At 43.2% G+C, this 72089-nt stretch overlaps 1 protein-coding gene across 1 annotated transcript; it reads right to left on the reverse strand.

The window, feature by feature from the left end:
* Window positions 1–2645: 2645 nt before the first annotated feature.
* Window positions 2646–47012, reverse strand: LOC118785793 (von Willebrand factor C domain-containing protein 2-like). Its single transcript, XM_036540730.1, has 3 exons — window positions 46623–47012; window positions 15692–15821; window positions 2646–2797 (listed from the first exon to the last, which is right to left on the reverse strand). The coding sequence occupies exons 1-3, from the start codon at window positions 47010–47012 to the stop codon at window positions 2646–2648; spliced, it is 672 nt and encodes a 223-aa protein (XP_036396623.1).
* Window positions 47013–72089: the final 25077 nt, after the last annotated feature.

Consider the following 72089-nt stretch of genomic DNA (forward strand, 5'->3'; position numbering starts at 1 on the left):
ATGATCTCCACTGAAGCCTTGAGGGTTAATTGCACTCTTGACAACTGCAATCCAAAGAGAGCAGAAGTGATCACCCTAATAAGTATAGAATTGGAGATGTCTCAGATGTGGGATCAGTTATGGCTCATGCCTTATATAAAGTGCCATCTAACTCTGAGCAGAAACTAACCTCTCAGCCTGTGATGCATGCCCTTTACTCTCTTAAAGAGACAAGGCTATATAACAGAGTATTTCCCTATCTGAATGAATAGATGAGTGATATCTCTGGGAGATGCAATAAACCTTCAGGGAACAACAAGGAAGGCCTGGGAATGGGAGACAGACATGGGACATCCTCCCATCCTTATCAAGGCTTGGCCACTGGAATGAATCTGTCTCATTCCTAAGGATTGAAAGTTTAGAGTCAAAAGCTCGGTCTGTCCATCACAATTGGAGGAACAGGATAAAGGTTAGGGCAGCAATGCGGTATAGTGGTAAGGAACAGGGCTCATAACCAAAAAGTGGATGCTGGTTTGATTCACTGCTGGGGCACTACTGTTGTACCCTTGGACTTAACCCATAATTGCCTCAGTTCAAATTCAGCTATATAAATAGATAAAATTGTAAACTGCTCTGGAGAAGTGTCTGATAAATGACAATAGTATACTGCAATATAACTACTGAAAATTTTCTCTGAGATAAAACTACTCTTGATTAATAATAGGAGCCAAGCAGATTTTAGACCTGAGCCAACTGCCGCAATTTGTTATTTTAACAAAAAACATGGGGGTGTGTCTGTTTGTGTTGGGGTGGGGGAGGGTAGGGTGATTGTTGTGTGCCTGCTTGATTTGAACTGATGGACATAGTACCAGCATATACGTAGAATAGGGCCTTTTCTAAAAGGATGAAAAAAAAACTGTGTAGACCATGTAGACAGTGACAGAGATGAAAATCAGCTGTATATAAATTAGAGCACAGAAAGGGAAAGATTCAGAACTCGAGTAATGGCAGATAATGGCTTACTGGTTAAATAATGTATAATAATTTTAGTAAAAGCACAATTGCCAGGGCAAGCAGTACAAATGAGCTAGCCTAAAAGAAAACCCCCTCAAAAGTCTCCGTGACAGATTCAAGTTTTAGAAAGCTTTTAAATCTTGGATCACTGGAGATTTTCTTTCTTTGTGCAAAAGACCTCTTCCTGGTGTAACCCGACTTTATGGCTAAACCACTGTAAGCCGAGAATGCTAATCTACCAGGAAAAAAGGCCTATTAAGATGAATGCTGGCTGATTTTGACTTACAAATTGCTTAGTTAATGAGTTCCAACTATTAGCTTATTGTGAAATATTTGAAGGGCCTGAGAAGAAAAATTAAAGGTAATGAAAACAAATGGCAACATTTGCTATATTGGCAGCTGTGAATTTTTTTAGGATATTTGACTTAAATAGAATGTTCTTTGGATACGTAAATTGCCAGACACATTTGAATGGTCATGCCAGTTTCTCTCACATAATACTCCAGAGACAAGATGTCCTCCTCTCTTTCAGATCGAGGTACGTCTGCAGCTTAGTAGAGATAAAATCCCTTTATTAGCCTCAACACTATGGCTTAGCCCTCAGATGCCAGTCCCCCCACTGCCTTTCCCATTGTAATTTTCTTGGACTTTCCTTTAATTTTCTGTTACTCCTCCTTGTCTGCATTCTGTTTCCAACACTCATAAATCTCTGCTTTAATCTCTCCCTTCCTCATTCCCTAACTTTATTTCTCCTGTTCTCTGCTTAACATTATTTCAGAGCAATGATCAAGAGGTCATGCTGCTTTGTCCAGTTTTCTGGCCTGTGTCAACAGTGTTGCCCTGTTACTACCCCATGAGTTTGTACTGTCCCTGGTGGACAGAATGAGCTCTGAAGCCATACTGCAAGTGTGGTAAAGGGGGATGTCAAAAAGCATAAACTGGCTCAGACCTCTCAATGTAGCATGTGACTTTGGACATTGGCCCTGTTGGGTGGGACACAGCAGAACCCCTCTGACAGATCTTGTCATTGATGTTGGCATTGTGCTATGCTTACTGCATTAGCCTGTTGCTAATTTGCCAGAAAGCATAATGCTTCCATGACTTGATTTTGTGACTGAAAATTTCTTCCCAGGTTCATCTCCAGACATGCACAAAAAGGCCACGTTTCCATGTTAGATTTGTGTGCTTACAGGTTTTCACCTCCCATAATTCCACTGACATCTTCTCTTGCCTTGTTGCTTTGTACAATTTTCTACTGTCTTTATCACACACTTCATGGTCACAGTCTGGGCAGATGGAAGATGCTCCTTTTTTTCTGAAACAGTGTCAGTGTATGGTGGTGAAAGTTATCTGACCAACACATCACATGCTTGTGTAAGTGGCATTATCAAGTGGTATAAAATATATAATAATAACAACCGTCATAAATTTGAAATAAATTCTGAAATCATCTCTGTGGGTGCAGCTTGCTCCACAAGGGTGAAGCAATGCTGGAGGTTTTGCACACAAATATTTCAGCCAACCACAGCACCTTCCATCAGGCGTCCAAAAAGTTGCTCTCAAGTCAGTCCACCATGCCCAGTGAGCAGCTTTTAGCCCAGCCCACATTGTAGCTCCACCCCCATCCAGGAAGGGGCAGGGGAGGGTGGCTTCTATGGTGAAGTCTGGCCGTTGAGGCACTCCCGCCGCAGGCACTGTGCAGGCTTCCACCAATCCCCTGTGTGACAGTGGCAGATAGTGCAGCCGTCCACCTTCACCTCTATACCTGCTGGAATGATGGTCGTACCAGCAAAACAGTTTGGGCCTGGAGGAGAGATTGGAAAGAAAGAGAGTTGAGCTCTCCTTACAGAATATACTATATACACACCTACATATATATATATATATATATATATATATATATATGGACAAAAGTATTTGGCCACACCTGTTAATTATTGAATCCAGGTGTTTCAATCAGACCCATTGCCACAGGTGTATAAAATCATGCACCTAGCCATGCAGTCTTCATTTGCAAACATTTGTGATACAAAATGGGTCGTTCTGAAGAGCTCAGTGACTTCAAGCGTGGTACTGTGATAGGATGCCACCTTTGCAATAAGACAGTTCGTGAAATTTCATCTGTGCTGGATATTCCACGGTCAACTGTAAATGATATTATTAGAAAGTGGAAGCGTTTAGGAACAAAAGCAACTCAGCCACGAAGCGGAAGACCACGTAAAATCACAGAGCAGGGTCAACAACTGCTAAGGCGCATGGTGCGTAAAAGTCGCCAACGCTCTGCTGATTCCATAGCTGAAGAGTTCCGAACTTCCACTGGCATTAATGTAAGGACAAAAACTGTGCAGCGGGAGCTTCATGGAATGGGTTTCCATGGCCGAGCAGCTGCATGCAAGCCTCACATCACCAAGCCCAATGCCAAGCGTCGGATGGAGTGGTGTAAAGCACACCGACACTGGACTGTGGAGCAGCGGAAACATGTTCTGTGGAGTGACGAATCACGCTTCACTGTTTGGCAGTCAGATGGACGAGTCTGGGTTTGGTGGATGCTGGGAGAACGTTACCTGCCTGACTGCATTGTGCCAACTGTGAAGTTTGGTGGAGGAGGGATAATGGTATGGGGCTGTTTTTCAGGGTTTGGGCTAGGCCCCTTATCTCCAGTGAAGGGCAATCTTAATGCTTCAGCATACCTGCTTCAAGACATTTTGGACAATGCTATGCTTCCAACTTTGTGGCAACAGTTTGGGGAAGGCTCTTTTCTATTCCAACATGACTGTACCCCAGTGCACAAAGCAAGGACTATAAAGACATGGTTTGATGAGTTCGGTGTGGAAGAACTTGACTGGTCCGCACAGAGCCCTGACCTCAACCTCATCAAACACCTTTGGGATGAACTGGAACGGAGATTGCGAGCCAGGCCTTCTCGTCCAACATCAGTGCCTGACCTCATAAATGCTCTACAGTATGATATATATATATATATGAATGACACACCTGATAAAGAGGGGAATGGGAAACATTTTTATCTAAAGCAAAGACTCATGCTTAAATGCATGAAATTTAGCAGGGAAACACTTCAAATATAAACAGTGAAATTGATGTCTATAGAGTCAACTCCAGAAATGTTGGCACAAGAATATGAGCAAAACATTAATATAATATAGATAATACATATAATGATTCTAATTTTCCTCAAATGTTTGGAGAAATTGCTAACTATTCATTTAATAAAAATAATTCCTGCAAAAGTGTTGTTTTGTTGTTTGGAATAGTTTATTCTGTCAAAAATGTATGTGGCAAAATTATTGGCACCCTTGAAGAATACTACAAATAAAACCAAAGGAATTTGCGTCTTTGGGGGGAAAAAATGTTGATATTGCTTGCTCTTGATATTGCTTTTAGTGTCTAGGAACTTTACTGTTGTCTATGACCATTTCCTGTTTCACTGGGGTATAAATATGAGGTAACACACAGGTAAATTCCTTTTGTCATCCATCAACATCAGAATCAGAATCAGATCTTTAATGACCACACGACTGAGGTCGGCAGAATTTGCTTTCAGTACAGCATGAAGGATAAGCTCAATTTCAGTAGTGTCAGTAACATCAAACATAGGCAGATAATAACATCACATAAGACATTCAACACCACATTAAACATTAGACAATGACTAGCATAGCAGACAGTGTTCACAGATGCTACATGGCAAATTTCACAGACAATATTCACAAGCACTATTTACAAGATTGACATAGGAGAATTCACAGATACCACAAGACAAGATACACAGACAATATTTACAAGATTGGCATAGGATATTTAAGTGCGGGTACCTCTTTCAGGGTTAGACAGAGGTATTCAAAGTCCTTATTGTAGAAGGGAAAAAAAATATTTTTAAAATGAGATGTTTTGGCGGGCAGAGACCTATAGCGCCTCCTAGAGGGCATCAGCTGGAAGAGGTGGTGAGCAGGATGAGAGGGGTCAGAGATTATTTTTTTACTCTTTTGATTGTTCGTTTGTGATATAGTGATTCAACTGATGGGAGGGGGGTGCCAATAATCTTGGATGACTTGTCGACTGTGCGCTGCAGTTTTCTGTGTGTGTGACCGTCCAAGCTGCCGTACCAAACTGTTACAGATGAGGCAAGTATGCTCTCAATGATGGCTGTATAGAACTGAAGGAGGAGGCTTCGGTTTACTTTGAATTTTTTGAGCTGTCTTAGCAAAAACAGTCTCTGCTAGGCCTTTTTGATAATGTGGTCAGTACTGATGTTCCATCTGAGTGTGTTGCTGATGTGGGTGCCAAGAAATTTGAATGAGTCGGTTATGGTTATGGGTTCTACTGAAATGTATATGGGGGTTTTGGGGAGGGGGCTGTGCCTGAAATCCATAATGAGTTCTTATGTTTTAGATGTGTTGAGCTGGAGGTTGTTATCAAGGCACCAAGTGACTGCTTGGGCTACCTGCTCACGGTATCAATCTTCGTTGTTGTTGGTTATAAGTCCAATTATAGTTGTGTCGTCTGTATATTTTAGAATGGTGACTGAGCTGTGGTGGGATATCAAGTGGTTTGTGTAAAGGGAGAAGAGCCAGGGTGAGAGGACACAGCCCAGGGGGGCGCCTGTGCTGAGGGACAGAGGGCGAGATACAAGGCTATTTATCTTAACCCTCTGTTGTCTTCTCCACAGGACGCTCCGAACCCAGTAGCATATGCAGGGGTCAATGTTCATGTCCACTAGTTTATTGAAGAAATTGACCGGGTTTATTGTATTGAAAGCCGAGCTGAAGTCGTAGGATTAGGATGTGGGCATAGGTGTTGGGTGACTCTAGGTGTTGTAGTATGTGGTGGAGGGCTAAATTAACAGCATCCTCAACAGACCTGTAGGCCCAATAACTGGTAATTATCCATCAGAGAGATGGTGTTGGATTTCAGATAGCAGAGGATGATGCGCTCAAATGACTTCATGACCACAGCTGTAAGGACAATTGGTCTGAAATCATTGAGGCAGGAGATCTTGGTTGATTTTGGCAGAGGGATTATGGTTGAGTCCTTGAAGCACTGTGGAACTGTACACTGGCGGAGGGAGGTGTTGAAAATGTTAGTAAATATTGGGGCCAGTTGAGCTGCACAGTGGTTGAGTACAGCTGGACTGATCCTGTCCGGGCCTGCTGCTTTCCTCTTGTTCATTTTCCTGAACGTGGCCCTCACCTCCTCCTCCTGAATGTAGAATGGAGGAGGTGGAGGGGGGATGGGGGGAGAGTAAGGTGGGACTGGAGACTGTTCAAACCTCCCGTAAAACTCATTGAGTTTGTCTGGGAGGTCAGTATCGATATCAGGTGTTGGGGAGGGACTTTTTTTGTAATTGGTCATCTCCTTTAGTTTTTTCCAGATAGTTCTTGTGTCATTTGATGCAATCTGTTGTTCCAATTTTATGGCATAGTTTGACTTGGCTTTCCTGATTGCAGACCTTAGCTCATATTTAGCAATACTGTATTGTTCCCTGTCTCCGCTGATGAAAGCAGAGTTCTTTTTCTTACGTAGAAGTTGGATGTCTTTGGTGAACCAAGGGTTTATTATTGCTGTGGGGTTTCACTGTTTTAGTCGGGATGCAAAGTTCCACGCAAAAATTGATGTATGACGTCATGGTGTCTGTGAGTCCATCAAGGCTCTCAGCACCTGCACTGAATATGTCCGAATCAGTGCACTCAAAATAGCCTCTCAGAGTTTCAATGGCTTCAGAAGTCCAGGACTTGATGGATTTGGATGTTGAATCGGTGGACTTAAGTCTCTGTCTGTACTTCAGAATGAGGAGCAGCATGGCATGGTTGGACTTTCCTAGCGGAGCCCTCAGGAACAAATGATATGCTTCGCTAATTGTAACATAGTGGTGGTCGAGTGTGTTAGATCCTCTGCGGGGGCATGACACCTGTTGTTTATAGTTGGGGAGTTCAGAAGACAGATTGGTGTTGTTAAAGTTGCCAAGCACAATGACTGCCGCATCCGGGTGTGAGTTTGCCACAGAGGAGATGTAGGTGGCTAATTCCATGATTGCTATGTTTGCATTAGCTGTAAACACCAACCATAACAACCGAGGTAAACTTTCTGAGAAGGTAAGATGGTCTGCATTTAACACTGATGTATTCTAGGTGGGGGGAGCAGGAGTTATTTAGCATTGTAGTATTGGTACACCAGCGCTGATTAACCATAAAACAAATACCACCACCTTTGGTTTCATGGATAGTTTGACTGACCTGTCAGCACGGTGGAGTGAAAATCCAGGTGGGGTTACCGCTTGATCTGGCACAGTGTGGTCCAACCGAGTCTTGGTCAGACAGATGGCTGAGTAGTCCTGGTAGTCCTTGTTGGTTTGGATTAAAAAGAGGAGTTTGTCTATTTTATTTCTGAGGGATCTGACATTAGACAGTAGCAGTGTAGTGTAGTAGTGGCCGGTACGGGCGCCTCCTCAACCTGGAGAGAACACCGGCACGCTGCCTTCTCCTACCCAGTTTATGCCTCCAGGAGGTTGGGTAGCCAGGTGTATTGTTTATGGCCAGTATTTCCGCAGGTAACATTGATAAAGTATATGACTCCAAGACTGACATCAAATTGTCTCTAAAGGATAGTAGCTCCCATCGGGTATATGTGAAAAGACATGACGAATGTGAATAGACATAGCGATACGTGAATAGACATAGCGATACGTGAATAGACATGACGGTTAAAACATGGGTAAAACCAAACTCAACTCAACCAAACAACTCAAATGAGAAAAAAAGCTGTTGAGCTGCATAGATTGGGGAATGGCTACAAAAAATAGGAATGGCTACAAAAAATAGGTATTCAGTTAAAATTACCAGTAAGCACAATCAGGGCCATAGTAAAGAAGTATGAAAAGCATGGAACTGTTGAAAATTTGCCAGGAAGGGGATGCATCTGCATATTGTCCCCACACACAGTGAGGAGGATGCTAAGAGAGGCAAAGAGGAGCCCAAAGATCACAGTTTCACAACTGCAAAGTTTAACTGAATCTTGGGGTTTCACCGTTTCAAAATCAACAGTGAGACACCACCTCCATGACCAGAAGCTTTTTGGACGAGTTCCACGAAAGAAGCCCTTCCTGTGAATAAGACACAAATCCCAGTGTCTGAACTTTGCCAAGCAACACTGGAGTTACAACTGGAATCATGTGTTGTGGTCAGATGAGACAAAAATTGAGGTTTTTGGCCACACGCACCATCGTCATGTTTGGTGAAAAAAGTGGACTGCATACAAAGAACGGCACCTCATACCCACGGTGAAATATGGTGGTGGCTCTTTGATGCTTTGGGGCTTTTTTGCTGCCAGTGGTTCAGGGGCTCTTGTTAAGGTCAGTGGCATAATTAATTCCATTCAATACCAGGACATTTTAGCCCAAAATCTGGTTGCCTCTGCCACAAGGCTGAAACTGGGCCATGGCTGGGTTTTCCAACCAAAACCAAAGCACACATCAAAATCGACAAAGAAATTGTTGCAGCAACACAAAATCAAAGTTTTGCAATGGCCCTCTCAGTCTCCAGCCTTGCACCCAATTGAAAATCTGTGGTCTCAATTGAAGATGGCAGTTCACAAGAGAAAACCCAAGACTCCCAATGAGTTGGAAATAATCTGCATGGAAGAGTGGTCCAAGATCCCTCCACAAGTGTTCTCCAACCTTGTTAAACACTACAGAAAGGGGCTGAGTGCTGTCATTCTCGCCAGGGGAGGCTCCACCAAATACTGAAAATTGGGGTGCCAATATATTTGGAATCTGCATTTTCATGAAAATGTGTGTTACTAAAGGAAAACTTTTTGTTCCATACATCTGTTTGAAAACAAAAGCATGAGGTTTACCCATTTGTTTAAGCCCAAAATATCATTCATTGCATGTGTGGTTCTTTTTATATATTAATTTTAGCTCATTTTCATGAAGGGTTAGTAATTCTAGAGTTGGCCGTATATGCATTTCTTTCCAACAAAAATTTTAATTAAAAAATGGCTACTTTGACTAATCTAAAATATAAGATAGTTTTCCTTTGTTTAACACTATTTGGTCACTGCGTAATGCCTTTTGATGTCTTTACTATTATTCTAGCATTTGGAAAATAGTAAAAATAAAGAAAGAAAGGTGTGTACAAACTTTTGACTGGTCCTAAATGTTACTTTCCACTTCTAAATAAGAAAATAGTAATAACTTCCATTAACAACCTGATTATACACGTCATTTAGTGCTTAAATCAGGAATTCACAGACAACCAATGTTAAATTGGTTACACAAACTATACTCAAATGTCTGAATTTGTTACATATACAGTACCAGTCAAAAGTGTGGTCATGTCTTTATTTCTTTATTTTTACTATTTTCTACATTTTAGAATAATAGTAGACATCAAAGCTATGAAATCTCTCATATTAAAAAAAATATATATATATATATATATATATATATATATATATATATATATAGAGAGAGAGAGAGAGAGAGAGAGAAAGAGAGAGAAGGAAGGATAGGATAAAAACCTGCAGGTCTTTTGGAGAGGGTGGTTTGAAATACCTGAGGGAGTTTGAGGTCAAAACAAACACAAAGATACTCTTTCAGGGTTGTTTTTGCATCGCTATAGCGATCCCCAAATTCCCTAACTCATTCCCTAACACAAACCCTTTGTGGTCTAACATAACATGATAACATGAGGACATCCCTGAAAAGGGATACTGGCAGCAGTGCAGGGAATTAGGAAGTATCATTTAGGGTGATGGGAATGGGAATGTTGTTGGAACGTTAATGTCTACTGCAGTATAGTACAAAGTAGATAGCGAAGCTCCTGCTTGGAAATGTCAAAATATGGACAATGTTAACTACCTCCCCTCCCAGCAGTCCAGAGCTCACAGCAAACTTCACCTTTCGTGTCAACACCCCTACAGACAGGCTGGAGGAGATGCAGGAATGCTGAGTCTTGACAGTAGTGCAGAAAGCATATTCCTTGACAGGAAGAACTGCTTTAGTCAGTACAATCTAATGCTTGGGGTGCTTGACGTCCCCAGAGGGGACAGAATGGGGCCATTGCAAAACGCCAACATAAGTGAAAATGGGATGTGCAGCATAGAAAAAAGCAAAACAAATATTGACCCTCTTGTTTGAAGAATCGGAGGGAGAGGGCAAGCTGGAGGTTGGGTGGAACATCTGCAACATTTCTATGGATGCATCAAACACACACAGGGGGTGTAACAGTGCCCCCTAGGGTCACTCTTGAGGGTGGAACGCTCCTTTGCTGGGCCACGTTGTTTTGGTGATGTCATGGCATGGACAGGCTCTTGACAGCCCAGCAAAACAAAGCCCCATTAAGTACAGTACCAGGGGGAGACCTCATGAAGAGCTGTCCAGTTCTCCTTTCTAATGGTCCACAACACATGGAAAAGATCAAAGATTTACAGCAGCGAATGGCAAAGTCCTCAGCACAGCTGGGTGTTTATAGCATGGTGAATTCTCTCTGCATAACATAGAGCCCTGAAATCTGGAGACTGGTCAGGGAGGGAAGGGTTAGTGATAACAAAAAGTGTCTGTGAATTCAAAGCAACAGTGAATCTTTTATTCCCAACCCAAACAACCTCACCACTTTGAAACATGCTTCTGGGGGGTGTCTTGAAGAAATATTGCCCATTTTCCTCATGGAACCCAGAAACAGTTTTTGGTTGGATGTTTGAGACAGACAGACAACACACATTCTGACTGACACCTAATACCTGCCTGTTATTTTTAAATATCTCTTGGAACAGGTAATCTTTGCTTATGTTAAACAGTATTCAACTTTATGTTTTGAAGAAGGCCAGTTGTTTATAACTGCTGTCACTTTTATGTGTGAACTTTCAGAGCAAGTAGTACTGTTATAAATAACCAATGATGCAGGCACAGGGCTGCTGAAAAGTTGATGTTTTTTTTTCTTGGCTAATACTGAGTTATATTCTTTCTGATAAAACTGAGTTGTCATCATGTATCGTATAACACTTACACATATGTTGCTTTTATTTTCACCACTGGCTAATGGTACACAGTAATACAAAGGTCTAAGGTTTAATCCCCAGATGAGGCTCTGCTGCTGTTCCTTTGAGGACGATACTTCAATATCTTCAGTAGATATCAACCTGTCTCAATTGTTAAATGAATATAAAAATGTAAGCTCTGTAAGTCACCCGGGGTAAGGGTATCTAGCTAAGCAAATTAATAATGTAATAAAATTGGAGTCAGCTGTTAGAGTTTCTTTGGCTGTACACCTTTTTTCTGTCCTGACAGCAATAGTCTTTAATAGCTGCTAACTGAAATACTGTAACTTTGCACTGTAAAGCAGCTTGTCATTACCTGTCAGTCAATGCCTCTACACAAGGTTTGGCAATCTCTCCCTTTTGATAGGATGACAAACATGGCCAGATGTCTACTGTTGACAGAAAATGCCACAGGAGCAGAAAGACAGGAAATGTAAAACAAAACTTTGTTCATTCAGGAGCAATTGAACTACTGTTGTGGAATACCCACTAGTTTGACCTTGTTGATATTACTACTTAAAAACCACCTAGATTCTATAAAAGGGGGAAAATCAGTTGATAGAACCTAGCTTATATAAGTCACCTTGAACTGAATGAGAAGAATGCACACTCAGGCAACATTCACGCAACATTTTATTTTTGCAGTGTTTTCCCTGCATGGAGGCCATCCATGGCTGATATGGAAACATGTAATTTAAGTGAGTTTCAAAAGCAGTTGAAGTTTTTACATTGGTGTATATCATGAATGTGTTTGCTGTAATGTGAAGTACAGTATATATCACTCAAAATTGCTAGCTTTGTCCTGATACATAATGCATGAAGCTGGAGTCTTTTAGCTTCGCGGTACATGGAATTTGAGGAATTGCTTCAAAATTACTTGAGCTCTGCTGTGTCAGTTAAGGTCTGCAGCTAAAAATCCCCTTTAAGCACACTTTAAATCCAGAGATTCTTAAATGCGAGGTCACCCTTAAAGTCAACTGAGAACTTGATCAATCTTTTCTGAGAGAAATACAAAATACCACTCTGTGCTCTGAAACATAGTCCATGAAATGTAGGGCCTGATTTCAACCAGCTTTGCCTGTATCTTTGACAAACAAATAAATGCAATATTTGTATTTCTTTCAAAACAAAGACAATCATTAATTTTGTTGATGTTGTTGATGTTAGTGAAGAACAGAAGTAACAGTTGTGTTTAACTGTGAGTAAAAGTTAAAGACAAATGTTGATTGAATTCAGACTTATGCCTTCAGCCCGGTTATTTGCTAGGTTATTTGAATTCTGTAATGATCTAAAGTTTAAATGAGCCTGGAAAACATCTGACAAACAACCCAATGAACAGACAAAACAAACAGATAGACAAATGACACTTAGGCATAGAATAGAGATGAATAGATAAACAAATAGACAGATGGATAGCTGGATACTAATAAAGATGATCTGACAGCCATGATCCCCTGTCCGTGCTGAAACGTGGCCTCTTGTGTATGCTTTGGTGTCACCTCAGAGGCAGTCCCTTTTTCACTGCAGCCAATTAAACAAACTCAACGGTGAGTTTACTTGATGAGGCTCTGGCTCTCATTGATCTCATGTGTTGCCCTGATTTGTTTCCATTGATTTCACATGCCCATTTATTAGTGAGTTGGCAAAGCAAACGCACTATTGTCATCCGATAGTTTTATTAGTGTGATTGCAATGCGAAGCATCACAAACGCACTATTGTCATCCGATAGTTTTATTAGTGTGATTGCAATGCGAAGCATCACAAGCACACTATTGTCTGATAGTTTTATTCTTCTTCTTCCACCAAATTTTATACCGCTCCTCCTCCCACAGTTTTCAAGATATCCACCCCAAACCAACTGTAACCCATCCAATCTGACCCAGATCGGTGTGCTTGTATACAGCTAAGCAGTACCCGCACTCGTTCTCTGGTTTTCGACATTTTTTTCATCCCTTTTTCCCTAGACTCCCATTCATTTTCAAAATCACCCCCCTCACACTTCATGGCCTTCCCACTCGGTCACTTTTCACCCCGTAGCCACCATACCTCACAACAAATCGGAACAAATCACCTGGAACAAATCACCCAACACTCATCCAAGACCGTCTTGACCCACACTCGTCTTTTTATCATTTTTTTCAAGTTTTTTACTTGTTTACTCATCCCTCCATCCTCCCATTCACTTCAGTTCATTTTTCAAAGTCTTACTGTGTGGTCACCTTTCAGCCTATGGTCACAGTACCTCATATGCTGGCTCAGGTCATGCTACCTAACACTCATTGAAACCCATACTGACCAGCACTCATCTTTTTGTCGTTCACTCATCCTTCCATCCTCCCATTGACTTCAGTTCATTTTTAAGGTCTTACTGGTCGGTCACCTTTGGCCCGACAGCCACCTTACCACATATGCTGTCTCAGGTCAAATCACCCAACACTCATTGAAAGCCATACTGACCTGCATTCGTCTTTTACTCTTTTATTCATCCCTCCATCCTCCCATTCACTTCAGTTCATTTTTCAAAGTCTTACCACTCAGTCACCATTTGACCAATAGCCACGGGACCTGATATGCTGCTTTGGGCCAAGTGACCCAACACTCAACAAAGGTGGGTGTGTCCCTAGGAACCATATTGTTTACCCTGGCAACCACCCAGCAACTCCCTAGGAATGCCCCAGCAACCATATTGTTTACCCTAGCAACCACTTAACAACATCATAGAAACCTCCTAGCAACCATTTAGCAACACCCTAGCAACCACCCAACAATGCCCTAGCAACCACCTCACATACAGTATCTTAGTACCCATCTAACTATGCCCTAGCAACCACCTAGAAACACCCTGGCAACCACCTAGCAACAGCCAAGCAACCACCTAGCAACAACCTAGAAACCACTTAGCGACATTAGAGCAACCACCTAGCAACTCCCTAGCAACCACTTAGCCACATCCTAGCAATCGTCTCATATACGTTAGCATGTTTTCGCTGCCGAGTCGCAATGAAACTCTGCATTTTCTTCAGGAAATGCACTTTACTAGTTATAGGGTAGAATTGTTTGTCTTGGAGCTGGGTTGTCTCTTGGACAGCATGTTATGTGGCAGTGTGGCAGAGTAATCGAGGACATAGTTTTGTTAGCAGAACGTTGTGGGTTTGAACCCTAAGCAGAATACTGCTGTTGTCCCATTGAGTCATCTCCATAACTGAATTACCCTGATAAATGCATGTGCATGAATGGATCATTGTTTCCCTGAAAAAAAACAGATAATTAATGCTTTGCAGGGTCCCTTTTTAACCTTGTATCTAATAAAGGCAATCATTCCATGTAAACCTCCTAAACAGAAAACCACTGAATCAGTATCATGTCTCACCATGTGCCATGAGCCAGTTTGTCTTTTGGAAAATGCATTCCTAATGAATTTACTTAATTACATAATCCATCAAACCCCACTGCAACAGAAAAACAGTGAAACCTTGCACTGTGTCAGCAAACCTGGTATTTGATTCAACCAGTACTGATCCAACCCGAAGGAAAATTTGTGTTTCACATTTTTCAACTGAAAGGAGCCCCTGCATAGTTAAAAGACCCCAGTAATGATGTGTGTGTATGGAGGTTGAGGTGTCACTCTCCAAGCGTGCAGATAGAGGCAGTTTAGCATGCTCATTTCCAGTCAAAAAAAGTAAATGGTTAGCCAATATGTCTTTATCTGACTAATGGGAAATGTAGTGAAGGGTGAGAGCAGTCACCCCACATGGCCTCGAACCCAGGTCTACGGGGTACCAACCATGCCACTTTGACCGCGACACCAAAGAGCCAGGCTCGTTGGTATTGCAGTCAGAGCGCATACTCAACCGTAGTGACGGCACTCCGTCACACTGCCCTCACCTTTGGGAAGTGCGCCCATGCACTTCACGCACCATGGTGTCCCTCATGCATTCTCCTGCCATACTTCTCCCATCCCAGGGTGCCCCACTCACCAGTGCTTCACCCATCTCTGGGGTCCCTCACACACCAGGGTCAACCAAACCTGGGGGTCCCTCATACGGCTCACACACCGAACACGCCTCCGATGGCCTCATGGCAAGCCACCCCACTTCTAACACCATTTGTAGCGAAGGGCGAGAGCAGTCACCCCACCCAGCCTCAAACCTGGGTCTACGGGGTACCAACCATGCGACTTTGACCTCGACACCAAAGAGCCAGGCTCGTTGGTATGGCAGTCAGAGCGCATACTCAGCCGTAGTGATGGCACTCCGTCAACAACAATTTTTTTCTTTGGGTGCAGTTTTCAGTTTTTGTTTGGTTATCCTCGGCAGGCAAACAAGAACATCCTTAAAAATGATCCAGCTTGGTGGTTAGCCCTCCAGGGCAACAGGGCACTGGTTGCAGCCCTAAGTTAATTCTTTCTTTGGCCTACAGGCAACTGTGCCAATGTCTTTCACCAAAGCTGTCCTTAACATTTTCAGCTATGTGTCAACAGACAGAAAAAAGATATGAGCAAATAAACCCACACAAGTGCTTTTACCTGGCAAGTCCTCAGGGTCCAGAACAGGAAGTGCTCACAACTCACAGGTCCTTGCAATGCTGTGGGACAGGAAGTACTCTTAGACCTACTGCTTAGTTCTACACAGGAAGTGGCCTTACCATGTTTACAGATGGGGCAGCACTGCTCAGGCTCGTAGACGGGGTTGACACATTCAGGAACAGCACAGTCCGCCACCACACAGTGCACCTCATTATTGGGCTCACAGCGACACCACTCACAGGGAGAGGGCTGGAGAGAGAGAGATACAGGGATGTAGAGATGGAGAAAGAGGAGGCAGGGATGGAGAAAGGGAGAGATTCAGAGAGAGAAAGAGGCAGGAATGGAGAATATATAATGGAGAAATGGAGAAAGAGAAGGACAAAGACAAAGAGAGAAGGAAGTAACAAGAGAGAAGAGTAGAGAGAGAAGATGCAAAATGAGGTAGAGGAGAAGACAGAGAATAAAGGGGAGAGGAAGTAGATTTTAGATAACAATTCACAAACAATAGTGAAGTTTCCACAATTTTTCTTCAAATATATTTTCCCCACAAAAGTTATCTCAGATAACTGCACATTAACTTTTGAGCCTTGTTTCTGTTCCAAAATATCAGCCGCAAATTTGACTTACTATGCGACACAAGGGGCTCCACGGCCATGTTGACATTCCGCCTGAAACTACCAGCTATTGTCTGATATAAAATAGTTTGCCAGTTTCCTCTGGGAAACTGAAAACACAAAGCCGAGCCTGCATGATTCAAGCTGCCTGTCATTCAACAACACTCAGCCTTTTGTTTTCCCTTGTAATTATTTTCCTATTTTTACTGGACGTCTAACCTCCAGCTATCACAGTTGATGCCACATGCAACAACAAATTAAACAGACATTTCTCATTTCCCCAAGGCAGTTGCTTGAGTTTTCTGGAGTTTAAGGAAGACTGACTCTCATATGAATATTTATGCCCTATGCCTGTTCAGCTGAAACAAAACAAAAAAATTCCAACTCGCAGAGAAGAAATGCAATTATTAATAGCTGGATTCTGAAGCTGCTGCATAGGTTGATAAAATGAGACAATTTTGCATTTGGTCACAATCAATTCCACATATGCAGTTGCCTATGCTCTCCAACTGTACACAGGAACACACTCAAATACATGTTCAGCCTTTTAGAGCTTCGCTTTTAAGAATCACCTCCTTATAAGAGTTAATTTAGTATCAACTGCTCTTGGACAGATGTGATTCCTATAGGATTGCCCTCAGTGCCTAATTGGAAAAAAATATCCTGAAGGATAAGAAGAGATTAGGATTTACAGAAAACAATGGAAGATGACTGACCTCACACCAAGTCAAGACCTTTGGAAAAGAATGAACTGACACCTGAAAATGTTTCTGTATTTAGTGATAAAGAGCTTAATGCAGGTTATAATAACCAGAGCTCTTAAAGCCAGAGAAATTGCATTTAATTATGGCTCTAAAGTTGGTTTCGGTCAAAGATTTTTTTCTTCTTGTGCTGTTCTTTGTAAAAGCTGCCCCAGTTAATATGCCATCCAGTGGTGTGCGATTAGGCTTTTCAAAGTCTGTGGAAAAACAAGACATTATGGCTCCAAATGAGACTGTCTGGAAGAAGGGGGTGGTGGAGGGACTGTTCTCGCCAGATGTATTTTGCTGAAAGAGATCTTTGTCCCTTTTCACTGTGTATTCAGTACTCCACTCTGTCTGAGAGGAGAAATTCATAGCAGCCACAGCAGAGCCTTATATCAGCATGGTTCTGCATTACCTGTTACTAACACTTTGTGAAATATCTTCATTTTCAAAAATATTCTTTTTTTTTTTTTTTTCAAAAAATCCACCCTCACATTAAGAATACTACTCCTTTTTGACTCTTTATTTAATTATTTTTTTCCCCCCAGACATTTTCCAGTGAACTGTCTCATGTTCTATAAAGCATGATTCAGGCCATTTCTCAGCACTATTCTTTGACTTCTTCAGAACATTAATGCTGCTGTTACCCATTTTTAAAACCTTTGCCTTCAATATTTCAGCATGAGGTGGGGTTCCCTGGGCTGTCTTCCTTAATTCAGGGGAGAAGGAAGTAGTTGCAGCTGTGACACAGAGCTTGTCTCTGACTCCAGCTACTCCAGGGCGACATCCTGTTCCTATCTCCCAGAGATGTCAATCAGAAGGTTGTAGGCAGCCATATGACAATGGCCAATCATAATAAAACACATTAAGGCTTTTCCCAACAAAAAGACCCCAGATGGGTACTACATATTTAGCTATGATACCTACTCTGAAGGTTTCTAGATACAGTCAGTAAGTACACAGAGTCTCTGATTCATGACAATCGAACTTAAGGTTTCCAGGAATGCCTTGTGTCTTTAAAATGGGGACTGGCTGTATTTTGAAGTAAACCCTGGAAAAGTGTTTGTTTGGCACACGCCAAATATTTATCCCTCACAAGGCTCATTTACCAATAACTGATGCATCCAACCAAATCCTGTGTCTTAGATTTGGTCTCGCATGAAAACACCCTTAGGGCCTTTTAAGCCTTTTCTCCTATTGGTTTAGACATGTTGCACAACTGGTCATGTTGTATGTAGTGTGACAAAGTGTGACATTTTCACTGAGACATCACCCTTAATGAGAATCAAGACTTTTCACTATGCATTAATAGCTAACGGAGCAAGAACAACAGTTTTAAGGACCCACACATCACCATTGGCTGTGACCAATCTGTCTTGTCTGCACTGGCTTTGGTGACTCAGTAATGATGTTCGCCTCAAGGGGGTTAATCATTCCCTCAGTAAGCAAACCTCTCCAGGGCCCCCAACAGTAAATGCACCAATTACTCCAAAAGGAGAGTGTGACTCATGCATATTTATGTGTGAATTATTAAGGCAGACAACGGACGGAACCCACTACCCCCCATGGCTCCTTGCTCCATTAAATGCATGCAGAACAGTAACCTGAGAACTTTTGATGGCCATTATTTTCCATATATGGGATTCGTGGTCACTTCCCGGTCACCTCTTGGTCACTTCTAACCTTGCCTGTTGAAATTGGCTTTGGTTCCCTCAAGCTGAACCCTGCACAGAATTAACCTGAAGTAGGCCGATGTTTTTAATAATGAGGTTGGGGGATTGGGAGGTTGAGGCTGAGGTTGTGGTTCAGGTTGTTCGTTTTTTCATTGAAATTTGATCAGATGCATCTCAGTGGATTCATAAGACCTGTTGTACAAATGAGACACGTGTCATGCAGCATACCTGCAACCGCTGTGAAATGGAGGAGATTCAACCCTTCTGCCCCTAAAACCACACAGGTCCTGTGGGAAAGATATGGAGTGCAATGGTAGGCATGCCCGCTCCATATCAATATCCAATCTTCAGCAGCTCAACAGCATAACCATAACTCAGGTGGTGGTAAAGGCCCAGAGCAACACCAATGTTATCTGATACTAATGAAAATCTAAAGGACACCCACTGTCTGTGGGTTTTGCGGTTTTGTCAAAATCACACATATAAATATTACATACATAGAAAGAGACCTATTGCTATTTACAAGAAACAAATTTTATTTGTGTTTTAATTGTAAGGTACACCATCTAATCACCATCACCATCATACTCCAGATGCTGTACCAACGTTTCTTACAGATAATGGTATAACGATCACTGCTTTGTCTTACCAAATGGTATGCTGCCAGTTCACACACAAGCCACCTGCTGCTGCCAATGTGCGTAAATTCCAATTGCTGCTGTCAGTGGAAGTGCTGATGATGCAAGGGGCTGCGCTTGCGCCCTCTCTCTAAACTCTCACACACAGCGGACACTAAATAATAATTCTAAACTGAATTAAGCATGCACTTGTCTCGGAGGAGAAGTTCTCAACCACTGATTTTTTATCCAGTTGTATTTAGCTTCAAATTTTATTTTTAGCTCTAAGAAAATTACTGAGGTCCTGTCAGGGCTCCGCCCTCCTAGCTGTGGTGTTTTTGTTTTTCCCTGTCCATGTGCTTTTGTTTTTCCTTGTGTTCCAGCCCCGCCCCGCTCCCCGCCTGGTCCCCGCCCACCTGATTGCCCCATTACCTTCACCTGCCTGCCTGCTCACCTGCATCCCATCTCCTCATCAGCCCAGCCCTATTTCTACCCTGCTTGTTCCTGTCTTGTTTGCCAGTTCGTCTCAGCGTTTTCGTACCTGTTTCGTTCCCGCAGTTTTTTGGATTTCTGTATTCTCCGTGCCTGACTCTGCCTGCCCTTCGTCTTCGTTTCCTGCCTGCCGTTTTGTCCCTTTGCCTGATTGTTTGCCTGCCCGGTTCCTGATCCTGCCTGCTTCTGTTACTGACCCTGTTTTTGTCCACGGACTGCCTTCCGGTTTTCGACCCTGCCTGCTTTTGGTTTTGCTACTTTCCTGCCGTCATTGATAAACCCGCCTGCAACCTGAAGCTCTCTTGGTCTGCGACTGAGTCCCTGCCTGAGCCCTTACAGTACGAACTGGCCACGATGGACTCAGCAGACCTGCCCCAGCTGAGGACTGCGCTGGAGCTGCAAGGCGCATTACTGGGGGACCATCAAAGCCAGCTGGAAGCCATAGGCCGGTCCTTGGAGAGTTTCGCCACCAACCTTGCCGGCGTCACGTCCCAGAGCCAGGAGAACCGCCCCGCACCGCCTGTGGCAGCTCCCCCGTCTGCCCCGCCAGCTCTCCCATGCCGGGAGCCCCGATTGCCACCTCCCGAATGTTACGCGGGGAATCCCGGAACCTGTCGGTCGTTCCTCTCCCAGTGCTCCCTGGTTTTCGAACTCCAACCCTCCACGTTTCCCACGGACCGGGCGAGGATCGCCTACGTGATTACCCTGTTGACGGGACGTGCCAGGGAGTGGGGCACTGCGGTCTGGGATGCCGACGCCCCTTTCTGCCACTCCTTCGCCACCTTCGCGGAGGAGATGAGGAAGGTCTTCGACCGCTCCAAACACGGTCGAGAAGCCGCGAGGGAGATGCTCCTGATCCGCCAGGGGCGCCAGTCGGTGTCTGACTACGCGATCGATTTCCGCACCCTCGCTGCCTCCAGTGGGTGGAACACGGAGGCACAGTATGACACCTTTCTCCACGGCCTTTCGGAGACCATCAAGGACGAGCTGACCACTCGGGAGTTGCCGGTCAGCTTTGACGCCTTGGTGGATCTGGCTATCCGCGTTGACCAGCGCCTGTCACAGCGGCAGCGGGAGAGAGGAGCCAGTGAACCGCGGAGCCCCTCCCGTGAGCCCCTACCCACACCAGCAACGCGCAGCCCTGCTACACCGCCGCCCGTTTTCCCGGAGCTGGTGCAAGTCGACCGCACTCGCCTGACTCACCTGTCCCCGGCTGAGCGTCAGAGGAGGATCAGCGCCGGGGCGTGCCTGTACTGTGGTCAACCTGGGCATTTCGTGGCAACCTGCCCAGCAAAAAGCCAGCGCTCACCTGTAGCAAGGGGACTACAGGTGAGTGTCACCCCCTTAAGCCAGTCCTCTGAAGTCCGCCCTCTGTTTTCTGCCACGTTGCTCGTCGAGGATCAGCCTCACCCGGTCTCCGTCCTGATTGACTCGGGGGCCGATGGGAGCTTCATTGATGCCAACCTGGCGGCCCAGCTGCAACTGCCCCGGGTCCCGCTGCACTCGCCTCTGGAGGCCCATGCCATCACCGGGGCCCCGCTGGTCCGCATCACCCACGCCACTCCCCCCGTGGGCTTCCTCATCTCCGGCAACCATCGCGAGGAGATAGTACTGCACGTCATTGATACCCCGCAAGCTTCCATAGTCCTGGGTCATCCCTGGCTGGCGCGACATAACCCCCACATCGACTGGCAGGGCAACAAGATCCTGGGCTGGAGTCCGTTCTGCCACTCCCACTGTCTGCATGAGGCCCTAGCTCCTGTGTCACCTGTCGCTTGCGCACCAGAGGAGTTTCCGGACCTCTCGGCAGTGCCGCCGGAGTATCTGGATATGAAGCCCGTGTTCAGCAAGTCCCGTGCAGCCTCGCTTCCCCCTCATCGTCCTTATGATTGTGCGATCGACCTCCTGCCCGGCTCCTCACCACCTAGGGGGCGTCTGTACTCCCTATCCCTGCCGGAGACTGAGGCCATGAATCGCTACATCCAGGAGTCCCTAGCAGCTGGAATTATTCGCCCATCCTCCTCACCTGCCGGGGCCGGCTTCTTCTTCGTTGGAAAGAAGGACGGCTCTCTTCGTCCGTGTATTGATTACCGGGGTCTCAATGCCATTACCGTGAAGAACCGCTACCCCCTCCCGCTCCTGTCCTCTGCTTTTGAGTCGCTGCAGGGGGCCACCGTCTTCACAAAACTCGACCTCCGCAACGCCTACCACCTGGTCCGTATCCGGGAGGGGGATGAGTGGAAGACAGCCTTCAACACCTCCACCGGTCACTACGAATATTTGGTTATGCCATTCGGATTAACTAATGCTCCTGCTGTGTTTCAGTCACTGGTGAACGATGTCCTACGGGATATGCTGAACCGGTTTGTTTTCGTCTACCTAGACGACATCCTCATTTTTTCTCGCTCCCTGCCCGAACACGTCCAGCATGTCCGTTGCGTTCTCCAGCGCCTGCTGGAGAACCACCTCTATGTCAAGGCTGAGAAGAGCGAGTTCCACCGTGACACCATCTCCTTCCTGGGTTTTATTATCTCAGCGGGCAGCATACAAATGGACCGGCGGAAGGTCCGTGCGGTGGAGGAGTGGCCCCGCCCCACCTCTCGTCGGGAGCTGCAGCGCTTCCTTGGTTTTGCCAATTTTTACCGCCGCTTCATCCGTGACTACAGCACTGTAGCAGCTCCCCTCACGGCTCTGACATCTACCAGCAGGGCATTCTCCTGGACCCCGGCAGCCAAAGCAGCATTTCGCAACCTGAAAGGCCGCTTCACCTCTGCGCCCATCCTGACACAGCCTGATCCTGCCCGTCAGTTCATTGTGGAAGTGGACGCTTCGGACATAGGAGTGGGGGCCGTCCTGTCTCAGCGTTTGGCTGCAGACAACAAACTCCATCCCTGTGCGTTCTTCTCCCACCGCCTCACGCCCACCGAGCGCAATTACGACATCGGCGACCGGGAGCTGCTGGCGGTGAAGCTCGCACTGGAGGAGTGGAGGCATTGGCTGGAGGGGGCAAAGACGCCGTTCCTGGTGTGGACCGACCATAAAAATCTGGAATATATCAGGTCGGCTAAACGTCTGAACCCCCGACAGGCCCGCTGGTCCCTGTTCTTTTCCCGGTTCGACTTCGCCCTGTCCTACCGACCGGGTACCAAGAACGGGAAACCTGACGCTCTCTCTCGCCAGTTCGCGTCAGCAGGCGAGACCCCAGAACCCAGCACCATCTTGCCTACCCGGTGCGTGGTTGCGGCAGCGCAGTGGGACATCGAGACCACCGTCCGCGCCGCCCTCCGGACCGAGCCGGGTCCTAGCTCCTGCCCCCTTAACCGCCTCTTTGTCCCTCAGTCTGTCCGATCCCAGGTCCTGCAATGGGGGCACTCGTCTAGACTTGCCTGCCACCCTGGCGCCCGACGTACTGCGGCGTTCATCGGTCAGCGGTTCTGGTGGCCCACCATGAGGGAGGACATTCCCCGCTTCATTTCCGCCTGCTCGGTCTGCGCCCGGAATAAGACGTCCAACCAGCCACCTGCCGGTCTGCTGCAACCCCTGCCAGTTCCCCGACGACCCTGGTCCCACATCGCATTGGACTTCGTCACTGGCTTGCCCTCGTCAGATGGTAACACCACCATTCTCACCGTCGTCGACCGTTTTTCCAAGTCTGTCCACTTCATTCCGTTGCCCAAACTTCCCTCCGCCAAAGAAACAGCGCAGCTGCTTATTCTTCACGTTTTCCGGCTGCACGGCCTGCCCTCTGACGTGGTGTCTGACCGGGGTCCCCAGTTCACCTCCCACTTCTGGAGGGCATTTTGCAGATTGTTGGGCGCATCAGTCAGCTTGTCGTCGGGGTTCCACCCCCAGTCCAACGGCCAGACCGAGCGGGCGAACCAACAACTGGAGACGGTGCTGCGATGTCTGACGTCCCAGGAGCCGTCGGCGTGGAGCCAGCACCTGCCCTGGGTGGAGTACGCCGTAAATTCCCTGCCATCTTCTTCGTCGGGGCTGTCCCCTTTCCATTGTTGCCTGGGCTACCAGCCCCCTCTGTTTCCTGCCCAGGAGGAGGAAGTCGGCGTCCCCTCGGCAGCTGCATTCATCCGGCGATGTCGCCGCACCTGGAGGCGTGCACGGCTTGCCCTGCTGCGAGCCTCAGCCCAGGCTAAGCGCTTCGCCGACCGCCACCGCTCCAAAGCCCCTCGTTATCGCCAGGGTCAGCAAGTGTGGCTCTCCACCAGAGACCTTCCCCTCAGAACAGACTCCCGCAAGCTCGCCCCCCGCTTCATCGGGCCGTTCCCCATTGCTAAGGTGATCAGTCCCGCAGCGGTCCGGTTGAAGCTGCCGCTCTCGCTCCGCCGCATACATCCCACCTTCCACGTCTCGAGGATCAAGCCCGTCTTCCGCAGCCCGCTCTGTCCTGCACCCCGGGCGCCCCCGCCACCCCGCCTGATCGACGGATCGGAGGCGTACACCGTGCGCCGCCTGCTTAAAGTTCGGCGACGGGGGCGCGGACTCCAGTACTTGGTTGATTGGGAGGGCTACGGTCCTGAAGAGAGGTGCTGGGTCCCTGCCAGGGACATCTTGGACCCCGACCTCATCCGGGACTTCCACCGCCGGCACCCTGGCGAACCCGCTGTGACGCCTGGGGGCGTCCGTAGGGGGGGGGGTACTGTCAGGGCTCCGCCCTCCTAGCTGTGGTGTTTTTGTTTTTCCCTGTCCATGTGCTTTTGTTTTTCCTTGTGTTCCAGCCCCGCCCCGCTCCCCGCCTGGTCCCCGCCCACCTGATTGCCCCATTACCTTCACCTGCCTGCCTGCTCACCTGCATCCCATCTCCTCATCAGCCCAGCCCTATTTCTACCCTGCTTGTTCCTGTCTTGTTTGCCAGTTCGTCTCAGCGTTTTCGTACCTGTTTCGTTCCCGCAGTTTTTTGGATTTCTGTATTCTCCGTGCCTGACTCTGCCTGCCCTTCGTCTTCGTTTCCTGCCTGCCGTTTTGTCCCTTTGCCTGATTGTTTGCCTGCCTGGTTCCTGATCCTGCCTGCTTCTGTTACTGACCCTGTTTTTGTCCACGGACTGCCTTCCGGTTTTCGACCCTGCCTGCTTTTGGTTTTGCTACTTTCCTGCCGTCATTGATAAACCCGCCTGCAACCTGAAGCTCTCTTGGTCTGCGACTGAGTCCCTGCCTGAGCCCTTACAGGTCCAGACCTCGGTGACCTCATAGCTGGTTACGGTCACGGTAACAACAGAACAAATGGAGAGAGGCAGTGTCCTTAAGCCACAGCTCTTAGGCTGTTCTCCTCCATTTGTGTAGAAGTTAGACAGTAGTTTCCTAGGACATACAACAGAGCAACTACTGGCAGCCACTGTCCACAGGGAGGTACAGCCAAAAAAGAACTAAGCTCTCAGATTCCTTAATTAGAAAATTCTGAACAGATGTGACGATGAAAGTCTTCTTCCTGGAAACTTTTGTCCACAAGCCTTTTTCAAAACATTCTTTAAACATTTTTTTTAAATATTACATGAATTTAGCAGATGCTGTTCTCCAGAATGACCTCCAGCACAATAGACCATAAGTATTCAAGTTCAAGTTATATGAGCAACAGTATCAGACCAGGCTAACAACACCACAGTCCAGTGAGTGTGAGAATAACACCATTCAAATCCTACAACAAGTTGTGGTAGGCAACAGAAGCCAAGTACACTACATCACAATACTAAACGTAAAATAATCATCACACAATTAACAATAAACCTAGAGGTGGCAGGTGTTAGGGGGTGGGGATTGAGGTGGAACCAAGATTCAGTGTGAAGAGGTGGGTCTTCATGTCTGCGATGGAAGATGGCCAGAGATTGCGCTGTACTAACCTCCATGGGGAGTTAATTCCACCACTGAGGGCCCAGTATAGACAGGGATCATGTCTGACAGGTATGGCCCCACCAGGACGGGTCAGTCATTTGCCCCATTGATGCAGCGTGCAGACATTTTGACAGAATATAGGGTTTGAAGACCGACATATGAAACATGTGAAGAGGCAATAAAACTCCTAATGCCAGTAACCATTGTTGACATACTCTTTTGGAGCAGACCTATGGAATGCTAGCTGAACAGCAATCTCTCATAATAATGATAATGAATTTCACCATTCCACATTTTAAGAGTACAGATATCATTTGTGTTGGATAAGCCTATATGTATGCAAATTCCCACCCATGCTCCCTGTTCAAGGGGCCTTCGGTGACAGACAGGGTATTTATCAATAAACACTCTAGTGGTTTTAGAGCAGCCAGATACAAAAAACACTATTACTATGTAAATAGAGACAGGGAATAATACCCTTTTAGCCCAGAGATGCACAAAAAATGATCTCCTACCAGGTGGGGTGGAAAGTTTGAGGTGAAAGCACCCGTGCTACCCGTGGCTGCCCGTATGCTACCCGTGGCTGCCCGTATCAAATTCAAGTCTCTCATGCTTGCCTATACAGTGACCTCTGGGTCTGCTCCGACATACCTGAGCTCAATCATACAGGCTTACTCTCTTTCTCGGCCATTACGTTCCTCCCAGGAACGTCGTCTAGCATTGCCATCCCTACACACAAGGCAATCTCAGTCCAGATTATTCTCATGTAGTTCCCCGCTGGTGGAATGAGCTACCTTACGCTACCAGAGCAGGGGCGTTCCTCTCTATTTTCAAGAATCTCTTGAAGACCCAGCTCTTCCGAGAGCACCTCCTCTCCTAAAAACTTCTAACAACTCTAACACAATTCCATCTCTGCGTACTTTCTGCCTTGCACTTCTTTCTCCTGTCACTACTTGTTTGTCTCCTCTGCCTGTCTAATCTTGTGTTTTCACCTCGTTTACCTGTTTTCTACTTTCCTTGACTTATTTAGCTGAGTTTAGTTGTTTAGCTTACTCCAAGGTCTCCTACACTACTGTAGCTTGCTTGCTGTTCCTCACTTGTAAGTCGCTTTGGATAAAAGCGTCTGCCAAATGACCTGAATGTAAATGTAAATGAAAGCAGATAACAATGGGGAAAGCTCGAACCTTGCCAGCTGCGCCATGAAGCTTGCAGTTAGGCTAAGTCAATGCATTGCTGTTGGTCTATTTTTAAAAATAGTAGCAGCACGTCTCTTCAGGGACACACTCACTCCAGATTGGCTTGGGTGATTACTGAGTGTTTTCTGATTGCACTCCATGCTTCCTATAGCTGTAGCTGCAGCCAGAGTTGGTTGAAAGCAGTCAATCACATTGTGTGTGAAGTAGCGTCCCTTCGCTTAAGGAGACTGTTGCAGAAAAGGCGAGACTTCAAATGGTGACTACATTGGTGTTTTGTGATTACATTGACACACAAAACCCATTCAGATCTAATTAAAACAAGTATATCTGTAATATCAACATAGTTTTCAACATTTCATTCATATTGTTGATTCATCATAAGCAGAGGGTCTTTGTTTTAAACCTTTGTTTGAGCTTTTTCCATATAACCCTTTATGGAATTAACAAACTCACTTTAGGCTCATCTCACTAAGGCAGCCTTTGCACTTGCACAGGAACACTGAGGCAAGAGGAATGCAACCCTCAAATACACTTGCAATACCTACGTTTCACACTACACAAGTCTCACAGTGCACCAATTGGAGGAATGAGCAATACTCTGTTGATGCCATTTGAGCAACTCTCATCACTTCCAGCGTGCCTGAGAGCAGTGAGATGCAAAAACCCTGGCCGACCTTCCCACCCCTATCCCTGGCAGAGCAAGGTCACCACTGTGGGCTCCCAGTCATTGTCAGCTGATGACAGCTGGGGTCAAAGCCTTAACTCAGCCACTTAACCGAGCCACCTGGGAGCCCCAAGGTCTTTGTCTGAACTTAAATTGAGACATGAACACTTTATCACTGAAGACCAAATTACTGTGGTGTTGCTTAGCATTGCCACATTAGCCATTAGTTTTGGGCATATGTTATGTATTTACACAGTGACATTTATTACCCACACAAGATTTTGTAATATAATATTTTAACATACTGCTTAAAATTGGAAAGCTAAGTGACTCTGCAGCACCCCAAAATGATGACTGATATTCTTGAAAGAGTGCTCATGCTGACTACCTTATTGTTATATCTGACCAGTTACACCAGTGACCCTCTCTCTTTACACCTGTCGGGCTTCTTCTCTTCTTAACATCTGTCACAGATATGTGTTGATACTTTACATGTTTTCCTGAAATAACAGCCAACACATTAGAATTCCAATGTATTTCCAATAAAGAGATATCGTATATGGAACCCAAAGGATGAGCTCTTTGATAACCTGTTACTCCTAAGAACTGAGGAAATAAATTTCACATTGAATGCTCAAATATTAATCCCACATGAACAAGTCATTCCAATTTCTTTTCTTTGACATGTGAATCAATGTACACTACCTCTGATAAGATAACCCAATTATCTCTGTTACCATACATTTTTCTGGCACCAGTGGTGTTTAGAAACATGTTGTTTCAGAAGATGAATAATCATAATGATAGGCAACAATTACTGGGTGGACATATTTAAAATGTTACAGCGTTAAAATAGAATGACAAATATACATTATGAGACTTTTATTATGACTGTAAACACATAGTGAACAGAGAATCGCTAATTTGAAACAGATAGTGTAACATGAATTCAGTTATGACCAAATCAATTGTAATTGCAGCAACCTGAAGATTTAAGATGCCTTTTTGCAGATATGCTCTCATTGGACCTCAGCGCAGACATCACTGGACACCATACTCTAATTTATTGTTTTCCTGTTTTCTCCCCAGCTATGTTTCTATGTCAAACAACCAGCTAGGTTGTTTGACAGTGCTGTCATTTTGATTTGGCAAGATTGAGTGGTCCCATCAAACAACAGCGTAATTTATTATTATTATTATTATTATCTTTGTCTGTAGATCATGGTGGGTTTACTCGCCTCAATTTATTACCCAATGTTTCTCTCAATGGTTTCTTGAAACACCAGCTCCCAGTACACCAGTGATGTGCTGTTTGCTTTCAAGTGATTTCAGGCGATCGGTGCATGAGGCATTCAACTTTTACCCAGGTCCTTTCACAAACTGAAATTCTGATAAAATATAAAATGTTAAACAAGCACAAAAATCAGGGGCTCAGAAGTGGCTCAGTCGGTGAAAGCACTCGTTCCAAGTGTAGACTGAACGCTATGGCCCAGGTTCGATCCCGACCATGTCACTAGCCGACAGTGACCGGGAGCTCACAGGTGGAACACATGGGCTTCGTTTCGCCGGGGATAGGGGTAGGTACTTCTGCAGGGGCTTCGGTCCCATTAGCAACAGCGACCCCTGCTGGTCGATCGGGCGCCTGTGGTCCACGTGCCAAAGCTGCATATGAAATGTCTTCCTCCGACTCATCTCTGTGCTAGCTTAGCTTGTGGACCGCAGTGTGAAAAGAAGCAGCAGCTGACATCACGTGTCTCGGAGGAGGGAACGTGCTTGTCCACACTCTCCTGGATTGACAATGGAGGTTGTGCAATGGGACCGAACATCGATGACAAATTGGGAATTCCAAAATTTCGGGGAATTGGCCATTCCAAATTGGGGAGAAAATGGAAAAATGAAAAAAAAACAAGCACAAAAATCAAATACCTTAGAGGTATACTCGCAGCAATGTTTGAACTGATCATCCCGAAGGAATGTTATGTGCTTTTCCCTTTGGTGGTTTACAGAAAAAAGTGAAATCTAACAACCATTACTTCATGCCACCATTACTTGATTAGTTAAAAAACATTGTCTGGGAGTTACTGTTTTGTTATAATATCAATGTGGTCACTTCACAGAAAAGAGGCCTGTTTCTTAATGAGATCTTTACTATTTTTGAATTTTGCTGGAATGTATGGTTTTGCATTAGTGGGAAATATATTTATATTTTATGTATCTATAACACACTGCTCTACATCCATCAATGTACTTAAGTGTGCTAGTGCTCTCAGTGTCTGTCTCTCATGAGGCGCATGGTTCTGTCATGCTAGTCTACCGTCATAAGCAAACTAGGGGAAAAAAGCACTGACCATGCTGTTGTCAGTGGTGGGAGTGACCCTATGTCTGCATGCCATAACAAATTTGAATGTCAATCTAAGGAAATGTGAGACTGGGGAGGAGTGGTGCTGAGGGAGGGGGTTTGTCTCAATGGTGATGTGCACAGCATAAGATATGGCCCTGGGTATAGAACAGGGAGGAGCTCATGCAGTAGGGAAGCTAAGAGAACCTAATCACTTCTGATATTCAAAGATGCCGTGCTGAAGCCAAGAGGGGACTGAGCACCACCATCAGAAGGTGTCTACCTTCCTTGTGAACTTCAAAAGCCTGGATATCCTGGCAGGAGTGCAGAAGTTGTTGTTTCGTTTTTGACTAATTACTATTTAATTCATTTAAAGTTAGCAGACTGAAAGGGGATTTACAGAAGGAAAGTCATAATCAGGCCATTTCAAGGAAGACACTGTCCTTGTAAGTTTCACTGACATTTACAGGAAATCCTACACACATGCAGTGAATAAAAGGCCCCTCCCCAAGGGACACAACTGCATAACTGGCATGTGTGTGAACATCATGACCGCATGTTTTTTTTGTTTTTTGCATCTTGATTGGTTTGTAAGTCTATTCAGTAAAACAAATGCATGACAACAAGGAAACTATTTTGATTGACTGATTGATTGATTGATTGATCAGGTGAGCCTGATGACTAACCTTGCCTTGTGGGCCTCTGTGGCAGGGAGGTAGGCAGGACATTAAGCCAACAGACAGCATGCCCATCCAAAAAGTGGGAGCTGTCTGGTTCTGAACATCGATTCCTATTCTGGCAGCTGTTCCCAGTCTGCCTCTAATCAGCTGTTCTTTTCATTTTACCTCTCAGGATGTAATGTGGTTTCAAATGATCTTTTACGGTGCACTTATCAGGTGTCCTGTAGACGAACTGTATCAACCCTTCAGATCTCTCTACAGGAGTCCCTTAGGGCAAGGGTTTTCAACCGGTGGTCCGCGGCATTGCAGGTGGTCCGTGACATGCATTCCAGCCTATAGTTTCACTATTGAAATCATACATATATATATATTTTTTTTTCATTTTACTTTTATTTTCAACACATTTCCAGATGATTAGGGAATTGTTGTGAATAATGAATTCAATGCAAATGACTAAAATAATATGGAGGAGATCCAAGCTGACACCAGATGGGCTAGCTTTGCACCTATCAGGTCTATCATAGCCTGTGCTAATGTTAATGCATTGCGTCCCTAACGTCATATCCTTACACATAATGTACATAAAGTACAGTCTTGCATGTGAAATAGACTAGCATCTAAAAGAAGGCAGGAAAATACGTAATTTTGAGGTTTAGACGGCAAGTAATAGTTTCAGTGAACTTTGGTCTACTGGTCTACTGCTGTTAGCTACCATTTGTAACTGATGTGAAGTTAGCTAAGCCCCTTTCACACATGCACTGGTCACCGGAACGTATCCGGCCCTTAGCCGGAGGAGCTGTATGTGAGAACACAAATGTCCGAATCAGTCGGACCCGACATGTGACGGACTTCGTTCTGCTAGCTCCCTAGTACAAAGTCTGCCTCATGCTGGAGTGAGCCCATGTGTGAATAGAGCAGGCAACATTTCGGAGAATCCACCACGAGCGAGTGGGCGTGTTGATGACGTTTCTATTATGTGACTGGCACGAAACCGGAGGAATACAAACATCTGCCTTGTAGTCTTTTCCGTGTGCCTGTACATAGCTTTCCACTGTTTCGTTGACATTGCGGATATGTCCAAACACATGCTATTTTGAGTCCAATGATCATTAAAGAGATAGTTAGCTATAGCTATACTGCCAAAACTTGTCTCTTACGATGATTAATAACATTGGTTAGTAGCTAGCTAAGCTGTAGCTAAGTAATAGTGATAGGTATAGTGAGACAGGTGAACTGGTGACCTAACATTACATAGCGAACAACAAAAACTTACCTTATTATTATAATAAATGTATAATTAATAATAAATTATGTGTGCCGGTAGCACCATTTGGATGGCTATGTGTGATTTTTTTTATAGGCTACCCAAAAGTACAATAGCTATGTTCACCTTCTCCTCCTCTGTGCCACATTATGTACCCGTACCACCGAAAGGTAAGACATTGAAAAGAAAAAAAATGAAAATACTTCAACTCGCAAATACTTTAGGTGATCTCGTCAATACTTTTCACTCGTGAGAATGCAAGTGGCATCTAACTGAAAAATACCACAAGGAAATCTGGACATTTCTAAACTCGCAATGATTTCAAGCGACAATGTAACATACTACAAATGTAATTATTAATGGTCACATACTGGGTAGTACACTGCAAAATAGCATGCAGTATACAGTATATACTTGTGTAGTATGCAGTACACAATATGCAGTAGGCGGTTTTTAATGCAGCCACTGCGATTTCTGCAGCGTTCTTTTTGCATCATGTCCTGCCTCCTGCATGCTCTACCCAGGCGCGGCCCCTCACCTAAACCAAACCGGAGTATTTCCTGTAGGTGAGAACGCATCTGTCACAGACAATCTCCTGTTGCATGCTACATGTGTGAAAGAGCAATTCCGGTCAAGTTGCGGACCTGATTCTCCGCACTTTGTCCGGTGTTCATATGTGAAAACGGCTCTAGTGAGCAGCAACATGGATCAGTATTTAGTAAGAAAAGTGACAGATACCACGGCAGAGGGACAGGCTTCTACTACATGCTGTTCGGACAAAGCTACAACTTCAGAGGAAGCAGGGAAGCAAACACGAAAAAGAAAATACAGTGAGGATTACATTACATATGTAATTTACAGTTACGACTGACAAAGCAGGAGAGGAGGTATCACTGTGCTTCATATGCTCAACGCTGCTTTCAAATGAAGCCATGAAGCCGTCAAAACTATTGTGGCATATGGAGTCACACCACAGTTTCTTGAAGGCTAAGCCTATTGAGTATATGCAACAGTTGTTGTGTGATTTCAAAGGACAACAGATGCTCATGAGAAAGAGTGCAAAAGTGAGTGAAAATGCACTCAAAGCATCATATTTGGTAGCACTCAGAGTTGCCCAATGCAAAAAGCCCCATATAATTGCAGAGCAGCTAATTTTGCCAGCAGCTATGGACATGTGTAAAACCATGATAAATGAAGAATGTGTAAACAAATTAAAAACCATTCCTTTGTCAGATAGCACAATCGGAAGACAAATTGAGGAAATGGCCAATGATGTGAAAGAGCAGCTCGTAGAGAAAATTCAAATCGACAAGACAACTGATATAGCGAATGATGCGCAACTGTTGGAATTTGTGCGATACAAAGATAGTGGTACTATGTGCAAGGAATTTCTTTTTTGCAAAGCACTGCCGGGGTGAACTACAGGTGTGTGTCCTTAAAGCCCTTGATGACTTTTTCAAAGATCACGATATTTCATGGCAGAAGTGCGTGGCTTTATGTAGCGATGGGGCAAGAGCTATGAGTGGCAGCCAGACTGGACTGTTGGCGCACGTGAGGAAAGTAGCACCAGGGATCATTTGGACACACTGCATGATTCACAGAGAGTCTCTGGCTTCCATAGATCTCAGTGTTGAGTTCAGCGATGTGTTTGATGCTGTTGTAAACCTGATAAAACGAAAGGCACTAAATACACGCCTGTTTGCATCCCTATGTCAAGGCTTAGGAAGTGAACACACCTCTCTCCTTTACCACTCAGAGGTGAGATGGCTATCGCGCAACGCAGTACTTACCCGTGTGTTTGAACTACATGATGCTATCTATGATTTCTGGTGGTGTTCCTCTTCCATCTGAAACCCAGTTTTTGTCATGCATCTCAGCTTTTCCTTGCCTCACCTTGCTGATGATTATGGATGTCTAAACATCACCTGAGACTCAAGTTGGCCAACAACAAGTGTTTGCACATTCCTGCCCAGTCATTGCCATTCAAAGATCTGACCATCACCTCCCAGACTGTCAAGACGCTTGAGGTGACACTTGCTAATGATCTGGCATATACGGGCTACATAGCAACAGTCAGCAGGATCTGCAGATTCTTCCTTTACAATGTCATAAGAATTTGCCTCCTCTTCACCACCTACTCAACCCAACTCCTGGTACAAACCCTGGTCCTTTCCTGTTTAGACCATTTCATCTCCCTCCTTGCAGTCTTCCATGCATGTGTGATCAAACCCCTGCAGCTCAAATAGAATGCGGCTGCTTGATTTGTCCACATTTTTCCCAGATTCTCCTATTTCACCCCTCCTGAATTCCCTTCATTGGCTACTGGTAATGGATTGAATCCACCAATACACTGGTATTAGCCTATGGAGAGGTGTGGGGAATGGCTCCCTCTTCAGTGGATCACCTGACCCTACACACAAGCCAGACTGTTGTGTTTTTGCTCGCCCTTCTCGTAACCTCGCAACCCAGTCACACCTAATGCCTGTCTTGGCCGATATATGGTGGAATGAACTTCCTGTTTCGGTCAGAGTAGCTGAAACACTGGTTATCTTTCATCTCAGACTGAAAAGCCACCTCTTGAGGCTACAGCTCAAACCCCTTACGTAAGCATGTTTTTTTTCTCTGTGTTTCCTCTTGTTGCAGAGAGTGGCTTCACGGACAGGTCCGAGCTATCCCTGAGCACCTGGATCTCCTTACGAAGGCCAGATTCTTCTGCCACTTCAGCCCACCTGCACAGTTCAGGGACCAAACCTGATGTCCATCTAACATTGCAGAGCATTGTAGCCCCAAAGTTTGGTTAAGTCTGTCACACATTTGCTCAACTTTACTCCCTTTTCTCCTAAAAACCTGCCTGCCTTCTCTGTTTCACTCTCCCGGTAAAATATAACACACTTCCACACTCTGTGATTTGACAGCCTCTCTCTCTCCTCATGCCCCCTTGGAGACTACGCCACCCATCTGTCCCAGGTGTCTCGCTCGACACCCCCTGACCTTGGCAACCAGTCTGTTCTAAGTTCACATCCAAGCTCTGGCCAGTCTGTTTGGAATCTGAACTCTTTCTATATCTTCAGGTTCTTGACTGTAGCTATTTGTCAGTGTCAATGGTGGAGCTACTGGGCCAACATGTTCCCATGTACTTAATGATACAACAAATATCACCCAAACTAGGCAACATTAAACATTTCATTTTAGATCCCCTCAAGCAAAACTACAGCACATCCAATCCTACAAGAGGGCTATGCGCACAGGTGAGTTGCCATTACTTTCGGTTGATGTCAACTTTGAGTCTTGCTTACAGTTGTTTTGGTTCGACAACAGTATTTTTTAAAAATCATCTCAAAAACATGAATATGACGTTACATCAAAGAGACTGTATAGATGTTAACCAGTGACATAATTTCTTACTAATTTTCAGAAATTAAAAACAAACCTCTGTGCAAATGACTGCGATGCAAGTGGATGTGCAGTTTACTGTTCCTGTAAATACATGGAAAGAGAACAATGCAAGTAATGATTAAAACAAATACAAACATTCTGCAATTGCTGGTGGAGAATACCCATCTACTTTGTGTGACACAACAGAGGCATAACCCTGTGATGCAACCCAGAGGTTGTGTATGTATATTTCTCTCTATTTTAATGGAGGAAGTATTACAGGTCTTGATGGGCAGGTTTTTGTTTTGCTAGATCACATTTATCAATAAAAGTGCTATTCGTTTTTTGTGATAAAATGTGATTTTTGTAAAAGAAATCAATTATAATCAAGACATGGGTGGAATAAATTGTGTTTATCTTGAACAAATATAAATGAAACAAGGTTTTCATCACTATTGATGTTTATTGCTTTTAACTGAACAAATTAGTTGCTCTGGTCAGCTTCAAATGTAAAGCAAACAATTGGTACTGTTTGTACAGGCAGAGGTTCACAATGACATCCTCTAGATTTCCTGACAGCTGGTGGTTTTGGGACTTGACCCATCCATGCATGTAATACACAAGGAACATTTCGATTTTCACAAAGACTAAAGGACAATTTGTGGCATGCAGCCATGCAGTTTATGTGGGTCTCGATAACCCTCTGGCAACATCTGAACAATTACCCCAGCAAAATGACCTGACGCAATTACCAGTAAGACCCAGACAGTATAAAGTATTAATGTGGCATTTTATTATAGAAGCCTGTGGAGAAGTGCACTGATGTAATTACAGAATGAATGGGGCATTATCAGTTTCGGATACCCCGTGGAGTGAATGTGGTTGTAGCGAAGGGCGAGAGCATTCATCCCACCCAGCCTCAAACCCGGGTCTATGGGGTACCAACCCTGCAGCTTGACCGCAACGTCAAAGAGCCTGGTTTGAGGCTGGGTGTGGTGACTGCTCTCACCCTTCACTACAGTGGGACAACGGATTCATTTGTTTATAACAGCGATAAGCTGTTACATAGGAAATAATATGCATAATATTGAATGTAATAAATCATGCTTCTAAATTTGAGCATTTCTAGTCAGCGTTTGTTGATTTCTGAATATGTATTACTAGTCATATCACACTTTAAACAGTGCATTAAATGATTGACTTTTAAAACTATCATTGGATTCAATTAAAATAAATGGGTAATATTCTGTGGATGCTTTGTACATAATCTCTTAAAATTAATTTAGAATTCATCCTTCTGTGGGAATTACTCTTGCAGTCAAACAGTAAAGACAAAGGTCACTTCCTGTGGAAAGCAGGTGAAGCATAGAGACCTGAGCCGACATAACCAGCCTGACAGAATAAGCCTAGAGATTGAAGCCTTGAGAAGTTCTAATTATATGAAAATGAAATGACTAGGATGTACTGCATGATTTGCTTTCCAGCTTCGCTAAATCAATATTTTGCAACTGTACCTAAATATCAGCTGTAATAAAAGCCTTTTATTTTGCTGTGAAGCGATGATCATCAGTATTTACTGACAATAGATATAATAAATAAAAATAAATACTGCCCCCCAATCCAACCACCACACACACACACACACACACACCACATGATTGTATTGTTATTATCAGTACAAACTATTAAATGGTGAAAACATTCAATTCAATTTTACTGGTGTAGGGCATCATGCAAAAGTCACAAAGCAGCTTTATAGAGATCCTGGGCCTGAACCCCTAAGACCAAGTCTACAGTAACATGGGCTAGGAAAAACTCCCTTGCTAAAAGGAAAAAACCTTGAGCAGGGTATCGCTCAAAAAAGGAGCCCATCCCCCTCTGGCCAGGTAAGGGCAATCCAGTTACATTAAAGCAGTGAGGGAGTATATTAGTTCAATGTTAGATAGTGACAGAAGGCTGAGGGGGGTCAGAGAAGAATCAGGACTTTACAGGGAGTAAATGTACTTGAAGTATGTGGTATCATTTTTTCATATAATGCCTGTTTATTTTTGTCCCTGTCACAAATTCCATTGCCCATAATGTAACATGACCTGTGAAATTGGCCTCCTTGATACATTTTTCACCTCGCTGTAGTAAATGTAGAAAATGACTGAAGAAAACCTGTTTGTGGACATGACGGCTTGAAACTCACCGTTTCTGGATACACGGACTTCAATCAGTCAATCCTGCGATCTGTGTATATTTGGACATTGCTCAAGGTGATCTTCACCTTGCAAGTTCCACGTTGAACTTAAAACTCAATTTGATCTCTTCATGTCGACGTACTGTATCTGTATTTCGCTGACTGGATCTCTGCCGCTCCCATTTGAATGTAACAAAGGCAAGGAAGTCTGGTGCTCAGGCTGATTGGCTTATCTTTAGACAGTTAAGAAATAAATGTATGTCTCTTATTAGGAAGTCCAAATCTGAGTTTTATCTACAGTATCTGTAACTACAGAAAACTTAAACAATCCACAGAGATTCTGGAAAACTATTAAATCTTTGTCAGCCTGCGATAACTCTAATAATATACCATCCTCTATAATCAAGGACTATTATTGTATCTGATAGGTCAGAAATGTTGAACAGTTTTAATGAGCATTTTATATCCTCTGGGTTTTTATTTGAATCTGTCGTGACTTCCCCTGTTGTGGAACCTGAGATCTGTTGCTCGAACATTTTGTTTTACTCCCTTTTCTGTTGCTGAGGTTCACAAAGCCCTAAAGCAGTTGAACCCACACAAACCGGCCGGCCCGAATCACCTGGAACCAGGTTTCCTAACATTAGCAGCAGACTATATAGCTCAACCTCTGACACATCTTTTCAATCTTACTTTGGTTTCTAATAAAATCCCTAAGGTCAGGAAGGCTGCTTATGTTGTCCCCCTGTTAAAAGGGGGAGATCCTACACTGCTGAACAATTACAGACCAATCTCAAAACTTTCAGTTTTAGCAAAGGTTCTGGAAACTCTGGTAAGTGACTAGATTAAGGAGTATTTATATACAAATGATATTTAAATATCAGTCAGGATTCAGAAAAAACCATAGCACTGTAACTGCTGCCTTGAAGGTGGTTAATGACATAATAGAAGCTCAGGATAATAAGCAGCACTGTGTGTCTCTGTTTATTGATTTATCAAAGGCATTTGACACAGTGGATCATGACATTTTGAAGCAACGCCTTTTTAACATTGGGTTCTCCAATCATACAATAAGTTGGTTTGAGAGGACTCAGTGTGTACAATGTGATGGCCTTACATCTGATGTACTTACGGTTAGTAAGGGAGTCCCACAGGGTTCAGTTCTGGGTCCACTTTTATTTACAATTTATATTAATTGTTTGGGATCGAATGTAAATAATGCAAATTTCCATTTCTATGCTGATGACACAATTATCTATTGCTGTGCTCTCACTGTAAAAAAGGCTCTGGAGTACCTGCAAGCTGCTTTTAATTTAGTGCAGACTTTATTAAGACTTAGTCACTGGCATGTTTTTATCTATAAGGCCATTTTAAGAAAACCTCCTTCTTATTTATGTAATTATATGTCACAAAAATGTAAAGGCACTTATAGGTTAAGGCCTCAAGCTTCTTTGCCTTTGGCTGTTCGTAAAGTTCGTACCGAGTTTGGTTTTCATGTATTCTGCACCCTCTGCCTGGAATAGCCTGCAAAAAGAGTTAAAACTTCAGGACTTGGTCACGCTCAGTGAATTTAAAGCTATTGTTAAGAGTTGGGAAACAGAGTCTATTGGGAATTGCAAATGTTTTTAGCTGAAAATTAATTCCTTTTGCACTTGTAGCACTTTGCACTTTCTACTTGTCCTTTGTCTTTTTGTGTATTTTTAATGCTTATGTAATTTTTGTTTTGTCTGAAACTTGGTGTGCTGCTTTTCTTGGCCAGGTCTCTCTTGTAAAAGAGATTTTAATTTCAATGGAACAAACCTGGTGAAATAAAGGTTAAATAAAATATATAAAACAGTGGCGCAACAGGATCCTGAATTCTCAGCGGTGGAATGGTGAGCTGGCTGATCTCCCTGGGTACCAGTAGGCTAATAATATTATTAGAAAATAATATTAAAGGTAATTGAAATAGCCACAATACGAATAGAATAGTACATTTAAATGAATTTAGTAGTGCGGTGCCTCCACTGTGAAAATACTACACTTACCTTTAAGCTAGTGTACAGTGTATCTTCCCAGAATTTAGTATACAGTATGTCTTTGTCTCTTAGTGTATGTATTAATCAAATTAGTATTGGATGCCAATCTAATAGCAAGAGCATGACCAGTTACAGGAGAAACGAAATGCAGGCAGATACGCCCACTTCATTGAGGCAAAGTTCTTTAGCAGAGGCATTTCAGAAAGGCAGGAATTATCCAGGTAACCGGTGATAATAGAACTGTTAACCATGTAATATGTAAGCAGGATATTTATTGTATGAAACCCTAGTCGTGGTATTGGTGTAGATTAGCTTAGGCCTACATATAAACCCAAGTTTTGCAGTCAGTAGGCTTTAGGCTACTGTTAGATGTTGGCTATATGAAGCTATAGGCCTATATAGGACACATTGTCAAAAAAAACAAATATGTTTTAAAGCCACGTCTTGCTGATATCTGAAGAGAAAAGGCCATCTACAATGAATATTACTCTTTTATAAGCCATCATTAGAACACTTTTATCTAATGGTGGATATTAAGAGATTTTGGAATGGCTGTAGTTTCATTCAAAATGTGTCATTAAGTAGGCCTGTTCTAACTGTCTGTGGCTACTTGGTGAAACTAGGCCTAGGTCTATTTAAGCTTTTATGAAAGGTTTAGTGGCACATAAAGATTAAACTACATGTAGTGTCATCACAGACATGTACAAAAACTGTTAAAATGAAGTAAAGGCAGCTTTACAGCGTGCGAACAGCGTGGTTCTGACCACAATTATGTGGACATCGAGGTCCACAGAAGCCTATTTGGCCGTAACATGACATTTTGTTGACAACTGGCAAATGGAGGAATTTCTTTTAGAAACCTGTTGTTTCCATGAACAACACACAGCTGTCAACATTAGTTTAGAGCAAAAAAGAATAACACATGAATGGGGCATAACTCAGAAGGTGCTAGCAGTTGTCACAGACAATGGTCCCAATGTTGTCTCTGCGGTACACAAGGCTGGGTGGACGCACTACCCCTGTTTCGCCCAAAGCTGTCCCTGCAATTGTTCAGCTCTTGGAAAAATGCAGTAGCATTGTATCATTTTTCTACCACAGCACAAAAGCCATGCAGAAACTCACAGACACACAGAAGCAGCTGAACATGGCAGAGCATAAACTGGTTCAGTCAGTAGAAACAAATTCTGACAGAAATCCAAGAAATTCATGAGCACCATGCACTGCCTCCACGTCTGTGCCAAGTTCTGCCTCCCCAGTGTCTTCTGCACTTACACCAAGCTCTACCACATCCACAGCAAAATGGTCACATTTTGACACTCAAGCTCTGTCAGCCCAACAGTACCACTCAGCAGGCACTGTTACGCTCATTGAGATGCGTCGCTACTTAGAGAAAAGGGTAATTCTCTGGGACCAAGACCCGTTACACTGGTGGAAAGAGCATGAACAAACTTTCCCATCCCTAAGTAGACTTGCAGCAAAATACTTGGGCATCGTTGCTTCCTCTGTCCCCGCAGAGAGAGTTTTTTCCCAAGACGGGAGAACTGATAAGCCAACAGAGAAACCTACTGAAGGGGAAAAATGTAAACGTGCAGCTGTTTCTAAACAAAAACCTAAAATGAATCAGAAGACCTGGATGTTTTTCAGATGTAAAGGAAGTCGTTGTTTTATTCTAAATTTTTGTTTGAACCTATGTGATGAATTTCACTGCTTGTGAAAATGGCAATCCTCTCGCCTGGTTCTCACTCATTCTTTCCCTCCTTTTTGTCTTTATCTTTTTCTTGTCTCTTTTCTTTTCTCACTTTATCTCACTGTTGGTTTCTCTCTCTCTCTCTCTCTCTCTCTCTCTCTCTCTCTCTCTCTCTCTCTCTCACTCATTAAGGAATAGGTGAGGTCTTAAGAGAAAAAATGCCAAGTTTGAATAGGAAGGGGAAGAATTAGAGCAAATCTGAATGGCTGTGAGTCACTTGCCTGTCACCAGTTTTCTCTCTCTCTCTCTCTCTCTCTCTGTCTCTGTCTCCGTCTCTCTCTCTCTCTCTCTCTCTCTCTCTCTCTGTCTGTCTCTGTCTCTCTCTCTCTCTTGCTGCAAAGAAAGTCTTTGTTTTATTCAAAGTTTTTGTTTGAATGTTGAAGAATAAACTGTTTTATCACTGTTTTTTTAAATAAATGAAAAACAAAATAGAGAAGTTTGATTTTTTTTAATCATAGACCAAGTAGTGTCTTAAAAGTAAGCTTTTAAATGCATTTTTTGATGCAATTTCATCATAGAAATTACAAGTATTTCCTGGATTTGTGTACACAACAAGACTTTTAAAAATATCGGTATCGGGATACCCTAGTATTACTTGGTATTGGATCGAAACAAAAATCATACGGGCATAATACATTTACAAATGACCATTGGCTGATTGGCAGATTCAAATAAAAACTTATCAAACAAATAGATCTAATTTGTTTACCTGTACAGAACATCACATGAACCACGGGAAACATTAAAACATTAAGAGTACAAAGCATTCTGGTACATGGAGTCAATCACTACTCTAAACGAACACAGGGCAGTACAATATACAATATGCAGCACTAGCTATACTCACACCCCAGAGTTCCTATACACACACACACATATATATAAATATATACAGAGGGGTTCTAAAGTCTGAGACCACATTGAAAATCTCTAATATTTTCACGTAAACCTGGAAATAATCAAAAAGTTTGAGGATTCAGAAACATTTAAAAACACAAGAAGTTATGTCATGTATAATGAAGAAGAAATATTTAAGATTCTGCTCTATTTCTAGGTCAGCAATCAAATTTAAGCAAATTTGGGGAATTGACCAACTTAACTCCTTTGTACAAAAAGTCAGATTTCCTTGATTTGTATCCTTTCCATTGAAGCATGCGTTCAGATGACACTCAAGTGGATTTGATCTACTCATCAGAGGGTCATTCAAGTAACTCACCTGTTATAAATATAGTTGTACCTCAAGTTTCCAGCAGATCATTGCTTACTAAGTAGCATTGTGATAGTGGGAAAAATGGCATCACAACTAAGTGAAAGTGTCAGAAGTCAAATTGTTATTTTAAGCAAAGAGGGGCTTTCTCAGCATCAAATCATGGCTAGACTAAAGGTTTCTAAGGGGGCAGTGCATTGAACTCTGAAAGGCTTTGCAGAAACTGGATCAGTTGTATCCAAAGCATGATCAGGCAGGCCAAAAGTGACCACACCGTCAGAAGATCAATACATCAAGCTTAGTTCCCTGAGAGATAGAAAAGCAACTTCATCACAGATACAGAATTTGCTAAATAAAGAACGCAAGACTCCAATCAGCAAAAGTACTGTCAAAAGAAAGCTGTCTTGTAGTGGTCGCAGAGGACGAGTAGCAGTTTCTAAACCACTTCTCAGGAGGGGAAACAAGGCGAAATGCTTGGGGTGGGCTAAAAAAATACCAGCATTTCACAGTGGATGACTGGAAAAAGTCTTATTTACTGATGAATCCAAATTTGAGATTTATGGCAGTAACAGAAGGGTGTATGTAAGGAGACGAACAGGAGAGAGAATGATACTGCACTGTACCAAACCGACAGTGAAACGTGGTGGGAATATTCAAGTCTGGGGGTGTTTTGCCTACTCTGGAGTTGGACACCTGCACCGAATTGACTACACCCTGACCAAGGAGAAGTACCACTCCATTCTTCAGAGACATGCTATACCCTCTGGTTTGCATCTTTGTGGAGAAGGATTCATACTGCAGCCGGATAATAACCCCAAACACACCTCGAAGCTTTGCAAGAACTACTTGAAGACCAAAGAAGTCCAAGAGTCCTGACTGTCATGGACTTTCCTCCACAGTCATCTAACCTCAACCCCACTGAACATTTATGGGGGCACTTGAAGACTGAGAAAGCCAAGCATTCTGTGACATCACCAGAGGCTCTTTGGAACATTGTCAAATCATGCTGGGATAACATGGGTCATCAGGTTTTGCACAAACTTGTGTAGTTCATTTAACTACAGGGACATACCAAATACAAATAAAATATTCTGACATTCATGTACATTTTTCAAAGATTCAACTTTTCACTCAAATTGTAAAACTGATATTATCATTTGTAATGAAAAAAAAAATAGTATTACATTCGAAACAAATGCAAAATAGAAGTATTTTGACTAGTGGTCTTAGACTTTTGGACCCCATACATACACACACTAAATTGATTATTTTTCTTCCTAAATGGCACCCCATACTGAAAGGTACAAAAGCAGTGCCCCAGCAGTGAATTAAACCGGCAACCTTTCAGTTATGAATCCTACTCCTTACCACGATGCTACACCGCTGCCCCTTGTTTGAGACCTTATTGTTTGAGTCCAACACAAACGCTGTCAAATTACAGGTGGAAAAATTCAACTAAATGGTGACCTATCTTTGCCTCCCTAATTGTCAGGTGCCTATGGGTCATAAGCACTTGAAGTTACATAGAGAAATTTGTGAGGGACGAGTAAAGTAAAAGAGAAATGCATATCTCTGTCCTTTATGGGTTCACATATTTCCTTAGTAACATGGTTTTCGTTTTTAAGACGAGGTTTACAGCATGAATATGTCTGATGATCATGACGTGAGCCTATTTGGCCGTAACATGACATTTTGTTGACAACTGGCAAATGGAGGAATTTCTTTTAGAAACCTGTTGTTTCCATGAACAACACACAGCTGTCAACATTAGTTTAGAGCAAAAAAGAATAACACATGAATGGGGCATAACTCAGAAGGTGCTAGCAGTTGTCACAGACAATGGTCCCAATGTTGTCTCTGCGGTACACAAGGCTGGGTGGACGCACTACCCCTGTTTCGCCCAAAGCTGTCCCTGCAATTGTTCAGCTCTTGGAAAAATGCAGTAGCATTGTATCATTTTTCTACCACAGCACAAAAGCCATGCAGAAACTCACAGACACACAGAAGCAGCTGAACATGGCAGAGCATAAACTGGTTCAGTCAGTAGAAACAAATTCTGACAGAAATCCAAGAAATTCATGAGCACCATGCACTGCCTCCACGTCTGTGCCAAGTTCTGCCTCCCCAGTGTCTTCTGCACTTACACCAAGCTCTACCACATCCACAGCAAAATGGTCACATTTTGACACTCAAGCTCTGTCAGCCCAACAGTACCACTCAGCAGGCACTGTTACGCTCATTGAGATGCGTCGCTACTTAGAGAAAAGGGTAATTCTCTGGGACCAAGACCCGTTACACTGGTGGAAAGAGCATGAACAAACTTTCCCATCCCTAAGTAGACTTGCAGCAAAATACTTGGGCATCGTTGCTTCCTCTGTCCCCGCAGAGAGAGTTTTTTCCCAAGACGGGAGAACTGATAAGCCAACAGAGAAACCTACTGAAGGGGAAAAATGTAAACGTGCAGCTGTTTCTAAACAAAAACCTAAAATGAATCGGAAGACCTGGATGTTTTTCAGATGTAAAGGAAGTCGTTGTTTTATTCTAAATTTTTGTTTGAACCTATGTTCAAACAAAAATTTGTGAGAGAGAATGATACTGCACTGTACCAAACCGACAGTGAAACGTGGTGGGAATATTCAAGTCTGGGGGTGTTTTGCCTACTCTGGAGTTGGACACCTGCACCGAATTGACTACACCCTGACCAAGGAGAAGTACCATTCCATTCTTCAGAGACATGCTATACCCTCTGGTTTGCATCTTTGTGGAGAAGGATTCATACTGCAGCCGGATAATAACCCCAAACACACCTCGAAGCTTTGCAAGAACTACTTGAAGACCAAAGAAGTCCAAGAGTCCTGACTGTCATGGACTTTCCTCCACAGTCATCTAACCTCAACCCCACTGAACATTTATGGGGGCACTTGAAGACTGAGAAAGCCAAGCATTCTGTGACATCACCAGAGGCTCTTTGGAACATTGTCAAATCATGCTGGGATAACATGGGTCATCAGGTTTTGCACAAACTTGTGTAGTTCATTTAACTACAGGGACATACCAAATACAAATAAAATATTCTGACATTCATGTACATTTTTCAAAGATTCAACTTTTCACTCAAATTGTAAAACTGATATTATCATTTGTAATGAAAAAAAAAATAGTATTACATTCGAAACAAATGCAAAATAGAAGTATTTTGACTAGTGGTCTTAGACTTTTGGACCCCATACATACACACACTAAATTGATTATTTTTCTTCCTAAATGGCACCCCATACTGAAAGGTACAAAAGCAGTGCCCCAGCAGTGAATTAAACCGGCAACCTTTCAGTTATGAATCCTACTCCTTACCACGATGCTACACCGCTGCCCCTTGTTTGAGACCTTATTGTTTGAGTCCAACACAAACGCTGTCAAATTACAGGTGGAAAAATTCAACTAAATGGTGACCTATCTTTGCCTCCCTAATTGTCAGGTGCCTATGGGTCATAAGCACTTGAAGTTACATAGAGAAATTTGTGAGGGACGAGTAAAGTAAAAGAGAAATGCATATCTCTGTCCTTTATGGGTTCACATATTTCCTTAGTAACATGGTTTTCGTTTTTAAGACGAGGTTTACAGCATGAATATGTCTGATGATCATGACGTGAAATAACCCAAAAAATGACGCCTTTTATATTGCGGTTATGACAATAAGATAATGCCGCGTTTTTAAGATTAATCGGCAGGATGCTTTGCTAACTGTGAAATCAGATTTCCGCAATGTACACAAAGTTGTTTTATAAGCAGACATCAGCTTCTTCTTTTTATTGCGCTGGCGCAATGCTAACTTCTCATAGTGCCCCAGTGATGAATTTAAAAAATCCTCATAGTGGTTTTAGAATGTGCAACTTCGTCAATTGCTTTCAACGCGATATATCGAATAGAAACCAAGCCACGATTCGATCAGTCGACCAACCAATGAATCCGCAAACCTCTAACAACTGCAGTGTGCCGACGATTTGCAACGGTAACGTTAGGCTGAGAAAACATCGCGTCACTATTCAAAAGGGAGTGCAGCATGCAACTGCAAAGTACAGAGAGACCTATCTAACCACACCTTTTCACATCAGGGCAGTCGTGAAATATGTGGGTAGGCCAGTTAAGTAATCAGAAATGTCTTGTGTGAAATAACGCAAGTCCAATCAATAGTCCAAGCGCTCATAATGCATAATACATCCAACTCCTAGCCTCCTTCTTATTAGTAGATGTAAAAATTTACTGTCCATCACGATCAAAAAAGCGGCCAGAAGAGACACGAACTACAGCACAAGCCAATAAATCATAAAAAGTGTGAGTATTTTCACACCTCGCTCAGGCAGGTCACTTGTACATCGTGAAATTGCGCAAAAGTAGACTTTACCTTAAATTCCTCTAGTATCTTGTAAGTCATCCCCCGGTATTCACAAAAGTTTTTGACCTCCTTGCACTCGGGACAGCAGCCGTTATGCTCCACTTTGGTGCACTTGGGGTGTATTTTGGGACACTCCGGTTGATCGCACACGGGGCCGTCCTCTGTGCACATGCAGGGGCAGTTCGAGTGTCCGGGGAAGAAACGCTCCCCGAGCCTGTACACGAAGCCACTATCGTCCACGCAACCCTTCCCCCGGTAGTCGTCGAAAACAACGTTGTCATTGTTGACCGTCCGCTCAGCTCCGTCCGCAAGGTAATCCTTGGGATCAATGGAGGCCGTAGAGACGGTGGTATTCAAGGCGAAAAAGAGGAGGCAGGTTGTTGGGAAAAGGGGGCTCATTGTTCGCCGCGGTGCTCCTACGCGTTCAGGGAGAGGATCTCAATTGTGTTTGCGCATATTTTTCCTAGACGAAACACCATGAGCTGAAAAAACTGAATTTCATATCTGTTATACCGTGTATATTAATGACACCGTAAAAATGGGGAAAATAGGCGTTTTCTACTTGGTGATCTGTAAATGGAACTATGATATGCGGCGTGTTTTCAATCTAATAAATTCAACAGATTTCAACATTAATGAAGATCAGTGTAGTTAAATCCCTTCAGAAGAGTTATTCACCCTCAAGTCAATCTTACAAGCCTACAGATACCGAATGTGACTTTTGCAAACAGTAGTATTAAAATTTATTCCACCTTATGCCTGTGATACTATTTTTCCTGTTTGTGAGTGTATTAGGTGGTATTCAGGTTAAGGACATAACTTGATAAGTGCTTGCCAGAGGCGAAATGTGAGCTCCTGCGATCTCTGAGCTGTGACACAACTGCAAACACGGGAAGGGAGGAACCTTTACACTCCTAACAGTGTGAAAAGACCCGGCTTTAATGCAGTAATTGATCTCACCATTTCCCAGGACATAGCCCACGTCCAGAGAAGAAACAAATACGCGGATATGTTTTTTTTTTTCTTTACATGGAATCATAACATTAAAATTGTGCATTAGATACCTCTGAAAATCAATAGAGGATTCACTAATTTATCGACAGATAGGACTGAAAGGTCGTCGATAAATTATTTTACGATCATAGTTCTTACACATTCTGCTATTGCTGTTGTTATTATTACTTTGAATTACACCATAATTAGTTTTTTAGGTAAATAAACAGCCTAATGTGATTAAGGAGCTATATGACAGCCGCGGTGTTCTGTGAGACATCAGGTGACAAGTTAGAAAATGCTTCGTTCGTCTATTCAAGTCTTCAGAACGTCTGTCAGTAAACATGCGATGACAATATGTTCATCTATGTATATTTAACATGGATTATTCCACCAACGTCGCACAAATAGCATCTTCTGTGTCATTAATAACCACGGTCACGTAGTGGGCTATTCCCCAAATGTTTGCCACTCACAAGGGACCGAGAAATGAGCTATCAAATCGCACATGACTGGAGTCGGATAGGCTTTCAGCTGCTGTTTTCATGAACCTGCTATGGAGGCATCATCCACTCAACCACTTAGAGAAGTGTTGGCTATTCGCGATTTTCAATTACAATGCAGTGTGCAGTTGGAACGGTAACAACGCTGGGTTGATAACCACTGGTTAGGGAAAGTTCGCTATATCGAAAAAGACTGATGATCACAAGCGTAATCAAATAGATCTAATAAGAACTTATTATGATGAGGATGTACAGTGTGTATTAAAATAGCATCGCATCGTATTGCACGACAAAGGGTAAATTGTGCTTGTTTGGACTAATGGACTCATTTGATTGCTATTAACTCACCGCGTAAAAATATCTGGTTCCACATTAATGGAGCCCGAATCGAGCGATCTCAGTCCCCTATCAGACTGCTTAACCACAGAACATAACTTCCAGCCAAACCATTGGCAAAGAAAGCTTGCCGGACCTCGAATGCAAGAAGTAATCCTTTTTCAGTTAGCTGACGTAAACTGATAGTAGGTCACAGCTGTGAAGCCCGCCAATGTTCTGCTCAAGAGATAGTGTTGTCGTGTAACATAGTCGGATCCATAGCTGCTCTCTTATCAGCATTTCTGATAGTCGAGAAGAAGAAGAAAACCTTAGGCTTTAAAAGCGATGCGAAAAATTGTGTTCCTTGGTGTTTCCAGTTCTCTCAATCATTTTGCTGTAATCATTTCACAGAACTTCCAGATTCTGCAGGTGCATCCACTGGCCATATATCCTGCGAGGAATTTATATAAAAAGGAAAACATTATAAATAAATCAACTGCAACTTTAACCAAAATAGTTATTGACGGAATATATGAGCATTCCTTTGTAGCGCAACCCAGCAAAGTTAGAGCCTCCGCAGAATAACCTTGTAAGCCGCAGACTAATCCGTTTACAGTCACAGATGAACATAGATCAACGTATAACGCTGATGCTAAGTAAACCACTGTGTGGGAGTGGGCGGGAGCCCTGACTCAATTCAACAAGAGCGAGTCGGGCAGAGAACAGAAGGGTGGTTCATCCCAACAGACTGCTTCTGTGCGGGAACGGGAGCGTGTTCTGACTTACTCAGAATCACGGACAGAGGAGGTCCAGTACCACGGACAGGGACAGCTTGAATTTAACAGATGAGGTAGCCTCAACACCCTGGACAGCGGCAGCCTCAGCGATTTTGCTAATGCGTCCTACAGCCGTTTCCACTGCACCGAAATACAGGATGTTTTATCTCTTCTGAGCGAGGCAACGCGTGAATGCCACAGAGCATAGCTCCGTCAAACTCTTAATGCATCCTTTTTTTGAAAAAAAAAAAAAAAAAAAAAAAAAGCGCTCACGACGTGCCTGCCAGGGGGCGAATCGGATGGAAGTACTTAAGCGATATAGACGTAATTCCCCTGAATCTTTTGTGCAACGAATGTTTTGTAAGGGACTCCTCACAAATTAAACCCCAAGAAAATCATTTTGCACAAAAGCTATGGAAACCTCAGAAAAAATACCATTTTAAGGCTCGGAAAAAAATGCATTGACCAGTCCATGCTAATCAATTTAGCAGAGATCTATATTTCACCCGCCGTCTCCTTCCCGCGCCCGCCCCACAGGAGATTAACATAATTCTACTGAAAACTGCTATACAAAAACCTGCCCATAGGGGACTCTGCCTTCCTATGTTGGTAGTCAACGTGAGGCAATGAGACAAAGCGCTGAAGTCTTTTAAAATTTTTGAATTTAAAATAAACATGCAATATGACGACATTTTCTTAAAATTTCTTGTATCTTAGGGGAGTAATAATGTGTAGGAGGTCATGCATTCAAAGATTACTGTAACTATCTGGAACAAAAAGTAATCTTGTTTCTTCATATTACTTTGCATTTAATAGAAGGTTTAGTGAAAACACATTTTATTACCAGACATTTTATAATTGAACAAATTCTGATGCATCACATTAAAAGCTAGACCTGAAATTGAATTCTGTTTAAACACTCTTACACTTACTGTCATTTCATAATGTGGATTCCACAGGTGGATACAGGATAAAAACACAAGTAAATCATAGTGTAAAATTACTTGACTTTTGCTCAAAATGAATAATGGAACAATAAATACAGTAGTCCTTAGACTATCCATGGTGTCTAACGGCCAGTAGAAAATGACTACATAAACAGCTGTGATAAATATATAGCAAATTCATCCTTTATACATATTTTAATACTGTCCACAGTGTTGTGTGATAGTTGCTTATTATCTCCATTGCCATTTAGAAAGGAGAGTGGGTACATTGACACCGAACTCTGTTTCCTTACACTAGTTAATAGGGCACATGCTTTTTGCTGCATCATATGGAATAGGCTCATGTACACGGATTGAAATTTTCAGAAAAAATCTGTTCATATCTGTATTCATCACCTTCTCTCTTCAGTCCGTGGGATGATGGAAAATTATGATAATTCTATTTGTTAGTAAATGTCCCAATTACCAAAACATGTTTCGTTCCAATAAAGAAGCAGATCCGTTGTTCGTAGCAAAGTCAGGGAGGTTTATTTGCACAGCCAGCTGTGGGAACATCAGCATTGAGCAGAAGTTCAACTAGTATAACATTTCGTTCTTTTTTAATACAGTTAATAGCAGGCACATTTGCATACAGTATGAGTTATGATGACCAGCAGGGGTGCTGTTTCTGATTGGTTTTGCGGTGCTGTGCATAGCTAAACAACTCCCTCTCTAATTGGGTATTTCCTGAGCCCTGTAACCTAATTGGCTCCGTAGGGTTCACAAGAGGTGCCGTTTGGCTCCGGTCGGATGTAGCGACATCGCTTTGCATTCGAATACACATCGCTTGTCTCCAGCGTTTGTATTCGAATACACATCGCGTGCCAACTCCATGCCGTTCCACAAAACTGTCTCCTAACATGGAAACACATGGAAACAACGAGCTGGGACTGCTTCCTGCAAGTCATGTGTCATTGGAGCCATCACAGCTTGTTCTCCTACAGTGGTAGTAATGATTTCAAATATTGGAAAGAATCTTAAATAACATTTACATACATGATTTCATTACTTGAAGTACTGCACTTTAAGAAGGTCCATGTGGATATTTTATTTACTCAGTTTTATGCCTTGGTAAAATTTGCAGTGATTTTAAAGGCATGTGGGCCACTCTAAAGCAGATATAACAGCGGAGAGTTGATTTTTGAAAAAGTGACTGGGGCACACTTAATGACATTTACTGTGAGATAAATTAACATGTGAGCATGCTGCATGGTTGATGGATACAGAACGGTTACAGAAGGTGCATAATTGGTCTGAGGGTATGGGGTCAGGCAGACACACTAAAAGACCTATCCATCCGGCCACTTTCTTAGCAGGCTCTGTAGAAAGGCTCACATTAGATGGACACGTTTTAGATGGGGGTTGGAGTGATGGGGTCACATCTGGAGTGACATCAATGTGCTCCAGATGCTGACAAACAAACTGGGGGTGGGATGAGGGGCATGCAGCAGTCCGTAACCCGTGCCCGTCCATGGCTTAATCTGTGGTCAGTGTCAGCTTAATTGGTGTCAACACTGCAGGCTTGTGTGAAAGAGAAAGGCTGAGCTGGCCCTCTTGCTGTTTGCAGAGATACATGCACATTCCTAACCCGAGGAGCACAATCACACTCTCTCACAGAGCTTGTCGTGTTCACTCATCACCCATTTTTTCAAAGCCCTGACTCAATGACAAAGTGGGATCTTTAATTGGTGATGTTCACACAATCTGTAAATCAGAATGAGTGCACTCCGGTGTCACGTTATTTTAATTGATATCACCTGGGGAAGGCTGTGCACTCAGAGCGAAGTTTAACAGAGTGAAGGTCATGTTACTCACACATAGAATAACATTACCCGAGTGGATGACTTTTTTATTATAAGACCATCATCCGAGTGGATGTGCTTTTTTTTGCAGTGCAGTTGTCTGGCAGGATGATCTTGTGATTCCACGTGTTGTCTTCAGGATGACCTTGTGGGCCTGTGTACCATCCTGAGGAAGGTGATGTGATGGATTACTTTTTAGGTACTGGAATTCAAATAATTCAGGAGTTGCAAGGAGGGCTGCAATTCTAGTTTCTTTGGTTTATTTAAACCAGTTCATTGGTTTAACATCCATTCTTTCTAAGACTTTGGTCTCTTTGCCCTACATATTACTACACTGACAAGCACTTAGCAGGGCACACCAGCCATGTCAAGGCTAGTATAAAATGCTATTTTCTGACATGTAGCTAAAATGACCAATCCATGCAATGCTGACCCATCTAATCTCTGTCTCTGTTGTCTAGTGTAGGTCAGTGGATGTTGTTTTCAAGTCTTGCAGAGTCCTCCAATGATGTGAATACATCAATGGTTTCTGACAAGGGACCAACGGGCCAACAGGCTTAATAAATCAGATGCATGCACTGTATAGCTGATGGACAACATTCAGGCAGGACGTGCAACCAATAGCTCCCACTGAAACATGCTGCAGTACTCTTAGCTTTCCTGATTCATCTGACCATATAGAGATGAGAGGCAATACTGCCACCATATGAGATGAGGTAAGGATCAAATGCAATCCCATCTGGATTTTGTAGTACTGTATGTTCCCCTGGCTTGTGTGAAATACCTGCACATAAGTTTAATTGCTAACATAAAGATACATACAGCAACCAAAAAAGGCTGTCCAAACAATAGTTTCCCTGTCTTTTTCCTAGAATCATCCTCAGACCCTATAAGGGGCCTCTGGGAGTGCTATCCAGTCTTTGTTGTTTCACTTATGGTAGAACAGCCAGTAAAAGCCCCATGAATAGAAACATGGACATTATGCCCAGTTCTCAACTAATGGCAGAAGCAACCTTTTTCCTCCTGTATTCAGCCTCTAGCATGTAGACCTGAACAGCATAATCATGGTTCAGCTCGCTCCATTATGTCAACTCACGGTCCCTGGTTCTTCATGCTGCGCTTCTTATACAGTTTACAGTTTATACAGTACACACACAGCCTGTGCTGGCCTTACACTCTGAATGCTAGCTTACCCCTAGGTGTGGACAGACACTTTTGGGAACAGAGTGCATCCACTGTTCTTCTGTCCTGTGTGTGCGTGCGTGTTTGCTCATGTGTGTGCACGTTTGTGTGTGTGCATGTACATGTACGTGCATACATGCATGCATGTGTATGTCTGTGCACGTGTATGTGTTTGCATATACACTCAGTGACTACTTTATTAGGTACACCTCTCTAACACTGGGTAGGACCCCCCTTTGCCCCCAGAATGGCCTGAATTCTTCGTGGCATGGATTCAACAAGGTGCTGGAAGCATTCCTTAGAGATTCTGCTCCATGCTGACAAGATAGCATCACGCAGTTGCTGCAGATTTGTCGGCTGCACATTCATGCTGCGAATGTCCTGTTCCACCACATCCCAAAAGTGCTCTGTTGGATTGATCTGGATCTGGTGACTGTGGAGGCTATTGGAGTACACTGAACTCATTGTCATGTTCCTGGAACCAGTTTGAGATGATGTGTACTTTATCTTGCATTGCACGTTATCCTGAAGTATCCATTAGAAGATGAGTAGACTATGGTCATAAGGGGATGCACATGGTCAGCAACAATGCTCAGGTAGGCTGTGGCATTTAAATGATGCACAATTGGTATTAAGGTGCCTAATATGTGCCAAGAAAATGTTCCCCACACCATTACACCACCACCTCCAGCCTGAACCGTTGACACAAGTCAGGATGGATCCATGGCTTCATGTTGTTTACACCAAAATCTGACCCCACCATCTGCATGTTGCAGCAGAAATCCAGATTTGTCAGACCAGGCGATGTTTTTCCAATTGTCTACTGCCCACTGTAGCCTGTTTCCTGTTCTTAGCTGACAGGAGTGGTACCCGGAGGGGTCTTCTGCTGCTGTAGCACATCCACCTCAATGTTCAATGTGCTGTATGTTCAGAAATGCTTTTCTGCATATAACTGTTGTAGCATGTGGTTATTTGTCGCCTTCCTGTCAGCTTGGACCAGTCTGGCCATTTTCCTCTGACCTCTGTCATTAACAAGATATTTTCGCCCATAGAACTGCCGCTCGCTGGATGTTTTTTGTTTTTTGCGTCATTCTCTATACACTCTAGAGACTGCTATACATGAAAATCCCAGGAGATCAGCAGTTTCTGAGATACTCAAGCCACCTGTCTGGCACCAACAATCATCCCAAGGTCAAAGTCACTTAAATCAGATTTCCTACCCATTCTGTTGTTTGGTCTGAACAGCAACTGAACCTCTTGTCTATGTCTTCATGATTTTATGCATTGAGTTGCTGGCAGATGATTGGTTGATTAGATATTTGCATCAACAAGCAGGTGTATAGGTGTACCTAATAAAGTGGTCACTGAGTGTATATGCATGTGCCTGTCTGTGTGCATGCATATTTGTATGCATGCATGTGTATGTTTGTGCCTGTGTGTGTGTGTGTGTGTGTGTGTGTGTGTGTGTATGCATGTTAATGTGTATGCGTATGTGTGTGCACTGGTGTGTGTGTGTACATGAAGGTATGTGTGTGTGCGTGCGTGCATGTGTGTGTGTGTATGTGTGGGTGCATAGTTTTTAAAGACATGCAAGGATTGTGTATTATGTCTTGTGCACATGTTTTTCTCCATTACCTTCACTGCCCTGGTGTTCTGTATAAACCCATACTGAGACACCCCTTTTGTTCTTGTGTGCTCCTGTGGTTTCCTGTATGATCATATTTGCCACTAACAGCACATGCTGTCCTCTGTAAATTCTACAGCTGCACCTGGGGTGCCCAAATATGTGAAACAGGGTGGGACGGCTGTCATCAATTTCCTGTGGCACACTGGAGTCAGTCCCAGACCATTATAAGGCATGCTGTGTGACTTTACCAGCTGCGCTGCCATGGAGTGGAAAAGCAGAATGGGGCGGGTTTATTTTGTGGGCTTTGAAAGAAAAATCTCTGTCAGATTGTAGCAAAGGGTGAGAGCAGTCACCCCACCCGGCCTTGAACCCGGGTCTACAGGGTACCAAACATGCGACTTTGACTGCGACGCCAAAGAGCCAGGCTCGTTGGTATGGCAGTCAGAGCGCATACTCAACCGTAGTGACGGCACTCCATCACACAGATCCATGCTAAATGAAGGCGGCGTAATTTCCATCAGGAAAACGTATATTTAGACATTCTGTTATTTATTCACTCAGCAGGTGGCCTTATCCTGGGGATTTAGTATCCTGTGTATCATCCATTTCTACAGCTGTGCAAAGCATATTAAGTGCCTCATGACTAAAATGCCCCCAACCGGAAATTTTGGCTGACTGGTTCCAACCGTGTGGGTGACCGTGGGGTGGAGGGGTTGTAGACTTCCTCACACTGGCCACCAATTATCCCTGCAGAGGTACCAGTCATTTGGCAAGGACATTTAACATTCCTTAATGAATATTAAAAAATAATAATAATAACTAGAAAAGTGCATTTTCTGAAGAAAATGCAGAGTGTGCTTGCAACCTGGCAGCAAAAACATAGTAACGTATATGAGACAATCACTAGGATGTGGCTAAGTGGTTGCTAGGCTCTTGCTAGGTGGTTGCTAGAGTGTTGCTAGGTGGTTGCTAGGATGTTGCTAAGCGGTTTCTAGGTTGTTGCTGGATGGTTGCTAGGCTGTATCTAGGTGGTTGCCAGGGTGTTACCAGGTGGTTACCAGGTGGTTGCTAAGGTATATAAGGTGGTTGCTAGGGTGTTGCTAGATGGTTGCTAGTGTGCTGCTAGATGTTTAGTAAGGTATATGATTTGGTTGCTAGGGCGTTCTTAGGTGGTTGCCAAGGTGTTGCTAAGTGGTTGCTAGGGGGTTGCTGGGGTGTTGCTAGGTGGTTGCTAGGGTAAACAATATGGTCGGTGGGGCATTGCTAGGGTGTTGCTGGGTGGTTCCCAAAGTGTTGCTAAGTGGTTGCTAGGTGGTCACTAGGGTGTTACTAGGCGGTTGCTAGGGTGGTCAAATGGTGACCGAGTGGTAAGACTTTGAAAAATGAACTGAAGTGAACAGGAGGATGGAGAGATGAGTGAACGACAAAAAGACGAGTGCGGGTCAGTATGGCTTCAATGAGTGTTGGGTGATTTGACCTCAGCCAGCATATGAGGTACTGTGACCATAGGCCGAAAGGTGACTGAGCGGCAAGATTTTGAAAAATGAATTGATGTCAATGGAAGGATGGAGGGATGAATGAACAACAAAAAGACAAGTGCAGGTCAGTATGGCTTTCAGTGAGAGTTAGGTGATTCGACCTGAGGCTGCATATGTGGTACAGTGGCTGTCGGGCCAAAAGTGACCGACCAGTAAGACTTTGAAAAATGAATTGAAGTCAATGGCAGGATGGAGGGATGAATAAATGAATAAAAAACTGATTAAAAAAATGACAAAAAGACGAGTGCGGGTCAAGACGGTCTTGGAAGAGTGTTGGGTGATTTGTCACAAGGCAACATGTAATCATGGAGGAGATCATACAGGAGATCATGAAGTGATAACCGTAGTTTGACGTATGCTGACAGAACATTAATTTAGCATGTGTCTAACCATACAAGTTATCTTATTTTGACATAAGGTTAACTATTTGTAAGTTCCTGTAAGGTAATTGTAACGGGTGAAAAATATCACTGGACGAATGACGGTTGTGTCCAATCACGTCTTGTACAAGATCAAATCAGCTATGCTATGCTATACTACGATGCCAGTATTAAACAATTACTACTCATTGCATTATTGAGAAGGCCCAGTTCATCAGACTTGAGTGGACAGAAACGCATTTGTTGTAGGGCTATTGGGAAGACCACAGTCCGGAGGCTTCTGGGTTTGTCACTGAAGTGAGGTGCAGGGGTGCTCTATTTCCTGACCATCGTTGGGGAAACAGATGCGGCATCTATAGCTGAGGTGTGATGCCATCAGGGCAGCAACTAAAGGGGGAACCAACCAGGAAAATAAAGGGGACTGAGGGAACAGGGGACCTCAGACACTGCTTTTGCCATGCTTATATAGACCTACTTCACACGGTATAGTCCACAAAGTCCTATCGCTGGAAAAAGCTCACGCCTCTAATTGTCATGCGATCTGATGGGACAATAGGAGCCCATGTTCACACTGTCTGATAAAGACCTGAGAATATCCAGTAAACTTTGGGTGACTGCATCTGAGCTCATGTTTGAGGTGCCAGGTACCTCAGCAGCATTACATGCATGACTGTGCCAGGATGTTTGTGTTTGTCTTAAATCAAGATCAGTGTCCATTTACAAATGGCTTAGGGTTGTTTTATGGTCTGATAAGGGTGAGGGGTCATGCAGAGCCCAATCCTCTCCTTATCAAATGGCCAGGACCATATGAATTGTGAAGATGCAAAGGGTAAGCATTATAATAAACTTGGTTTTGGTTGCAAATAAGTGTCCATATCCCCTACAGGGTGCAAGTTCAATTTGGAGGTGGAACAGTTGCTGTTGCAAGGCATTTAACTGAAATAGCTTCAGTAAATATCCAGTATGAATGGATGATGTTAGCTATTCAAGTGGCTCTGGGTAAAGGTGTCTGCAAAGAAAATTTGTATGAGTAATAATAATGACTCCAGGTCTGTTACTGTATCTAGCATGTGTAATGTGAGTCATTTAGCAGCAGAAGAATAACTTTCCCATGCTGCCTGGATCAGACCAAACAGACTGCCACTGTCTTTGATGTGAAAGGGTGTCGACCCGGTGATCAGCTGTATGCCATAGTCAGTGTAAACTGCTGTAATTACCTTGGCACCCTGGGGGGGGGGGGGGGGGGGGTTGTTGCCCTCTCCCGCCCCCTAGCAATAGATGCCGTGGCTGCAAACAAGCTGCAACAACAAGGGGCAGGGGGTGGTATCTGAGGGCTGAAATGTGAAGTCATTTCCATAACAACAGAAGGGTGGAAATTTGCTAAATTTATGCCTCCATGAACAGGTGGAATTATCACCTCATTTTGTTTTAACATGCTGCAGAACTGGTGTGGACTGAGAATGGGATGTTAGCTCAATCACAGGCTTGTCTCCTCTTATCCTATTAGCCACCCCCCACACACACACAAACACACCTTGCAACCTTCCCACCTGTTGTTCTTACAGACCCCAGTGTTACAAACCAGCTGATATTGTCAGTCCTCTTTACTTATGTTTGCCCCCCCCCCCCCCCCCACACCACCACCCCACCAATCTTTTCCCGATGTGCCAGCATGGCTGGACTTTTAATTGTTCTGTTTATCGTCCTTAATGCTAATTGGGTCTGGAGCTGCATGAAAACATTTGTTGAGCTGCAGGGAATTGGGTGTATTGGCAAGTTTGCTGCCAATGCAGTCATCACTTGGAGTGAAGCTGTGTTTGAACAACCAGAGCAGTGTGAAGACACTGAGCAATTCATAAGAAATACTAAAGTGTTTCCTGGCTACCTTTCCCCCTAAATGACCCCTGACTGTAGCCGCTGGCTCTAGGGCTGTAGTGCAGTTCAGCATAAATGCAGTGGGGTGTAACTAAATGAGCTTTAGTGTGGTTAAACCAGTCAGACAGGTTCACACCGGTGTCTGTGCCACACCCATTAGATTTGTGTGCTGACAATGTGTGCTAATTAAAATGCTTGTCAGTGTGTTTGGGTCTCTGCCAAATAGATAGAACAGAATGGTCCCACGCTATATCTATAAGTATCAACAGTTGATGGATTAATACATTTTCACAGGTGCCTGCAGGACTGGGAAGACTTGGGTATTATCCTTATTCTTCAACCTTACTGTCCCAACCATAATGGTACAATTATGACATAGTGCTACATTGCATGATATTATAGACTTGTGAATGTAATGTTTTAGGGGTTGTGGTGTGAATGTAATCTTCTTGTCGCTACCATGTAAATGTAATCTTTTTGCGGTTACTATATGAATTTACTGAATGTCATGTAATCTTCTTTTTGTTGCCCTGTGAATGTAATTGCCTAGCCATACGGATTTACTCTTCTCGCAGTAACCATGTGAATGTAATCTTCTTGTGGTTACAGTGTAAATTTAATCTTATTACAGCTGTGAGGTGTGGATGTGGTTGCTGTGACAATGGTAAAGGGATGGGCTGTAGACATATATACATTTATGTTTACAATTATTCATTTGGCAGATGTTTTTATCTGAAGCAACTTAGTGAGGCAGAGTACAACACAAGTGAAAGCCTTACACAGAGTCACAATATTAGAAGTGCTGCATGACCAAGTTACAATAGTTGGCCAGACAAGGTACAAGCTAGTTGGTAGAGATACACGTCCATTAAACCATTAATTAATAAAAAGGGCATAAGGCATTGCTTTAGGTGGTAGTGATTCAGGTGATCAGGTGAGTGCGGAAGAGCTGGGTCTTCAGATGTTTCTTAAAAATTAGTGAGGGATTTGGCAGAACAGATGAAGTGTGGAAGATCATTCCACCATCAGGGGGCAATAGCAGAGAAAGTTCTAGATAGTGATTTTGTGCTGTGATGTGATGGGATGGGACCACCAGATACCGTTTAGTAGCAGAGCGTAGTGGTTGGGAGAGAACATAGACTTGCAGTAGAGAGTTCAAGTAGGTAGGCACAGCTTTGTTGGCTGTAGACACTGTCTGCCCCTCTGAACAACTCACTGAAGTCAGAATGAAATCAGACAGATGAAAGAGCAGAGGAATTAAAAGTGCCCTTATGTCCACTAGACATAAGTAAAGAGAATGTATTTCAGGATGTGTTAGTCATTTCACTCCGGTTTCCTATTTCAGAGCCCATTACTGTTCATGTCTATGGCCCTGTGTAAATTCTGGTAGTCAGACAGAGACAGAGTGCATGAATCAATTCATTTAATGAATCCATATGGAAAAGCCCTTGGCAGCTAATGACACTAATTGACATGACAATCTAATGACGCTGACCTCCATACTCAGAAGCACAGTGTCACTTATTTCCTTTTAGATCCATTTACAGGTGGCAGTGTGTCCTTACAGGTGATCTCAGTGACAGGGTTATGGCATATGATGAACGACTTTGTTCTCAAATTTCATTATTCAGTTTAAAATGCCCCTCCTTTTGGTCTGCTGGTCCTAGCTCCCTCAAAAATGAAAGGTTTGATGACCCTGGAGGCTGGCAGACTATGCTGCTCCTCACAGCCCAGCAAGAATAAAGAGCTCCTGTAAATTTAAAAGCAAACAATAAATTTGACAATTTGATATTTGCTTGACTTCTGGTGGGATTTTCAATACAAATCTTTGACCTTTGATAGGCTTTACTCTGATGTTGATGGAGAAGAACGTGTTTGGAAAGAATGTTCCATTGACCCAGCAAAACTTTCACCCATTTGTTTTTGCTTCAGTCATTGCTACATCACACACAATGAGTCACTTTTTTACTTTCCACACTGCTTGCATCAAGTAGGCTGGAGTTTGTGGCTCTGACAATTGTGCTTAACTTATTTAGGCCTCATCTTTAGCAGACAGATGTAAACACATTACTGCTGGTGTGGTCATGTAGATGAGCCCATCTCTCCCAGACAATCCTAACTAGCCCCTGTCATGGTGCCTGACCCTAATGAGGGCCTGCTAATGACTGAGATCACTTCTGATGCCCCAGACACCCACCATGTGCCATGTCATTAAAAGCCTGAAACATGCAGTGGAAAGTGTGTTCTTTTTTGTAGATGGAAGTTGATTCTTTTACTCATGCAATCGCAATGCCAAGGTCAGGGTCTTTTAGCACCCAGTCTGCATTAAACCGGTCTTCATCACTTCATTGCTTTTTCAGATGTACTCTCAGTTCTGTATTTTTTTATACAATGTGTATTCTTCAGATAAACCTTTAAAGCATGCGCTAGCCGCCATGATACAACAGGCTAGTTAAATCATCACTTTGCCATGTTCCCTAAGAGCTATTATGACTCCACTAACTGATTGTTGGAGTTTTACAGTATGCACAAATTGGCAGGGGTCCAGTAGCCATCCAGCCAGTCCTGTTAGAGCCAGGCGTCCTCTCTCTACTTCAGGGGTGACCACTGAAGAGCCACAGAGTTCTAGTCTGCAGTTAGTCTTGTGCTTTCAAAATTAAACTGCCAGAGATCCTCTGGCCACAAATAAGGATTGTTATTGTATTCAATGAGCCTGCTCTATCCTGTCTAAGGAGAGAACCCTTTTCCTCTGCATAGACAGGTCCTTCATAAAGATCCCTCATAAAGACTTGCAAAACAGGGCATATTCACAGAGCTGCTGTCCAGAGACTGACATTTGAGAATATACACATACAATGTACCAGTATGTGAATTTTTTCATCCATGTTAAATATCCATGACCTCCATCCTCTTGACAGGGAAAAACACATGTAAATGAAAACACATTCAAACGTGGTGATTTTATTTTGTATGTTTGTGCACACAGCCAATAGGGTTTTATGTGTGTTGAGAAGATTGTCATAGTTTGAGACAGGGCTATCCTAAACCCAGATGTCACAGAGTGAAAGTAAAAGGGAAATCTTATATAAATCTTCATGTGATGATGGATATATACTGCAGACTCAAGCAGGACTGATGAGATCATCGAATTCTGCCTCGCGACCCAAATATTTGGCAAAGCATTATGCCATCCATCACTGACCTCTTCCATTTGTTACAGCCCACTCAGATCAGAACCCGTGCTTGTTTGAAGCCCAGTAGGAAAAGTGATGTAAACTTGTGTTCATTCACAAGGTGTTGGTATCATTCACAGACCATGTCAGGGCATGACCAATTATGTTCTGGCAGTCATACATATAACTACCTAACATTTTCAGTTCTTCCCATTCAGATGCAACAGATGGACATATGAAGTCTTTCTCCTGGGGCAGAGGCATGTTACAGATTGTTTGGAAGTATTATAAATGAGCTGTTGGACAACCTGTAAACAAACAGACCGGGCTCTCTCCAAACTAAACAGACACAGAGTGCCCACTTTCACATTTTTCTAGATTAGCTGGGGATTTTGCAGGAAAGGTTACTGCATGTGTAAACAGCCACTGACACACACACACACACACACATACATACACACATACACACATACACGCACACACACACACACACACACACACACACACACACACACACACACACACACACACATACACAAGCAAGCACATACACACGAGTACACACATTAGCATGCAAAGGCTGTTTTATTGTGTTGTACCATACTGTTAAGAAACACACACATACACATGTATATGATAGTAAAAAACAGATTACTGGTCATTTGCTCACTCTTGGATTGCCTGAAAATCACTTACGGTAACTTACAGACAACAACACTTGCAGCACAATTTGTGTCAGCATGCTGGAATGGGAGGGGCAGCAGCTGACCAATCTATGCAATGCCAAGGTCACTGTGATTAGTATTATTGTTGGATTTTTGGATTTTGTTATTTGTTTGGTTGTTTGACATTTTTGATGCTTATACTTGTTATATGCCTGATTGTATTATGATTACGTTGGCAATACTGTTATTATTGAAACAGTCATGCCAATAAAGCATTTGAATTTCAAAAGAAAAATGAATTTGATGGACGGAGAGAGGGAGAGAGAGGGAGAAAAGGAGAGAGACAGGTAGAGATGCAGACAGAGACAGAACAAGGGAGGGAGACGGAAACGTCAGGTCAAAGCACAGTTCTGATCCAGGCCACCACTTTCATGCTGATGTAAACACATCCTGATGCTCCTACAGGTAAGATGAACTCAGGCAAATGGTTTCTTTTCCCAGCGACTTCATCGGGTGTGTTTTATGCAGCAGACAGACCACACTTGGAGTGTGGGGCAGAGATGTGCTTCATCCTCACAACCATACGTCTCATAAAGGTAGTGTTTACTTTACCAGTACTTTAATTATAAAACATATGGTGATCCAGCACTGTATTTGTTTAAACCAGAGACACAAACCAGAGCCCAAAAGGTACCCTATCACACAGTGGCTAAATCAACAGCCAGCAAACTGAGGGATTTCCTTCTCCATGTTGATCTTCATAAAAGCAGATTCTGTTGGGGTTCTGTGGTGAAAATGAGGATGGTAAATCCTGCAATAACATTATATACTGAGGGTGCAAAGTAATTAATCATATGCTTCAGTTGTGTTTAGAGTAAGAATACATGCTATCGTCATTATCATCATGAGAATTGTTATTATTATTTTTAAAATTACTGTGTCACTTTTTGAACAACTTTATGATGACTTACATTGCTGTGCTGTTTTAATTGGAAAAAACAATGCATATGTTAATGTTCAAAGTAAATATGAGCATTCTAAGTAAAACAAAAATATGAATCAAGTCAACTTTTATTCTTTAGGTAAAATAAAAATGCATTTTGGGGAAGATTTGTTTATAGAGGTGTGCCCCTAAGAAAATGTTCTCTTCATTGTTATTTGCTACAGAGCTTTGTTTGTGACACCATGTTATGCTCATTAATGATAATGATACTGTGCAGATATGAAGGATTAATGTGCATTGCAGAGACTGGCTTTAGGAATGCTGAAAAGATTTTGGGTGGATTGGTGTTTACCTATTAGTAGCCTTCACTTAAAGTCCATCTGTGGTGAAATACATCGAAATACATTCAATACTTGAATCCCCTGTGAGCTTTAATCTGGTCCTCAGAGAGAGGGAATTTCAGGCACTGTACCCCCAGGGACAAACCAATTCCACAGTGACTGTGCCTAATGAGTGTGCCCATCTGCAGCTCTCTTTCCCTCACTGCTTCCTGTGTCTACATGGAAAGCAAGCCCCGCTCCTGACTCCACCCCTTCGGCTATGCCTACCCTTCCGTTACAGCCAGCTAGGCAGAGAATTTGAGTCAGGTGCATCACATTTGGGGGAAGATGTGTTTCTGAACCATGACATTCCAGTTCACTTCCTATTGGTACTGTCTAAGTGATCAGACCTGCTGAAATACTGTAGATGGGTCATAAGACAGAAGTGAGAGGAAGAGAGAGAGAGACAAGAGAGGGAGGAAGGGAGAGAAACATGATCAAGATAGAAAGAGAAAAAATAATTACACAATACTTGAATTGAGGGGTGGGTGGTGCCAAACTTCATGTGTAAGTCTTTTAGTGAACAAAAAGAGCAAAACTGTCTTTTCCCCAACCACTGGATGGACATCCTCATTTGTTCATTGCTAAGCTCAGTGTGCTTCCACGGCAAGGGCTCCTGCTCACAGGTGAGGATCACACAGAACTGAGGCTCCTCTCAGTTGCTGCTGTGTGTGAGATCAGATAGTCGCACGCACCATTCTGCTGCTGTTTCCAGGCTGAACATTTTACATTTACAATTATTCATTTGGCAGACTTTTTTATCCAAAGTGAACACAAACATGGTTTGCCTTCTTTCCACAGTGTCAGGTTTTACCAATGCTTCTGTGTCCAGTGTGTCAACATAGTCCATAACATTTGAGGAAATTGGATACTGGTGCTTTGTTACAGACCAATTAATCTCCATCACTTATAGAGAATTATAGTCAGGAAATTTTGGACAATATTCCCATATAAGAATACAGAGATCTCAGACACTTATCTCCAGAAAACAGGGACATCAGGACATTCCTATGACATGACACAAGAGTACCCACCTCCCATTATGGCCTTGTCATAACACCCATCCCTGAGCACATGTAGGTCATTAGATGAGCTAAAAACCTGCCTACAACAGGTCATCAGAGGAATCAGTCGATGGTATTAAAGTTTTTCAAAGCTTCTCCTTCTGTTGTCTGATGCTTTGTTTGTTCCTTTCCTGCTGGATTTCCTTCCCAAATAGAAAGGCTGTGTGCATCATGATGTCTTGGACAATACATTTGGAAAAGGGGCCTCTCTTAGTTAACAGTTTATTCAGCAGTTCTGGCCCCCAGGGAAGCCCTGCAAGCCTGCACATCTGAACTGAGTAAAGAGAAAGATGTTCCTGATACATTACAGCATCAGCAGTGTTCCTGGAAGCTGAGAAGGCCATTGCCATTAAACATGCCTATTAAGCTGTGTATGCCATCATTGGACCGAAAATAATTGTTTCCTTATAGGTAATAAGTCACGGTGATGCCATACTGGGGAGTGTGAGGTCCATTTTAAATGAATCTTCATAGGGTTTTTCACAGCTCACCACATTGACTGAATATGCTATGATGGAACCACACAGTAATGCCAATTTTTAACAGCATGCCCTCTATATATTGTATGTTATAGCCTAACTGAGGACATCAATGTGTCTGCAGTGGTACACTGGAGTGTTGGTCAAACCAGGTTTGCAAGATGTGCAGCTGAAAGGCGGGATGATAGAATTTAAAATCAGGAAGGGGTTGTCCACCAGACAATTTTGTTCTTTGCAGTGCTAAATGTTTTATCTGCAGTTGCTTTTTCTGCCTCCAATTTTTTAAAAGTCTGTTTTGGTCTAGTAATACTTTTCAGGAGGCAGTGATAGCATGCAACTGAATAAACTGATTCAAAGAAGGATGTTCATTTTGATTGAGGAGAAATGGGCATACAGGGATGTAGGCATAACTTACTAGCTATCAGCCATCTTAGGATATTTTGTTACGTGTCATAATAGTTATTGCAATAAGTGTTTTAAAACAGAAGGAGATGATGATACCCAAATATGTTAACTCTTTCTTTAAAGAAATTATAGACAGCAGTTGAAAGAGAACAGTTTGCACTTCATATGATTTTGTTCTTTAAGTCAGTTGGGGTGTTTCTTAAAGGGCCCCATAGCTGTTCTGTAGAAAATCATCAGTTTCTTTTGGAAGGATCATTTAACCTGAATATGTAACTGACTCTACACAGAGCCAGCTCTGTAGTTAAAGCACATCCACAGCATCTTAACACACACATGCCTCCACTTCTTCTCTTAAGATCCACTTGTTGTGCCATAATTGCTCTTTTGTGATGTCACAGATGAGCAGTGTTCCGCACAATTGCAGAAGACTGAGAACCTCTCACTGTGCATAAGAGCAGCTTGTCTTTTCTCTGCACTCTGTTTCATCACTCAGACTGGAGCAAAGCTGTCATTTTCCTTCCCTTTCAGTGTTGGCCAAGTGCTGCGATTCTGTGCTGCAATTTGGCTCCGTTTCCACAACCAGTCATTCAGAGTGAAGCACAGTGGAAAATAGTGTTATCCAGCCAGGCCGGAATTCAGTGGAATGCTTTTATCTGTGCATGAAGGTTCAGGAGTTGCCCCATGAGATGAAGCTGTTCTGTCTAAATTTTTACCTCTTCCTCCGTACAGGCACGACAGATGCCTTCATGCCTGGTAGTGTTTTGTGCATTATTGCATACATGTCAGCCCCTTCAGATGCCCACCTGTATCACCCTCTGGAAACATCCATAAAATCCATATAAAATCCTTAGGATCTATAAATTGCAACAAAATGAATTAGATATTAACACTTTATCAATAAATCAACGTTTCCATGTAAACTTATAAGTAGCACTACAACACTAAATAACTGACTTCACTCAGCCATTGTTTGAAGTTGTCTACTACACTAGGATCATGTCACACCATGGGTCATCTCGGCAGTCTCTAGTCTGTAGTTACTGCAGCAGTAGCTGAATGTCCTTGATTTGTCAGGATAGATCATGAGTGCTCCTGATTGTACACATAGGCAGCCCTTTTTGCCATCTGGAGCTGCCTGTCTGTTGGTGCAATTACACAGCAAGTGTCTATATTTATCTTGCATTGCAATAGGGCTGTCTACAGTAACGATTCCATGCACCTACAATTAAAAAAAAAAAATTGTAAAGGTTATGTGCCCGATTCGAGTAAAATGGTATAATTCTATGGGGAAACAGTAGGCTAGTAATGTTACTTAGCGTTAACAGCTAGGTAGCAGTTTAGCCACATATCAATGGATCCCCAGTAATAGTAATAGCAAAGAGTGTCAGATGTAATATTAATAAGAAACGAAATCCCAACATGCATGTTTTATGTTTCATGTAAGGCTAGAGACAGTCAATAAGTTAATTTACCTTGAAACTAGCCATGGCAATTGGTGACTGTAAAGTTGCTGACTGACATATGCATTCGGTCAGCTATCTTTATGGGGGAAAACACGTGTTAACATAAATCTCTAAAGTTACTCATATGATCATGTTGGTGGGAATATATTTTTGTAGTATGTGACTGCTACATTCCAAAAAAATTATACCGACATTATAGAAACATGGTAAAGTTATTTAATAACACTGAGAAAGTTGTGAATTTTGCATGTAAGTCTATGGGAGCCAAAGCCACTTTCTGCCACCAGCCTCCTGTGTGACGACACAGAAGTATGGGTCTATTGTGCGAGACTTCAGGAAACAAGCATCCGGTTGTTGTTCTTTGTTTACCGTAGTGTGTGTTTGTGTGTTCATGTGTTATTTAATCATTCTCAAAAATAATAGCACACAATAAATTTTGAACCAAGTTTTTTTTTTATAATCCGTATGATTTTATGTATACGTCCATAAGCAATTTAAATGGGGGAAAATTCATATAATTTACAGATATTTCATATAGGTTGACATGTATGTTATTGATATCTACACTTCACCTGGCCTTGTGAGGCAGTGGAGATCTACACCTTCCATCTTCCAGATACAAGTGGAGTGGACAGTAGCCAAACCCACATCCCAGCGGGTCCTATGTGTGACAGAGGTCTAAATATATTTCACATTACTTGGTTATTGAATAACAATACAATTTTAAAAAATCAGATAAATCATATATTTAGTCTTGAGTCTAACCCACTACAGATGTGTTAGCAACACATACATGTAGTTTCATCTGGATTGTGCATCTCAGTGTGGGGCATCCTATGTCAGTTCAGGTCAAAATAAATCACTTTGGTGGCTCCACAATATAAAATAAATAATCGAATGACTGACTACATTGTTGCAGATATTTATGTATTTATAAATCTAGATGGTTTTGACTATTTTTTGTTGCTGTTGCAATCCTTTATTTTGATTTGAGGTCAAGCAGATTCTTTGGAAACCTTGTTCTGTGATGTTCATCTAGTGAAAGGCACTATGCCAAACAAAGCTTAGCTGATTGGTCAATTGGATGATTGCCACTTTGATTATCAATTTCAATAAAAGCATATGCCAAATGAATAAATTTAGATGTAAATGTAATTAATTTAACTTGCTAAGGGGGAATGATTTATTGTTTGATTGACTGGGATCTGTTAAACCCTGCAATGTAGCCCTGCAAAGTAACCCTGCAGATGTCACCTTTTCACAGTTGAAAATGACGAGATAACATTTTCATACTGTATGTGTAGGAAGCGAAGAATATAAGTGAAGAAAATGCAGAGTGTGATTGCAGTGTAAATGTGCTAACGTACATGAGACAATTGCTAAGATGTGGCTAAGTGGTTGCTAGGCTGTTGACGGGTGGTTGCTAAGGTGTTGCTAGGTGGTTGCCAGGGCATTACTAGGTGGTTGCTAGGTTCTTGCTAGGTGGTTGCTAAGGTATATAAGGTGGTTGCTAGGGTGTTGCTAGGGTGTTGCTGCAAATAGTGACCAAGTGGTAAAACTTTGAAATGTATTGATGTATTGATATGTATTGAAGTCAATGGGAGTAAAAGACGAAAGTGGGGTCAGTATGGGTTTCACTGAGTGTTGAGTGGCATGACCCGAGCCAGCATATGAGGTACAATGACCGTAGGCCGAAAGGTGACCGTGCTGTAAGACATTGAAAAATGAACTGAGGTGAATGGGAAGATGGAGGGATAAGTGAATGATGAAAAGACGAGTGCGGGCCAAGACGGTCTTGGATGAGTGTTGGGTGATTTGTCCCGAAGCAACATGTGAGGTATGGTGGCTGTGGGGTGAAAATTGACCGAGTGGGAAGACCATTAAGAGTGTTGGGGGGGTGATTTTGAAAATGAATGGGAGTCTATAGGAAAAAAGGGATGAAAAAACGACAAAAACCAGAGAACGAGTGTGGGCACGGCTTAGCTGTATACAAGCAACCCGATCGGGGTCAGATCGGACGAGTTACAGTTGGTTTGGGGTCAATATCTCGAAAACTGGGAGGAAAAGAGGTACAAAACTTGGTGGAATAAGAAGAAGAAAAAGAACTAGAAAATTGCATTTCCTGAAGAAAATGCAGAGTTGTGTTTGCAACCCGGCAGCGAAAACATGGTAAAGTATATGAGACGATCACTAGGATGTGGCAAAGTGGGTGCTAGGCTGTTGCTAGGTGGTTGCTAGGGTGTTACTAGGTGGTTGCTAAGTTATATAAGGTGGTTGCTAGGGTGTTGCTAGGTGGTTGCTAGTGTGCTGCTAGATGTATACTAAGGTTTGGTTGCTAGGGCGCTCTTAGGTGGTTGCCAAGGTGTTGCTAAGTGGTTGCTAGGGGGTTGCTAGGGTAAATAATATGGTCGCTGGGGCATTGCTAAGGCGTTGCTGGGCGATTGCCAGTGTGTTGCTAAGTGGTTGTTAGGGTAAACAATATGATCGCTGGGTGTTGCTAGGGCGTTGCTGGGTGGTCGCTAGGGTGTTGCTAGGCGGTTGCTGGGGTGTTACTACGTGTTTGCTAGGCAGTTGCCAAGGATAAACCATATGGTTGCTAGGGACACACTCACCTTTGGTGAGTGTTGGGTCACATGACCCAAAGCACCAAATCAGGTCCCGTGGCTATTGGTCAAATGGTGACCGAGTGGTAAGACTTTGAAAAATGAACTGAAGTGAACAGGAGGATGGAGAGATGAGTGAACGACAAAAAGACGAGTACGGGTCAGTATGGCTTCAATGAGTGTTGGGTGATTTGACCTCAGCCAGCATATGAGGTACTGTGACCGTAGGCCGAAAGGTGACCGAGCGGCAAGACCTTAAAAGTGAGCTGAGGTGAAGGAGAGGATGGAGGGATGAGTGAACGAGAAAAAGACAAGTACTGGTCAGCATGGCTTTCAATGAGTGTTGGGTGATTTGACCTGAGGCTACATATGAGGTACTGTGACTGTAGGCCGAAAAGGTGACCGAGTAGGAAGGCCATGAAGTGTGTGGGGGGGTGATTTTGAAAATGAATGGGAGTCTATAGGAAAAAAGGGATGAAAAAACGACAAAAACCGGAGAACGAGTGCGGGTACGGCTTAGCTGTGTACAAGCAACCCGATCAGAGTCAGACTGGATGGGTTACAGTTGGTTTGGGGTGGATATCTCGAAAACTGTGGGAGGAGAAACGGTGCAAAACTTGGTGGAATAAGAAGAAGAAAAAGAAGAAAAACTATCAAATAACAATAGTGTGCTTGCAATTCAAAGAAAAAGAAGAAGAAATATAGCCACAAGCTGCAATTACGGGGTCCAAGCAGATCAGCCAAAATTGAATGGGTGATGGCTGCCATTGTTTCTGAGTCATCAACTTGTCCTTGAAGACTTTATCAGGATGTTTGATGAAGATGCAGTATACAAAATTTTAACTTCATTAGGGAATTGGTTTAGGAGATATGGCCATTTCTTTGCTAAAGTGCCACCTTTTCATGGATTTACACCAAACTTGATCACCTTAAGCCTATTGTCCTATAGATATCAGTTCTCATGTAAATGTGATAGGTAATATAAATGTTAAATAGGTCAATATTGTACCATTGTGAAATACATGTAATCATGCAAGACTGTTTGCCATTACAAGAACCCAAATGATTTTTGCCATCTCAGGTCTGTGAAGGTTGCCCTGAGTCTAGGTGTCTGGGTCAATGAATGTTGATGTGGGTGTAGCTGTCTGGAATGTAGAAAAGTGTAGTTTTTGACTGGGGGAGTGGTGGAAAGTGAGGTTGCCATGTAATTTTTGTACAGATTGCTATTTGACACATCCAAAACAATCATGAAAAGTTTCACGATGATGGGTCATAGTTAAATCAGTTTAAGGGCTCCTGAAATTTGATTTGATATTTGTCATTGTCACCCCCTCTTACACTCACACCTACAGGCAATATAGCATGTCCAATTGACATTACCTGAATGTGTTTGGACTGTGGTACAAAACAAAAATACCCAGAAGAAAGTCACATGAACAGAGGTACAAGGTACAAACTGAACGCAGACACACCCGAGCTTAAAACCTCCATATTGTTAGGCAGTAGTGCTAGCCATTTGCACCACCGTACTGCCCCCCACTACATATATGTTAAGCTTAAACGAGTGCCATAAAATGCAGTGTGCTTTCTTGGGACATTGCGCTGTTGTAGGAGTGTAATTTTTGGGTATTTTAAAAAATCCAAAATCATGGGAGGATACCATTGTGGTATGTGGGATTCTTTATGGAATACAGCCAAGGCAGAGCAGGTCAAGAAGGGATAGTTATTTTTTGTAGATTAGATCTTCATGGTCTTGGAGATAATAGTGTACAGCCTAGGCGGGGTAATTATTTTTAATTAGACAGGTGTGATCTTGGGAACAACAGTGTACAGAAAATGTTATGAAACTGAAGGAGGGGGTCTGAGTCTAAGCTCCAGGAGGAGCTAAGGGAATAAGCATAAAAAAGGAAGATGCATTTGGGGATTTTGCAGACTGCTTGGGGGGGGCGGGGGGGTCAGATGGGGATATGACTGATGACATTACTGCTCCGCGGACCAGCCCAGTTTACTGTATGCGATTTACGCACATATCCAATAAACCAATTACATCAGACTCTTGAGAAGTATATTTGTTCTTTATTCGCTCATGTCACATGGCCGCCATTTTGAATATTTTATGCACGAAAACGAGGCTGAGGTTGTAGGAACAAGGAAGTTCGTTGGAAAGTTGCAGTGAGTGAAGCGAGTGATTGACAAGCCATGGCTTACTGCTGAGTGCCAGGCTTCCATTCTTACCAAAGACGCAATCCAGAGCTGTCTTTTTATCGTTTCCTAAAAGACAAGGACACCCGTCGGCAGTGGATTGTCAAAATAAGGCGTGATGT

The sequence above is a fragment of the Megalops cyprinoides genome, chromosome 11, assembly GCF_013368585.1.
Source record: "Megalops cyprinoides isolate fMegCyp1 chromosome 11, fMegCyp1.pri, whole genome shotgun sequence".
Classification (NCBI taxonomy): domain Eukaryota; kingdom Metazoa; phylum Chordata; class Actinopteri; order Elopiformes; family Megalopidae; genus Megalops; species Megalops cyprinoides.

Coding starts and splice junctions, on each gene's coding strand:
- LOC118785793 (XM_036540730.1), bottom strand. CDS start 47,012: ATGAGCCCCCTTTTCCCAACAACCTGCCTCCTCTTTTTCGCCTTGAAT. Junction 15,822..46,622: donor AGATACTAGAGGAATTTAAG/GTAAAGTCTACT, acceptor CTCTCTCTCCAG/CCCTCTCCCTGTGAGTGGTG. Junction 2,798..15,691: donor CTGCCCCATCTGTAAACATG/GTAAGGCCACTT, acceptor TCTCTCCTCCAG/GCCCAAACTGTTTTGCTGGT.